This window comes from Tachyglossus aculeatus, chromosome 1, assembly GCF_015852505.1.
Source record: "Tachyglossus aculeatus isolate mTacAcu1 chromosome 1, mTacAcu1.pri, whole genome shotgun sequence".
NCBI classification, from domain to species: domain Eukaryota; kingdom Metazoa; phylum Chordata; class Mammalia; order Monotremata; family Tachyglossidae; genus Tachyglossus; species Tachyglossus aculeatus.
Genome location: NC_052066.1, coordinates 148968841 through 149040318, shown reverse-complemented (window position 1 = coordinate 149040318; position 71478 = coordinate 148968841). Strand labels below are relative to the sequence as shown.

Sequence of the window (71478 nt, the reverse complement as noted above, 5' to 3'; positions counted from 1 at the left end):
CCCCATGTGGGACAACTGATTACCTTGTATCTCCCTCAGCGCTTAGAACAGTGCTTGGCACATCGTAACCACTTAACAAATTCCATTATTATTATTATTTTCTTGAGGCCTGAGATGGTTGTTGGCCAAGGCGGTGGTTGGGGTTGAGAAACTCCCTGGGCTTTCCCATGTCTTTCCTTTCCCTGGGGTCGGAGGGTCGATGCCGCAGGCCCTACTCCGTTCCCAGCTTCGAGCCTGTTCCAATCTGCTGGCAGCGCCGGCCCCCCTGACATGCTCCCGGGTAACTATTTCTTGGAAAATCCTCCCTGAGGCCATTTCCACTGGTCCTTGGGAGGTCCCCTTTTCAGACAGACAAAACCTGCAGGGACTTTCTCTGGCCACTTTTTGAACAAGGGCTCTGTCTCACCCTCTTCCCTGAACCCCAAAAGGGAAAAATCTCTGGGAGCCAAAGTTAGTCAATCATTACTGATGGCTTCCTGTGTGCAGAGCACTGTACTAAGCACTTGGGAGAGTATGATATAACAATAAACAGATACACACTGGGAAGCTGCGTGACTCTGTGGAAAGAGCACAGGCTTTGGAGTCAGAGATCATGGGTTCAAATCCCGGCTCCACCACTTAGCTGTGTGACTTTGGGCAAGTCACTTAACTTCTCTGTGCCTCAGTTACCGCATCTGTAAAATGGGGATTGAGACTCTGAGCCCCACATGGGACAACCTGCTCCCCAGCGCTTAAAACAGTGCTTTGCACATGGTAAGCGCTTAATAAATGTCATTATTATTATTATTATTATTTATACACTCCCTGTCCATAACGAGCTTACAGGCTAGAGGGACATCCCCTGCCAGCCAAGAGTGGCCACAAGGCCCCTTCCTCTGCCTAAGTGGTCCTCCCAGGGCACTGAAGGGTCCATAGATGTAGATAAAGAATTGCGCCGCTTCTTTTCTGTCTTACTCATTCCACACCAATGCTTCCAATTTAACTTCTGATGAAGGTAAAAGGTTCAACTAGCAAGGTATTCTTTATATCTCTCTCCATTTGTTCACTAATTACTTATTTTGTTTTAGCTGTCATTTGTATGCAGACTCAGTCCTGTTTCTAAATTTTCTGAGAATAGTTCTTCTTCTCTGGTTGCCTGGGAGACATCTCCAATTGGACACTTATTATTTAATATGGATGAGAAAGGAATGTTATTTTTAGGCCTTCAGACTCTTTCTCACCTCTGGGTCTTCTCGTTCTGACTTCTCTTCAAACTATGCCACAAAACTGAGGTTCCTTTTTATAAGACTGATTATTTTCGTTGTTTTGTTTTCCCCACTGACTCCGCTGTCAAGAAAAATAGATTAAACACCAGTCATTGTTTCCTCAGAATGGTCTGCATTGGCAACCTTGGGGTGAGTTGTAGTTTCTCTCTAGAATTGATAACACCCTGACCAAGGTTGCCCCACCAGAGTAAATAAGAATAATAGCTGTATCAAAGTGCTTATTCTATGTCAAGCACTGTGTTAAGAGCTGGGGTAGAAATAAGTGGACTGGATACAGTCTCTGCCCTATATGGGGCTCCCTGTCTCTAGAAAGAGGGAGAAGGGGTATTGAATTCCCATTTATAGAGGAGGAAACTGAGGCCCAGAGAAGTTAACTGACTTTCCCAAGGTCACCCAGTAAGCAAGTGGTGGAGCCAGGTCTAGACCTCTTCAACTGGGGTAGTTGCTTCAGGCCCTGGGCCTTAGGAAATCACCTCCCTTTCCAGGGAAGGAGATTCAGGAAAGGTACCCCTTGCAAGGAGGTGAGGGAAAGGTGGGAGCAGGTGGGTGCCCACCTGAGTCACTGGATAGCCGTCCCACCACCCCCAGTGGTCCTATTGGGTGGCACTAGGAGGGGTGGGGTCCCTGGGGATGTAGGATTGACCCTTCCTCCCAGGAAGAGTGAGACGTGGCATTGAAAGGAAGAGAGAGGCATTAAAAGTGGAATTTCTACTCTTTAAAAACCACTGCCATCTATGCCCCAACCAACTCCTGCATCAGGTGACTTTCTTCTGGCTCACGGTCCATCTGTGGACACTCCTGGTATTGACCTTCCCGTATTTCTCCCATTTCCATCCCATCCCAAGTGTACTCCTTCAGGAAGCCTTCCCTGACTGCCCAGAACAGTGCTGAGCCCCTGAAGATGTGTAATGAATAGCACTGCATGACGACAGCAGAAGTTCACTAATTGCTCTATCACCACAGCCTTCTTCCACCATGGCCCTTGGTCTTCCCGCGGTCCGACCTCCTGGGCCACCCACCTGCTCACCACGCTCTGCGCCCTTGGCTATCTTGGTTGGTTTGTGCTCCAGCATTCTCGGCTTTTGCTCCCCAGGTCCTTTTTCCTCAATCAATCAATCAATCAATCGTATTTATTGAGTGCTTACTGTGTGCAGAGCACTGTACTAAGCGCTTGGGAAGTACAAGTTGGCAACATATAGAGACAGTCCCTACCCAACAGTGGGCTCACAGTCTAGAAGGGGGAGACAGAGAACAAAACCAAACATATTAACAAAATAAAATAAATAGAATAGATATGTACAAGCAACATAAATAAATAAATAGAGTAATAAATATGTACAAACATATATGCATATATACAGGTGCTTTGGGGAATGGAAGGAGGTAAGAAGGGGGGATAGAGAGGGGGACGAGGGGGATAGGAAGGAGGGGGCTCAGTCTGGGAAGGCCTCCTGGAGGAGGTGAGCTCTCAGTAGGGCCTTGAAGGGAGGAAGAGGGCTAGCTTGGCGGATGGGCAGAGGGAGGGCATTCCAGGCCCGGGGGATGACGTGGGCCGGCGGTCGATGGCGGGACAGGCGAGAATGAGGCACGGTGAGGAGATTAGTGGCAGAGGAGCGGAGGGTGTGGGCTGTGCTGTAGAAGGAGAGAAGGGAGGTGAGGTAGGAGGGGGTGAGGTGATGGACAGCCTTGAAGCCCAGGGTGAGGAGTTTCTGCCTGATGTGCAGATTGATTGGTAGCCACTGGAGATTTTTGAGGAGGGGAGTAACATGCCCAGAGCGTTTCTGGACAAAGACAATCCGGGCAGCAGCATGGATTGAAGTGGGGAGAGACACGAGGATGGGAGATCAGAGAGAAGGCTGATGCAGTAGTCCAGACGGGATAGGATGAGAGCTTGAACGAGCAGGGTAGCGGTTTGGATGGAGAGGAAAGGGCGGATCTTGGCCGGCAGGTTTTGGTGACGGCTTGGATGTGAGGGGTGAATGAGAGAGCGGAGTCAAGGATGACACCAAGGTTGCGGGCTTGTGAGAGGGGAAGGATGGCAGTGCCGTTAACAGTGATGGGAAAGTCAGGGAGAGGGCAAAGTTTGGGAAGGAAGACAAGGAATTCAGTCTTGGACATGTTGAGTTTTAGGTGGCGGGCAGACATCAAGATGGAGATGTCCTGGAGGCAGGAGGAGATGCGAGCCTGGAGGGAGGGGGAGAGAGCAGGGGCAGAGATGTAGATTTGGGTGTCATCAGCATAGAGATGATAGTTGAAGCTGTGGGAGCGAATGAGGTCCCCAAGGGAGTGAGTGTAGATCGAGAACAGAAGGGGACCAAGAACTGAACCTTGAGGAACCCGCACAGTAAGGGGATGGGAGGGGGAGGAGGAGCCTGCAAAAGAGACTGAGAATGAACGACCGGAGAGATAAGAGGAGAACCAGGAGAGGACGGAGTCTGTGAAGCCAAGGTTGGATAGCATGTTGAGGAGAAGGGGGTGGTCCACAGTGTCAAAGGCAGCTGAGAGGTTGAGGAGGATTAGGATAGAGTATGAGCTGTTGGATTTGGCAAGCAGGAGGTCATTGGTGACCTTTGAGAGGGCAGTTTCCGTGGAATGTAGGGGCTGAAAGCCAGACTGGAGGGGGTCGAGGAGAGAGTTGGTGTTGAGGAATTCTAGGCAGCATGTATAGACAACTCATTCAAGGAGTTTGGAAAGGAATGGTAGGAGGGAGATGGGGCGATAACTAGAAGGTGAGGTGGGGTCAAGAGAGGGTTTTTTTAGGATGGGAGAGACATGGGCATGTTTGAAGGCAGAGGGGAAGGAACCAGTGGAGAGTGAGCGGTTGAAGATGGAAGTTAAGGAGGGGAGAAGGGATGGAGCGAGAGATTTCATGAGATGAGAGGGAATGGGGTCAGAAGCACAGGTGGCAAGAGTAGCACTTGAGAGGAGGGAGGAGAGCTCCTCTGAGGATACTGCTGGGAAGGATGGGAGAGTAGCAGAGAGTGTTGAGAGCCGGGGGGTTGGAGAAGTGTCGGGGGGGAGTGACTTTGGGGAGGTCGGACCTGATGGATTTAATTTTATTAATGAAGTAGGAGACCAGATCGTTGGGGGTGAGGGAAGGAGGAGGGGGCAGAACTGGGGGCCTGAGAAGGGAGTTGAATGTACAGAAGAGCTGACAGGGATGATAGTCATGGGTGTCAATAAGGGAGGAGAAATAGTTTTGTCTGGCAGAGGAGAGGGCTGAGTTAAGGCCTCGCGGTGTTGGTCCAGGTGTCTGAGTGGCTGTTTCTCCTCTTAGACTTTGGTGGCGGCACTGGCCTTCTCTGGGGCAGCATCAAATGGCCAGAGCACGTGGAGGCTCTAAATAAACAGCAGGTGACAGTGATGTTGCTGATGTCTGCATTCTTTTTCCACGATCTAACTGCTCCTCCCTCAGCTGATTCAGGCTTGCTTAACCATATCTTCTCTACAGATTTGGCTTCAAGTTCCTGCTCAGACTTTCACCAGGCTCCTGTATTTACTACCCACAAGAGAGGGTGGTCTTCAGTCCTGATTTTATTATACTGATTATCACTATTGCCTTGGCCCTGTCCTTCAAAGGCATCAGACCTTCTGTCCCGTATTTCCACTACCCCGACCTTCTGAGGAAATAGATTATAATTGCTGCATTAACAGAAGGGGAAAATGAGGCACAGAAGCTAAGTCATTTATCCACCATAATTGGCAAGGGATCGAAAAGTCTAAATTCAGTGCTTTCTCCCCTAAACAGAAACACCCTTCAATTCTATCATCCTTGCTGCCCTTTCTCTAGTATCTCTAGAGTTAAACTTTCACTACTTCCAAATACATGCTTTCTCATTCTATTCCCGTCTTTGCTGCTGATAGATTCCCACAGTTTAAAATAGGCAAAACTAAATTCTCAGGATACTGGATGCTCGGGAGAGTGGAGGAGAGATGGGAGCGAAAAGGGGAGAGGAAGAGTCTGCCTGATAGGAGCAAAGGGAAAAGCCACATTCTGCTGCTAATTGGCTGCATGATGCAAGCAAAACATTTGTCCTTTCTATTGCTTCGTCTGAAAATTTACGACTCTTAATGACTGCTAAGCTTACCTCACTGGTTCTGAGGAATAATTAAGGAAGGAGACTGAAAAGCATTTTAGCACTGTGGAAAAGGCTCGTTTATCAGAGGAAATATAGCCCTTGATTTATGGCTCCTAATTTCCGGTCGTGCTGTGTGCGGATCTGACATTCCTTCTCTCACCCTCAGTGTTTATCAAAGTCAAGTAGTTAGAATATAAAAGAATAAAAGGCCTAATTATGTTTCCTTTTTACCTGGTTAAGTTTCTCAGCAATTTGACAGGGACAACTATCTCCTGTTTCTGATACCTTCATCCCTAACACCATAAAACACTTTACTAAACTGTAAGCTCGTTGTGGGCAGGGAACATGCCTGCCAACTCCTTTTTGGGGGTATTTGTTAAGTGCTTACTATGTGCCAGGTGCTGTACTAAGCACTGGGGTAGATACAAGCTAATCAGGTTTTATCTCCATCCCACATGGGGCTCACAGTCTTAATCACCATTTTACAGATGAGGTAACTGAGACTTAGAGAAGTTAAGTGACTTGCCCAAGGTCACACAGTAGACAAGTAGGGGAGCTGGGATTAGAATCCAGGTCCTTCTGACTCTCAAGCCCATGCTCTTTCCACTGGGCCATAGTGCTTCTCTTTGGCACTGTACTTTCCCAAGTGCTTAGACAGTGCTCTGCACATAGTAAGTGTTCAACAGATCCAGTGATTGATTGATTCGCTTCTCAAGAATGGACATCCCTGTGATATTTTTAATTTGGCTATCAATAAATGTTAAAAAATACCTCTGATTTATGACTTCTAAAAAATTTCCCTTTTCTTATATGACACGAAGTCAAGAACTATGTATGGTTCCTATCCTGAAAGATTTTAAAATGCCTTAGCTGAACTTTTCCTTTGGATGTCATTCATTTACAGATGCAGGGTTAGATACAGACTCAGGGAGGAATTACCTCCTTAACCTTCTAAGTATCCGCAGTCTCTCTCCCTCAGAATAAAGTCATATCATCATTGGTGGTTTTGAAGAGACTGATGGTGCATTATTCCTGCCTGGTGACCTCTCTTTGATTCTGGGGTCCACCACCTGGCCTTATCACACAGAAAAGACCAGACTGAACTCCTTTTCCCACTTCTGGCATCATTGGGTCACCTTACCCTTCTTTCATGATATGGCAAGTAACACCATCCTCGAGAAGCAGCATGGCCTAGTGGAAAGGACCCGGGCCTTGGAGTCTGAGGACCTGCGTTCTGATCCCAGCTCTGCCACTTGCCTGCTGTGCAACCTGGGGCAAGTGACTTAATTTTTCTGTGCCTCGGTTTCCTCATCTGTAAAACGGGGATTCAATAGCTGTTCTCCCTCCTACTTAGACTGAGCTCCACATCTGATCCACTTATCTTGTATCTATCCTAGTGCTTGGCATGTAGTAAGTGCTTAACAAATACCATTTATATCCTGGTCAGACATTGGTCAGTGGTCAATCCAGCCCACATTATGTCTCCAAATGTGGCACAAAAAAGTGTTTGGGGGAACCATGTGGTGGTTGACTTCCTTGAATGACAATTCCTTAGTTCTCCATAACCAACTTTCCCCCTGGTCTTTTTTCTGACTATGCTGCTTCCTGTGGTGATACATCCCATATGCCCATCACCTGTGTTTTTTCAACTTTATTAGGTGCCCTCTCTCCATAACCAACTTTCCCCCTGGTCTTTTTTCTGACTATGCTGCTTCCTGTGGTGATACATCCCATATGCCCATCACCTGTGTTTTTTTTCGACTTTATTAGGTGCCCTCTTGTCCTGGGCATGTCAGATATTTTGAACAATCCTATGTTTGCCCTACCCACCCCTTGGTGGTTTTGTGAGCTTCAGTTAGGTTTCTTCTCAATAATGATAATTTGTGGAATTTGTTAACCACTTACTATTTGCCAATCATTGTACTAAGCACTACTAAGTCCCTTCTAGACTGTGAGCCCACTGTTGGGTAGGGACTGTCTCTATATGTTGCCAACTTGTACTTCCCAAGCGCTTAGTACAGTGCTCCACACACAGTAAGTGCTCAATAAATACGATTGATTGATTGATTGAGTAGATACAAGATCTCAGAAGGGGCTCACATTCTAATTAGGAGGGAGCACAAGTATGGAATCCCCAATTTGCGGATGAGAGAACTGAGGCACAGAGAATTGAAATGACTTGCCTAAGATCATGTGGCAGGTACGTGATGGAGTCAGCATTAGAAGCCAGGTCTTCTGGTTCCCAGGCCCGTGCTCTTTCCTCTAGGCATGCTGTTTCCCATGAAGCAGTCTCGGTCAAGTCTTCTGTCAATCAACATCATTTATAAAGTGATCAAAAATCACCAGTGGCTACCAATCAATCAATCTGTGCATCACGCAGAAACTCCTCACCCTGGGCTTCAAGGCTCTCCATCACCTCGCCCCCTCCTACCTCACCTCCCTTCTCTCCTTCTCCAGCCCAGCCCGCACCCTCCGCTCCTCCGCTGCTAATCTCCTCACCGTACCTCGTTCTCGCCTGTCCCGCCATCGACCCCCGGCCCACGTCATTCCCCGGGCCTGGAATGCCCTCCCCCTGCCCATCCACCAAGATAGCTCGCTTCCTCCCTTCAAGGCCCTACTGAGAGCTCACCTCCTCCAGGAGGTCTTCCCCGACTGAGTCCCCTCCTTCCTCTCCCCCTCGTCCCCCTCTCCATCCCCCCATCTTACCTCCTTCCCTTCCCCACAGCACCTGTATATATGTTTGTACATATTTATTACTCTATTTATTTATTTATTTATTTATTTATTTTACTTGTACATAGCTATTCTATTTATTTTATTTTGTTAGTATGTTTGGTTTTGTTCTCTGTCTCCCCCTTTTAGACTGTGAGCCCACTGTTGGGTAGGGACTGTCTCTATATGTTGCCAATTTGTATTTCCCAAGCGCTTAGTACAGTGCTCTGCACATAGTAAGCGCTCAATAAATATGATTGATGATGATGATGATGACTTATGCAGAACCCCATGCAAAGGCCTTGGAAAAGTAAAACAGAATTTGTAATCATAACAGTATTCATTCACTCAGTCATATTTACTGAGTGCTTACTGTGTGCAAAGCACTGTACTAAGCACTTGGAACACAACAGACACATTCCCTGCATGACCTAACCCCTCCCCTCAAGAAGTTTCAAGGAGGGGAGACAGGCATTGTAAAAACTTACAAATAGGAAGAAATAATAAAGATGCTTAAGTGTGCTGTGTGGAGCGTGTGAGTACTTTAAATACCTGGATGGGGTGGAAGTGGAAATTGGTGGGAGATGAGGATATATGGTGAGGAGCTGAAAAATTAATTGGGGAAGCCCTCCTGGAAGAGATGTGATCTCAGAAGGACCTTAAAGATGCGGAGAGTAAAAGTCTGCCAGAAGTGAAAGGGGAGAGAGTTCCCAGTAGGATAAAAGGTGCATAAGGTCAGGGGTGGGAGACATGAGAATGTAACACAGTAAGTAGGGTGGCTTGAGAAGAACATAGCATGTGAGCTGGGTTTTAGTGGAAGAGAGGATAAGTGATAAGGAGAGAGCTGATTGCATGCCTTAAAGCCAATGGATGGCAGTTTATTCTTGATGAGAAGAGGATTGGGCTGCCTTTGAGGGTTTTGGAGGACTGGAGAGATGTGTCTCCAGAGAGTTTTTGAAAAATCATCCAGGAAGCAGAGGGAAATATTTGGAAAAAAGGCGAGGAAGTGTCTCGGAAATACTGAACTTCAAGTACTGGCGGGGCAACTACGTTTTGGAGGTGTGAAGTGATGGAGTCAGGGGAGCAAGTGGAGAGGGTAAGTGTTTTGAAAACAGATGAGAGCTCTCCTCGTATAATATGGCTGAGAAGGATAAGAATGTGGACAATGGGGTAGCAAAGAGCAGATTTGAGGGAACGTCTTCATTTGTTCCAAACCTGAGGCTGAGCCTTTGCAGTTTCTTCTCATCCAGACTTTCCTCCTTAGATTCCCCTCACTTCCCCCACCAAATTCCCATCACCTTCCACTTAATCCATCTAATATTGCCCTTTATGGTCTCGGAACCTCTGGCTGAGTTTACTCACCTCATTTCTCTCACTATTTTTTAATGGTATTTGTTAAGTCCTTACAATGTGTCAGGCACTGTACTAAGCACCGGGGCAAATACCAGAAAATTGGGTTGGATACAGTCCCTGCCCTACATAGGGCTAACAGCCTTAATCCCCATTTTACAGATGAGGTAACTGAGGCACAGAGAAGTTAAGTGACTTGCCCAAGCTTTCTCCTTAGTTTGCTTCCCTCTTGCCATTAAAGCCCACTGGGAGTTTTGTTCCTGGCCTCAGTTGCAGAATGGAGAAGCAGCATGGCCTAGTGGAAAGAGCCCAGGCCTGGGAGCCAGAGGTCCTAGCTTCTAATCCAGACTCTGCCACTTGCCTGCTTTGTGATATGAGGCAAGTCATTTCACTTCTCTGTGCCTGAGTTTCTTCATCTGTAAAATAGGGATTCAATACCTGTTCTTCCTCCTATTTAGACCGTGAGCTTCACGTGGGATAGGGACTATGTCTAACCTCATCATCATCAATCGTATTTGATGATAGATCCAAGTTAATCGTAACCTGATTAACTTGGATCTATCCCAGTGCTTAGAACAGTGCTTGAAATATAATAAGTACTTAGCAGATACCAGAATTACTATTATTCTTATTATACCAAGGCACCTTTGGGGCTAAGTACAGTTCCTTGGGAAAAATTCACCTCAGTGTTTGTAAAGCCATGGCAGCAGTTGCTGGTAGCTATCCGAGAGGGTTTTCCAAATGGTGGAATTGAAGTCATATAGAGACGGTCTGGCATACAGAATTAGGTTAGCCCTAGGCATCATTACTGCTACTGGAAATTACCTAATCCATTATTTCTAAATTTCCAACTTTGTAACCAGTTGACTGAATAAAGGTCGAATCATTGTGCTTCAGTTGAAGCTCCTCCCAAGACCCATTTAAGAAAGATGGCCACCTGAATTAAAAAAGGTAATTAGTGAATAAGAAAAGTAGGCCCCTCCATCTTCACACCCCAGAAAAATGAAGTAAATGAAGCATACTGTTTTTAATTAAAACAGCTATTTTGGAAGAACAATTGTATGACATCCTACTTGTAGTTCGGTATGTCTCTGGAGTGTGCAGAATTATAATACTAATGATGATAATAATAATAATGGTATTTGTTAAGTGCTTACTATGTGCCAAGCTCTGTCCTAAGTGCTGGGATAAATTCAAGATAATCAGGTCCCACGTGGGGCTGATAGTATGACAGAGAACAGGCATTGAATCCCCATTTTGCAGATGAGAGAACAGAGACACACAGAAGTGAAGAGACTTGCCTAAACTCACATAGCAGGCATATGGTGGATTTGAGATTAGAACATAGGTCCTCTGACTCCTAGGCCTGTGCTCCATTAGGCCATGCTGCTTCCATAAATGGATACTACATAAATGAGGCGGGCAGAAGGTTGCTTTCTCAGCAAAAACTTAACGGAACATTTCTAATGAGGCTTGGTAAAACTAGAATTTAGCCCTTAATGGTGACTAGTGGACAGAGCACAGGTAGGGAGTCAGAAGGACCTGGGTTCTAATCCCAGCTCTGCCATTTGTCTGCTGTGTGACCTTGGGCAAATCATTTCATTTCTCTGTGCCTCAGTTACCTCATCTGTAAAATGAGGATTCAGACTCTGAGTCCCATGTGGAACAGGGATTTTGTCCAATCTGGTTACCCAGTGCTTAGTACATAGTAAGTGCTTAACAAATACCTTTAAAAAAAAATAAAGTCTGCTCTTTAAGCTATCTCCCATGTCTCAGATAATGTTCTCCTCCCCAGATCAATCACAATCAGAATTGGGGTGGCCCAATCCAGAAGCCCCAGTCAGACCGTTTTTGGAGATTCCAATCTGGAGATAGTTTGACTGTCTAGTCTCCAGGGCTCAGAGCCTGCTTTCTCCCTGTCGTTAAATAAACAAATGAATCACCTTTTCCACTAGGTCAGATTCAGAAACTAAGAATAAGATGACCCGGGGCACGGTCACACCCCTCAAGAGCACCTAAATACTAATTGAACTGAATGAGAGGCAGGAAAGAGATTAACTTCATAGCTTGATGTTTGGTAAATGCCTTCTATTCCATCATTTAGTCGATGACGCAGATGAGAATGTGAGCAGCCAGTGGGCTCAATGGGGATAAGGGCAAGCCTAAATGAAATTTAATTAATCCCACCTCTCCTGTTCCCTTTCATTAATGTCTGTGAGTACATTATTTGTGGATGATGGTTGTGTGGCCAATAATAAAAGTAGCTGTCAGATGCAGTGAACACAGCATCATGAATGGTGGGTGGAACCAGTGAAAACTTGGTAGACAGGTGAAAAGACAGACCACAGTCGAGTCATTTTTCCCCCCACCTCCCCTTTGGAGAGTTCTTACTTCATCTTCAAATTAAGGCCCGGACCAATAATGTCAGCTGCAGGTGGAGAGAAGGGCCAGCACACTGAGCAGCATGGCTCAGTGGAAAGGGCACAGGCGTGGGAGCCAAAGGTCATGGGTTATCTAATACCCGACCCACCACTTGTCAGCTGTGTGACTTTGGGCTAGTCACCTAACTTCTCTGAGCCTCAGTTACCTCATCTGTAAAATGGGGATTAAGACCGTGAGCCCCACGTGGGACAACCTGACCACCTTGTATCCCCCCAGCGCTTAGAACAGTGCTTTGCACATAGTAGGCACTTAACAAATGCCATTATTATTATTATGTTGGTAGGTTAATCTAGGATATTAAAAAAAGGAATGTTCCCTTTTGTCCCTTCTTTTATAAATATGCAAGTATATCCTATTTTCCTAAAGCTTTGACACGTACACAAACTGAATGCAACTTAGAGCAAGAAGATGCTGAATTTGGGCAAATGCGTGATGGAGTAATTGTACTCTCCCAAGCATCCACCCCAGTAGTTAGTACAGTTCCTGGCATATGGTAAGTGCTTAACAAGTACCATCATCATCATCATCACCATCATTTAGTGCAGTGCTCTGCACTCAGTAAGTGCCCAATAGAAACCTTTGAATTATTAGACAGCCACAGGAACTGTAATTGCATATAAAGTCAGATTCCACCTGTCAAAAGCTTGGTGGAACCGGTCTTGGAGGCTTTGGTGGATCCTATTGCTTATTCCCAGGTGTTAAGAGCAGGTGTTGGGTGGATTTTTAGAGCAGTGGGAATCCCCCCCAGCCCTTGCCTTCCCCTGGATTTAAGATGCCCATAAGGCATTGTAGGAGCCTCAGATGGAGAAGGCTGTTTCAGATCCCCTACGCTATTCTTTTATCAGGGGAGGACCAGCATGGGAAATGTGACAGTCATTAACTTAAAAATGGAAAGACCTGTTTAATTTGTTTTCCTTCAGGCAATATTTCTTCTGAATAGTTCTTTGTCCACAGGAGTTTTGAAGTTAGGAAGCAGCCATCAAACACTGGGCCAACACTAACTTGTCTTTGAAAAGAAGTTTAAAGAAATTGGTACTTTTTTTAACTTCCAAAGAGATATTTTTTCACTATCATTAGATACACCCAATTACACATGGCTGTTAGTACTTGGCAGTTACCTTTAAAAAGCAGGATATATAATGATGGCCAATGTGTTTTTGAACTGAGACATTCATTCATTCAATCGTATTTATTGAGCGCTTACTGTGTGCAGAGCACTGTACTAAGCACTTGGGAAGTACAAGTTGGCAACATATAGAGACAGTCCCTACCCAATGGGCTCACAGTCTAGAAGGGGGAGACAGACAACAAAACAGACAGGTGTCAAAACCATCAGAATAAATAGAATTATAGCTATATGCACATCATTAACTAGAGTAGTAAATATGTACAAGTAAAATAGAGTAATAAATCTGTACAAATATATACAAGTGCTGTGGGGAGGGGAAGGAGGTAGGGTGGGGGAGGATGGAGAGGAGGAGAGGAAAAAGGGAGATCTATCTGGGAAGGCCTCCTGGAGGAGGTGAGTTCTCAGTAGGGCTTTGAAGGGAGGAAGAGAGCTAGTTTGGCGGATGTGTGGAGGGAGGGCATTCCAGGACAGGGGAAGGACATGGGACAGGGTTCGACGGGGGGACAGGCGAGAACAAGGCACAGTGAGGAGGTTAGCAGTAGAGGAGCAGAGGGTGTGGGCTGGGCTGTAGAAGGAGAGAAGGGAGGTGAGGTAGGAGGGGGTGAGGTGATGGAGAACCTTGAAGCCGAGAGTGAGGAGTTTTTGCTTGATTTGTAGGTTGACAAGCAACAGCTGGAGATTTTTGAGGAGGGGAGTGATTTAATTCCAAAAGTCCAATCCCACTTTTGAAGATGCCCAGTGCAAGTGCCCAAGCTTACAAATGCCATACTGATGATGACTGAGGTTTGACAAACATAGATTTCATGATTTTTGTTTTAATGATAGAGGAGCAGTGTGGCTCACTGGAAATAGTATGGCCCTGGGAGTCAGGGGACCTGGGTCCTAATCCCTACTTTGCCAATTGCTTGCTATGTGACTTTGGGTACATCACTTAACTTCTCTGCACCTCAATTCCCCAACTGCAAAGTGGGGATTAAATACCCGTTCTCTCTCCTACTTAGACCGTGAGCCCCATGCAGTACAGGGACTGTGTCTGACCTAATTAATGTGCACCTATCCCAGCACTTAGAACAGTATTTGACACACAGTAAGCACTTAACAAATACCATAAAAAAAATGCTAAGCATGTGTTTGGAAAAAATCTACACTCATTTAGCACTAGACTAAAAGGGCAGGGTGACATCCAGAGTGGGTATCCTAAAATCTATTGCCGACCCTAAATAAGTTCAGACGGCTTTATTGGAACGCTTCATCTGAGGAGACCACTGCTCCTCTTAAAGAGCATTTTTGTTTAAATTAAGCAAACCTGCAGTTGACTTAAGCAGTAAGGCACCCTAGAAAGGGAGAAATCTAACCACTGTGATCCTGACCAGAGTCACCACATTCACCCGTATGACAGACTCTTTCAGGCTTCTCCGTCCTCCCCAAGCGCTGTCCCCTAAATTTGCTGCAGCCTCAGTGTAAGTCCATCTCTAGCTTGTTGTGGGCAAGGGACATGTCTGCTAATTCTGTTGTATTGTACTCTCCCAAGCCCTTTTTACTGTTTATTTGTTTTGATGTGTACATATCTGTAATTCTGTTTAATTATATTGATGCCTGTTTACTTGTTTTGATGTCTGTCTCTCCCCTTCTAGACTGTAAGCCCAGTGTGGGCAGGAATTATCCCTCTTTACTGCTGAACCACACTTTCCAAGCGCTTAGTACAGTGGTCTGCACTCAGTAAGTGCTCAATAAATATGATTGAATGAATCTATGAAGCCTTAGCACAGTGCTCTGCACATAGTAAATGCTCAATACACACGATTGATTTATCAGTGTAGTTAGGAACTCCCCAGAATCCAGGTAGGCTGGGAGTGGGCGTGAGAGTAAGTGCAGAGATACTATCGTAGTGTACACTCCCAAGGGCTTAGTACAGTGCTCTGCACACGGTAGTGCTCAATAAACGATTGAATGAATGAATGAATAGGGGCTCCCCCAGGTAGCCAGTCAGGAAGCAAAGAAGGAAGTTTCAATTTCATAGCCCCCACCTAGCATTTTTAAACTTAAGTGAAACTAGGTCCTGGTTACCAAACCCTCTTTCATTTTTTTAAGCACGGGGCATTTTTTTAAATCCTTTCCAATTTGCCAGGCTTATCCCAGAGAGGCATACAGTTACTACAGACCCTCCGTCTGCCCCAGTCCAAGCACTAAGTACGGTGTTCTGCACACAGTAACAGCTCAGTGAATATGATTGAATGAATACTGTCCTGAATCGGGCTGTAAAGCTGCCACTCCATCACCTCTGCATAAAGTTCAGGGGCAGCCAGTGCCGAGGTAAGTGTGGCCCAGTCATCTTGACTGGTAGCTTGTTTGCTAATTGAAATTGGAAGAAATTTTATGAGGCTCAGGAGTAGTCTTTGAATCAGTTAATCAATCAATGCAATTTATTGAGCACTTACTAGGTGCAGAGCACTGTATTAAGCACATGGAAGAGTAATAATAATAAAAATGGTATTTGTTAAGCACTTACTATGTACACTGTTCTAAGCGCTGGGGTAGATACAAAGTAATCAGGTTGTCCCATATGGAGCTCATAGTCTTAATCCCCATTTTCTAGATGAGGTAACTGAGGCACAGGGAAGTTAAGTGACTTGCCCAAAGTCACACAGCTGATAAGTGGCAGAGCCAGGATTAGAACCCACAACCTTTGACTCCCAAACCCAGGCTCCTTCCACTAAGCCACGCTGCTTCTCTGTATAAAACGACAGGATTAGCAAATACCCTGTCCCTGTCCATAATGAGTTTACAGTGTAGTTGGGGAGACAGACATTGATATAACTGAAAAAGTAGTGATGAGAAACTTCTGTTGCTGTAGAATGTGGTGATAATAGTAGCTGTGGTATTTGTTAAGCACTTACTATGTGCCAGCACAGTGCTAAGCATTAGGACAAATACAAGATGACCCTTATGGGGCTCTCAGTCTAGTGGATGGAGTAGAATTTAATCCCCATTTTGCAGAAGAGGAAACTGAGGCCCAGAGAAGTGAAGGGTCTTGCCCAAGGTCACACGCCAGACTAGTGGCAGAGCCAGGATTAAAACCCAGGTCCTCTCACTTTCAGGTCTGTGTTCATTCTCCTAGGCCTCACTGCTTCCTGCCTAGGTAGACCTCAGTAGGTCTTGCTTGACGGAGCCTCCACAGTCCTGTATGAGACCGGCAAGTCGTGCCCTGCTAAAACCCTTGGCTGCTTAAATGGCTGCCTTTCTCTGACAGGTTGTCATCGATAAATTGCAGTCTCCTCTAGACTTTAAGCTCACTGTGGGCTACCACCTCTGTCGATTCATACTCTCCCAAGTGCTTAGTACAGTGCCCTGCACACATGAGCGCTTTTGGAGATGTGGTATTAATTAGGCGCTTATTACGTGTCAAGCACTGTTCTAAGTGCTGGGGAGGCACTCAATAATAGCATTGATGAATTACAGTCCCCTCTAGACTGTAAGCTTATTGTGGGCAGAATATGTGTCCACCAATTCTGTTGGATCGTTGTTATATTGTTATACTCTCCCAAGCCCTTGGTACAGTGCTGTGCACACAGAAGTGCTCAATAAATATCATCGACTGACAGTAAGGGAGCCTCTTGCCAGGAGTCCCCAACATCAATCTTTTTAGAAACCAGGTGGTGGCATTTTGAGGGGAAAGTTCTAATTTGGGGAACTCTAGTCAAGGTTCAACACTTCCATGACACTAAACCTGCTTTGAGCTAGGCTGTAATAATAATAATAATAATAATAATAATAATAATAATGGCATTTATTAAGCACTTACTATGTGCAAAACACTGTTCTAAGCGCTGGGGAGCTTACAAGGTGATCAGGTTGTCCCACAGGGGGCTCACAGTCTTAATCCCCATTTTTACAGATGAGGTAACTGAGGCACAGAGAAGTGAAGTGACTTGCACAAAGTCACACAGCTGACAATTGGCAGAGCTGGGATTTGAACCCATGACCTCTGGCTCCAAAGCCTGTGCTCTGTCCACTGAGCCACGCTGCTTCTGTAAATTATTCCCGTCTCACAGAATCTGTTTCCATGGCTCGTTAGAACTAATTTCCCACACTGAGCAACTTCTTCCTTCAGTTGAATTCTTTGCATTTGGGCAGCCACCTTCGGGGTTTCCATATGTTCAGAAAACAGTGTTACCTCTGATTGCAGGGGGCAGAACCCGGGGCAAGGACACTTGGGAAATGAGATTGTGCAGTGCCGCAGTCATCACAAGAATATCTCTGAGACATACACTAAGGCCACTGCACAGCAGAAACAGGCAAGAATTCAAGCCAGAGCATCTCTAAACAAACCAGGAGGAAGGAGAAACCCAGAAGTACCCAAAGCCTTCATGATGCCATCTTATCCAGGGCAAGGCATGCCAGCCTCAATCAATCAATCATTCACATTTATTGAACACTTACTGTGTGCAGAGCACTGTACTAAGCACTTGGGAGAGTACAAGACAACAGAGTTGGTAGACTCATTCAATCAATCAATCAATCGTATTTATTGAGCTCTTACTGTGTGCAGAGCACTGTACTAAGCGCTTGGGAAGTACAAGTTGACAACATATAGAGACAGTCCCTACCCAACAGTGGACTCACAGTCTAAAAGGGGGAGACAGAGAACAAAACCAAACATACTAACAAAATAAAATAAATAGAATAGATATGTACAAGTAAAATAAATAAATAAATAAATAAATAAATAAATAAATAGAGTAATAAATATGTACAAACATACATACATATATACAGGTGCTGCGGGGAAGGGAAGGGCCCTACCCACGAGTCTAGAGAGAGATGGGCATTAATGGACGTGAGAAGCAGCATGGTATAGTGGGTAAAGCATGGGCCTGGGGGTCAGAAGGTCATGAGTTCTAATCCTGGCCCCACTGCTTGTCTGCTGTGTGGCCTTGGGCAAGTCACTTCACTTCTTGGGCTTCAGTTACCTCATCTTTAAATTGGGGATTAAGACTTGTGCGCTCTATGCAGGACAGGAACTGTGTCCAACCCAATTTGCTTGGATCCACCCCAGCGCCTGGCACATAGTAAGTGCTTACCAAATACCATAATCATCATCATCATCATTAATGTAAGTAAATAATTTATGGACATCGTGCTGTGCTCTGCAGTGTTGCCCTGGTCTCTGCACAGGTTCAGCTGGGATGGGGTCTGGGGACCCAAGCATCCTCCCCACGCCCCTCTGCCCCATGCTCAAATAATAATAATAATGATGGCATTTATTAAGCGCTTACTGTGTGCCAAGCACTGTTCTAAGCACTGGGGAGGTTACAAGTTGATCAGGTTGTCCACGGGGGGCTCACAGCCTTAATCCCCATTTTACAGATGAGGTAACTGAGGCCCAGAGAAGTGAAGTGACTTGTTCAAAGTCACCCAGCTGACAAGTGCGGAGCCGGGATTTGAACCCATGACTCCTGACTCCCAAACCTGTGCTCTTTCCACTGAGCCAGGCTGCTTCTCTAAAGGAGGGAAGGCTGATATTGTCTAGGGAAGGGATGGAACTCTAGGCAGAGGGGCAGTCAAAGGATTCTCTTGGGGACTGTGGATAAGTCAATCTTCTCTGGACCACACAATAATTCCTCCACTGTTGAGAATATGTAATTCTTTGTGTTGGGAGGCATCAGCTGAAGTTGAATCAAAGATCCATTCATAATTCTGCTTGTTGCTTACTTGAGGCCGAGCAAGGGTGTTGTTCCTAGGGAATCTTAAATCCAAATCCAGATTAAATTTCAAATCAACCTCATAAAATATTCAATCAATGGCACTTGAATGCTTATCATGTGCAGAGCACTGTGCTAAATGCTTGGGAGAGCACAATACAATAGAGTTGGTAGAGTGGTTGTTCCTTCCCCACAACAAAGTTAATGCCAGGAGTTTGCTCTGCAAATGTCTTTGCTCAACCAAATGTTGAATGCATATAAAAGCAACTGCATGCTAATTGTGGACGATTCCATTTGGAAAGGTTCAAATTCAGGGCAGTTATTCTGTGAATAGGATGAACCCTCCCCTCTTGGGATTGAAATAAGGAGCAAGGCTAAGAGCTCTGTGGATCTTTGATTTGTAAATGGGGTGGGTTTAGAGCCTCCTTTTAGACTGCTGAGATCAAGGAGGTTTCTAAGAGAACATTTAATCGATCATTTTTATTGAGTGCTTACTGTGTGCAGAACATTGCACGAAGTGCTTTGGAGAGTACAATATAACAGACACATATCCTGTCCTCAACGAGCTTACCGTCTAGGACAGATATTAATATAAATAAATAGTAGTTATGTACACAAGTGCTGTGGGGCTGAAGGTGGTCGGGGGTGAATGAAGGGAACAAATCAGGGCGATGCAGAAGAAAGTGGGAGAAAAGGAAATGAGGGAAGTCCTCTTGGAGGAGATGTGCCTTCAATAAGGCTTTGCAGGTCAGGAGAGTAACTGTAGGATATGAGGAGGGAGGGCGTTCATTCATTCATTCATGTGTTCAGGCCAGAGGCAGGATGCGGGAGAGTTCGGCAGCAAGATATACGAGATTAAGGTGCAGTGAGTAGGTTGGCATTAAATGTACAGGCTGGGTTGTAGTAGATCAGTGAGGGGCATGGCGATTGAGTGTTTTATGGTAAAGAGTTTCTATTTGATATGGTGGTTATTACCGTTAATACTGGAGATTACTGAGAAGTGGGGAAACATGGACAGAATGTTTTTTGTAGAAAAATGATCTGGGCAGCAGAGTAAAGTATGGAGTGGGGAGAGGCAGGAGGCAGGAGGTCAGCAAGGAGGCTGATAATCAAGGGGAGATAGGATAAGCGCTTGGATTAACTTCGTAGCAGTTTGGATGGAGAGGAAAGGGCAGATTTTAGTGATGTTATGAAGGTTGAACCGAGAGGATTTAGTGCTAGATTGAATATGTAGGTTGAGAGAGATGAGTTAAGAATAACACCAAGGTTATGGGCCTGTGAGACAGGCAAGATGGTGGTGCTGTCTACAGTGTTGGGAAAGTCCAGAAGAGGACAGTGATAGGAAAGGTTTGGGTGGGAAGATAGGTTCTGTTTTGGACCTGCCAGGGTCAGACAGTGGGTCAGCTAGACCGAAAACAGGCTTATTCATTTGAAGCTAGACAAACCTACCCAAGGGCTTATAAAATTCTCTTCATATCCAGAAACAACAGATAAACTTCACAGTTGTAAAGTTAGAGAAGCAGTACAGCCTAGTGGAAAGATCCCAGTCCTGGGAGTCAGAGGACCTGGGTTCATTCATTCATTCATTCATTCATTCAATTGTATTTATTGAGCACTTACTGTGTGCAGAGCACTATACTAAGTGCTTGCGAAGTACAAGTTGGTAACATATAGAGACCGTCCCTACCCAATAGTGGGCTCACAGCCTAGAAGGGGGAGACAGACAACAAAACAACACATATTAACAAAATAAAATAAATAGAATAGTAAATATGTACAAGTAAAATAAATAGAGTAATAAATCTGTACAGACATATATACAGGTGCTGTGGGGAGGGGAAGGAGGTAGGGTGGGGGGATGGGGAGGGGGAGGAGGGCAAGAGGAAGGAGGGGGCTCAGTCTGGGAAGGCCTCCTGGAGGAGGTGAGATGGTGAGCTGGTTCTAATCCCAGTTCACCACTAGTCTGCCTTGTGACCTTGGGCAAGTCACTTCACTTCTCTGTGCCTCAGTTACCTGATTTGTAACATGGGGATTAAGACTGTGAGCCCCTGGTGGGACAGGGAGTGTGTCCAACTCCATTAGCTTGTATCTACCCCAGTGCTTAGTACAGTGCCTGGCACATAGTAAGTGCTTAACGAATACCATAAAAAAAAAGAAGTTGTGGTAACGGAAGGGAAACGCAGTAAGGCCTGGCTCTAGCAACTGTTCCATTTGTACTACTGAAATTGGAGAGAAGCACTCCCCCAGGTGGCTGTCAGATTCTAATAGAATCACAACAATATGAATCTGAAGCCCTCTAGATGGGGATACTTGCTGGGAGTGGAGAATGGGGGGGAATGCCCAAAAGTTACAGAGAGAGAGAGATAAAGGGAGAGAGAGAAGAGAGGGAGAGAGAGTTTTCACTAGAACACAACGGCAGATTTTGGGAAAGTTCTTCCAACAAATGTGTGTGGGTCTGGAGAGCATATGCAATGGGGTTCATTCATTCATTCAATCGTATTGATTGAGCACTTACTGTGTGCAGAGCACTGTACTAAGCACTTGGGAAGTACAAGTTGGCAACATATAGAGACGGTCCCTACACAGTGGGGTGGTGGAGGAGCTTGTGCATGTCTGGTTAGCACCCCGCTAGGGGCAAAAACTGCAATGGGGGGCTCTGCAAGAACACCAGCCGTGCGGTACAAGATTGCATTTACCTGCAGGAATCCCTATCACCTACCTCTACAGCAAAGTACCTCTGCCACTGCCTCGGCTCTGGACGGGCAGCTCATCCACAGCTCAACGCAGCTGAGGAGCCCCCAGTGGTCAGTAGCCCAGCGGGCCCTAGTTGTCACTGCTGCCACCACTGCCGTAGAGATTATTTCTGCCACATGGACTCGTTCCCGCTCTGTGTCCCTCCCGGCCTGTGGGGCTTGGGAATGAGAACCTCCTTTATCCCCAGCTTCTCTAACCCACAGCCTACTAGGGTACAGAAAGAGGGAGAGTTTGAGGGGAGAGAGAGATTGAGAGAGAGAGGGAGGAAGAAAGGGAGTTTGACCACCACAGGTGGTCTCCACAGGTGCTGACTCCACAGGGGTCATTGACTCAGTTTTCCAAGTTGGACCACCAACCTCCCCATCTCATGCCTCTGACATGAGCTGAGCTGCCAGTCAGGGCAGAAAAGACCCCAGAAGGTGACTTTCTGATCTGGCAGCTCTCTGAAGCCAGCCCCCGCCACACAACTCTTCTAAATTTCCGATCGCCCTTTCTTCCTTGCACTCAGAATGAAAGGTTGGCACCTATGCCATCCTTCCCCGTCTTACTGACGCAGGCGGCTGTCTGTAAGTTGGTCACGAGGAAGGGTGGCAGTGTTAGGGCTGATGGGAGAAAGGTCCCAGAGACCAAATGGACTGAGACTGAGCACTACAGTGCCAGCTCCAGATTATTAGGGGCCATCAATCAATTGTATTTATTGAGCTCTTTCTGTGTGCAGAGTACAATAACAGAGTTGAAAGACACGTTCCGTGACCACAACGAGCTTCCAGTCTAGAAGTGGACACAGACATTAATATAAATTATGGATAGGTACGCGAGCACTGTGGGGCTGAGGGCGGCCAAAATAAAGGGTGCAAATCCAAGTATAAGGGGGTAGCAGAAGGGAGTGGGAGAAGAGGAAATGAGGGCCTACTCGGGGAAGGCCTCGTGGAGGAGATGTGCCTTCAGTACGGCTTAGAAGGTGGGGAGAGTGATCGTCTGTCAAATGCAAAGTGGAAGGCAGTTCGAGGCCAGAAGGACAAGGGCAAGAGTTTGGTGGCGAGATAGATGAGTTGGAGGTACAGTGAGTAGGCTGGCATTAGAGGAGCGAAGGGTGAGGACTGGATTGTAGTAGGAGAGCAGGGAGGTAAGGTAAGAGGTGGCAAGTTGATTGAAGGTTTTGAAGCCATGATAAGGAGGTTCTGTTTGATGTAGAAGTGGATGGGCAACCACTGTAGGTTCTTGAGGTGTGGGGAAACATGGCCCAAACGTTTTTATAGAAAAACCATCTGGGCAGCAGAATGAAGTATATCCTGGAATGGGGAGAGACAGGAGGCAGGGAGGTCAGCCAGGGGGTTGATGCAATAGTTGAAGCGGGAAAGGATAAATGCTTTGATTAACATGGGTAGCAGTTTGGATGGAGAGGAAAGGATGGATTTTAGCGATGTTGTGACGGCTGAACCGAGAGGTTTGGTGACAGACTGAATATGTGGGATGAATGAGGATTATAATGCCAAGGTTCCGGGCTTATGCTCAGGGCGGTGAAGGGAGGGTTGCATAACTAGCCATCTTAGTGAGCCGGAAGTCTACAGACCCCACCGGGGGGAAATGAGCAAAGCTCCTCTGGGTCACAACAGCACTCTTCCTTTAGGGGAATGTTTTCCTAACACCGGACAGTTACGTCTCACCATTTGCCCTGTCTCTTCTGGACCATCACCTCCCTCTCGTCTTTTCCTCGGGTATGTGTGAAATCTATAAGAGAGATCAGCTAGGTAATTCTGATAGAACACATGCCTGGGAGTCAGGAGGGAATGGGTTCTAGTCCCGGCTCCACCATTTGTCTTTGTGACCTTGGGCGAGTCACTTCACTTCTCTGGACCTCAGTTCCCTCATCTGTAAAAGGGGATTAAGACTGTCAGCCCTATGTGGGACAGGGACTGTGTCTAACCCAATTATCTTGTAACAATCCCAGTGCTAAGAACAGTGCCTGGCACGTAGTAAGCGCTTAACAAATGCCATAATAATAATAATAATAATAATAATAATAATAATAATAATGATGATAATAGTAATTATTATTATTCACACTGCTCAGGTTATAGTTGAACCCATCAACCACAGCAGGGGTCCTTGCCCTGGATTCAACAGTTGGCTATTTATTCTGGGAAAATTCACCACACCACCGGTCAGATGCTGCTTTAGAATAAAAATAATAATAATTGTGGTATTTGTTAAGTGCTTATTATGTGCCAGGAGCTGTACTAAGCACTGGGGTGGATACAAGGCAATCAGGTTGTCCCGCATGGGGCTCACAGTCTTAATCCCCATTTTAAAGATGAGGAAACTGAGGCACAGAGAATGAAGTGATTTGCCCAAGGTTACACAGCAGACAAGTGGTGGAGCTGGGATTAGAACCCAGGTCCGTGCTCTATCCACTAGACCACGCCGCTTTTCCACTCACTGCAGCAGACAGGATGTTGATTACTGGGTCTGGACTGAAGCTTCAATTTGGAGAGAGGATAAAAAGACACTATTTAAAAAAAAACTGACGTGAAACTGCTCATTCATAGGTTTGAACAGGAGGGAACATCCATAAGAATCAACTCCCAAAGCATTAGAATAGGCAGCTGTGGTCGACAACTATGGTAAGCAACACAGCATTTGACAAGAAGTAGTTTGTGCTGGATTGAGTTACACTGCTTTTGTTGGGGCTAAAAGCGAGGCAGTGAACAAGTGGAAAAATAGAAGAGATCCAACCAGACTTCTGTGTTTCTGCCTCTGATACTCAAATACTCTGAATCTCCCCCAGCCCAGAATTGCAGCATGGCGTAGTAGAAAGAGCACAGGACTGAGACTAAGAAAGACCCGGGTTCTAATCCTTACTCCGCTGCTTGTCTGCTGTGTGACCTTGGGTAAGTAACTAAACTTCCCTGTGCCTCATTGATAAAATCATCAATCGTATTTATTGAAAATGGGGATTGAGACGGTGAACCCCATGTAGGACAGGGACTGTGTCCAATATGATTAACCTTTATCTACTCCAGCTTTCAGAAGAGTGCTTGGCACATAGTAAGCGCTTAACAGGTGCCATCATTACTATTATTTTATTCATCCTAGTCCTGCGGGCAGGGAGGTGTGGGACATTGCTCACAGTATATTGTCACATTCACCCATACTGGCTAGGGTGACTATCAGGCGGTGAGGGTTAGATGGGAGGCTCCTTGTGAGCAGGGAATGTGTCTACCAATTCTGTTGTACTCTTCCGATATTGTACTCTCGCTCTCTCTTTTTTTCAGTGGTACTTGTTGAGCGTTTACTGTGTTAACAACTGATCCTAAGCACTGGGGTAGACACAACTTAATCAGATCGGACACGGTCCCTGTCCCACATGGGGCTCATGGTCTTAATTAGGAGGAGAACAGGTATTGAACCCCCATTTTGCAGTTGAGGAAACTGAGGCACAAAGGAGTGAAGTGACTTGCCCAAAGTCACACAGCAGGCAAGTGGCACATCCACGATTAGAACCCGGGTCCTCTGGCTCCCAGGCCCCTGCTTTATTTACTAGGCCACATTGCTTTCAAGCATGGCAAAATGCACATTATTTAAATTGTTGGATCTCATCTAACAAGGGTTTCAAAATAATCTTTAATAGTTTTTGAAGTTGACTTCTCCTTGTGTTCTTAAACATTAATCAGTCATTGGCTATAATAAATTCCTTCGCACAAGGGTAAGTAGTTTGACCAGAGCCTTGTAAAAGCGAGGATGTACTGAAGGAATAAATGTTAAATAAGTGTGGATTCAAATTTACAAGCAACTGAACTTGCCACCTCGCCCACACTACCCTTCAGAAAATATTTCATTCATGTCTTAGACCTAAAGCAATAGTATTTACTGAGTGCTTACTGTGTGCAGAGCCCTTGGGGGAGTACAATATAAAAGGCAAAAAACAAAATTTGAAAAACATCAAGACATCCCAGTCAGTTGTTGAATTACTTATTTGGTCTCTGACAATCCAGTCCAACCTATCTGAATGACCCCTTTGCTTCAGCAAGCAGCAGTTGTTCAGGACAACTGAGGCTGTCAATAGGTTGATTTGGATTTTTTTTTATGGTATTTGTTAAGTGCTTACCCTGTGCCAGGTACTGTACTAAGCAGTGGGGTAGATAGAAGCTCATCAGGGTGGACACAGTTCATGATCCCACCTGGGGCTAACAGTCTTAATCCCCCATTCTACGGATGAGGTGACTGAGGTACAAAGAAGTGAAGCGACTTGCTCAAGGTCACACAGCGGACAAGTTGGGGAGCTGGGATTAGAATCCAGATCCTTCTGACTCCTAGGCCCGTGCTCTATCCACTAGGCCATGCTGCTTCTCAGAAACCTTGATTTTAGAAACATCAGAGCTGTGACTTTGCGTCGTCCGACGCAATTCAGGCTTCCTCTTTTCAAACTGTGTTTCCCAGACCCCTGCAAAGGAGCGAGTTCAACAGTGGTGAACAGAGATGCCAGCTTACCTAAAGGCTGTTCAACTGCTCAGTACAGCACTCTGCACACAGTATGCACTCAAATACGACTGATTGATTTAGCTTCTTTAACTAGTTCATTCATTCAATCATATTTATTGAGCACTTAGTGTGTGCAGAGCACTGTACTAAGCGCTTGGGAAGTACAAGTTGGCAACGTCTTTGATATCTGCCCCACTCCCAACCCTACAGCACTTAATGTACCTATCTTTAAATGACAGAATAGAAATGGCTTATTTATATCAATGTCTGTCTTCCCCTCTTGACTTTATGCTCATTACGGTAAGGGAGTGTGTCTGCTTATTCTGTTAAATTGGACTTTCCCAAGCACCTACTACAGTGCTCTGCACATAGTAAGCCATCAGTGAATACCACTGATCGATTTAATCGATACGCAGCTCGGAAGGGACCACCCGAAAATTTTCTCCCTCCTTTGTTAAGTCACCTGGTTTGCGGCCAAATTAGGGACTGGGCCTTGATTTTTTGCGGGAATGAGTTTTTGTTTGTGGCAGCTTTCCAGTGGAATTTACCAGTTGGAAGTCAGGGTGACACGAGTAGAAACAGCCTCGTTCCTTCCAGGTTTCTCTAGTGAGAGCCTAGATAACTCCCGAGAGAAGCAGTGTGGCCTAGTGAATAGATCACAGACCCGGGAGTCGGAAGGACCCGGGTTCTAATCCCAGCTCCGCCACTCGTCTGCTGTGGGCCCTTGGGCGAGTCCCTTCACTTCTCCATGCCTCAGGGTACCTCATCTATAAAATGGGGATTCAGATTGTGAGCCCCATGTGGGACACGGACTGTGTCCAATCGAGTTAGGTTGTATCTACCCCAGGGCTCAGTACAGCGCCTGGCACATAGTAAGCGCTTAACAAATAACATTAAAAAAAAGGACTGTCATTGTTGCAGAGTGAAGCTAAACCCCAAGGCCACCAAAGGACGGTATTCTAGTTCAAAATCCTACTTCTTATCCTAACATAAACAAATACGGTTCGGTCGTGAGGGGCATAATCTGTGTCGAGGAGGAGAAGCAGCGAGGCTCAGTGGAAAGAGCCCGGGCTTGGGAGTCAGAGGTCGTGGGTTCTACTCTCGGCTCCGCCACTTGTCAGCTGGGTGACTTTAGGCAGGTCACTTAACTTCTCTGTGTCTGTCACCTCACCTGTAAAATGGGGATTCAGACTGTCAGCCCCACAAGAGACAACCGAATAACCTTCTATCTATCCCAGTGCTTAGAACAGTGCTTGGCACATAGTAAGAGCTTAACAAATACCATTATTATTATTACTGTTATGTCTATATCTACGAGTGTAGCTACACATAACAGGGAGTCAAAAGGGACAAGCAGACCCCCAGACTTGCTCAGTCAAGGTCTTTCAACAAAACCAGGGTGTTTCCAATTAAGGCAGAAAAGACCCCAAATGGCGGCTCTCTGAAGCCTATCTCCCCTACCTGAAACCTCACCCCCGCCACCCCTGACTCCCCCACAAAAGATTGGTTACCTCTATGTATATACTAGTACTAATAATAACAGTGGTATTCGTTAAGCACTTAATGTGTGTCAAGCTCTGTTCTCAGCACTAGGGTAGGGCCAAGTTAATTAGGTCAAAGGTGCTATCCCACATGGGATTCACAGTCTAAATGGAAGGGAGAACAGGTATTTACTCCCCATTTTGCAGGTGAGGAAACTGAGGCCCAGAGAAGTTAAGTGACTTGCCCAAGGTCACACAGCAAGCAACTGGCAGAACTGGGATTAGAACCCAGATCCGCTGACTCCCAGGCTCTTTCCACGAGGCCACCTTGGTTCTTAAATTACAGGGCACCCTTCATTCATTCATTCAATTGTATTTCTTGAGTGCTTACTGTGTGCAGAGCACTCTACTAAGCGCTTGGGAAGTACATCTGTGCAGTGCCTGGCAGTCAAGGAGGAAATGACCTAAAGCCACCACTGACCCCAACCAGGATCCACTCCGAATTTTAGGCCTGGAGAGAGGGTGGGGAGGAAAATGACTGGAGTGAGCTTTCCAAAATAAATGCTGAAAGTCTACACACCAGGCAGCTGAGACCAGAAAGTTCTCTGGGGGAGAGGAAGGCTCCACTGCAAAACTGCCGAGAATCCTATTTTGGGGCCTTTACCTTCTCAATAGCGGTCAATGGTCTTCTCTTTTCCCAATCGTGTGTGAGTCTCAATAGCTTCTTACTGCCATCCGTGCCTGTCACCGCTCTTTGTCAATATCGTTTTTGACATAACATCTTCCGTGCCTCCACGTCGGCGGGTAGCTCTACCGATGTGAACAGGGAAATGTCAGAGGCTACAGAAGGAGATTTTATAAAAGCTGGTGAGCAGGGAAATTAAGACCACGGAGCATGATTCTGGCCGCTTTTATTAATTTCTTACAAAAGCAGCAAATTTACCTAAGAACAGTCACTTGAAAGTTTTAAATAATTTTCATGGTTATTTTACAAGGCAGCCCTACTTTAAATGACTCGATGCAGGAGATTCTTGAACTCGCCCAAACTAAGTACAGCTTCAGCGTGAATATCATAAAATGAGAACAGAGAAGAATTCAGAATGGAAGGGTGACAGCCAAACTGCAAGCAACACCTTTATTTTCCCCGGCTGGAAGAGCCCCACTTATCATCCTCCTGAAACTATTGATCAATCGATTGTATTTATTGAGCGCTTACTGTGCGCAGAACACTGTACTAAGAACTTGGGAGAGTGCCCTGTGAAAGAGATGGTAGACACGAAGCAAAATCAAGCCTGGTAAAAAAAAACTATGCTGCACATCAAGGCATTAGGTCCATTCCACAGCTGCACGAATTTGAAGAAGTTAGCGTGTCTTTTGAATCACAAAGGCATTTTGAGATTGGGCTGGAGATGAACTTACTTTTAGTTTGTCCGCCTGCAGGAAAAGGTGCTCTTTACAAATACTAGCCTACTCGTAGGCCCTAAGGATGGTCTCTGGTACATTTTGCGCATACCAATTTGTAAGGACAGCTGTTTCCATCAAGCGAGCAGGACCGAAGGGCACACGCTGATCACGAGCACATTTAGTAAACAGAAGTTTAGAGTTTATGGAGAAGGTCCCTGAAGTAGTTGAGTGCTTTCCATTCGGCAGATCAGACTGACCCGGGGGAAGCAGCATGGCTCAGTGGAAAGAGCCCGGGCTTTGGAGTCAGAGGTCATCGGTTCAAATCCCAGCTCCGCCACTTGTCAGCTGTGTGACTTTGGGCATGTCACTTCACTTCTCTGGGCCTCAGTTCCCTCATCTGTAAAATGGGGATTAAGACTGTGAGCCCCCCGTGGGACAACCTGATCACTTTGTAAACTCCCCAGCGCTTAGAACAGTGTTTTGCACATAGTAAATGCTTAATAAATGCCATTATTATTATTATTATTATTATTACTATAAACACGCCCCAGCCGGGAGTTCCACGTGACCAACCATAGGGTTCGATGTTGAGAACGCCTCACGCCAGAAGCAGCTTGGCCTAGCGGTTAGAAGACGGCCTGGGAGACAGAAGGACCTGGGTTCTAAGCCCATCTCCGCCACTTGTCTGCTGTGCGACCGTGGGCAAGTCACTTCACTTCTCTGGGCCTCAGTTACCTCATCTGTAAAACGGGCATTAAGACTGCGAGCCCCATGGGGGACAGGGACTGTGTCCAACCTGGTCATCTTGTATTTACCCAGTGCTTAGAAAAAGGCTTGTCCCATAGTCAGCACTTAAATACCATTATGATGATGATGACGCTCCTCCTTCTAGACTGTGAGCCTGTTGTTGGGTAGGGACCGTCTCTATATGTTGCCGACCTGTACTTCCCAAGCGCTTAGTACAGTGCCCTGCACACAGTAAGCACTCAATAAATACAATTGAATGAATGAATGATGATGATGATGCCGCCCCATTAGACAATTGCTGAACTGTACTTCCCAAGGGCTTAGTACAGTGCTCTGCGCACAGTAAGCACTCAGTAAATATGAGTGAATGAATGAATGAATGGACACTTGCATACCACTTGCTTTTATTCCCACTTAGAAATATTCTACAGGAGAGAGACCAGCCAGGTTTGGAGACCTCTTTCTTTCCTCTTTGCACATCTAGGAAGGGTAACCCGATCAGTCGATCAATCGTATTTATCGAGCGCTTACTATGTGCAGACTGAGCCCCCTCCTTCCTCTCCCCCTCCTCCCCCTCCCCATCCCCCCCACCTTACCTCCTTTCCCTCCTCACAGCATCTGTATATATGTATATATGTTTGTACATATTTATTACTCTATTTATTTATTTATTTTACTTGTACATATTTATTCTATTTATTTTATTTTGTTAATATGTTTTGTTTTGTTGTCTGTCTCCCCCTTCTAGACTGTGAGCCCGCTGTTGGGTAGGGACCGTCTCTATATATTGCCAACTTGTACTTCCCAAGCGCTTAGTACAGTGCTCTGCACACAGTAAGCGCTCAATAAATACGATTGAATGAATGAATGAATGAATGTGCAGAGCACTGCACAAAGAGCTTGGGAAAGTACGCTGAGAGAATTAATTGGTAGAAACGTTTCCTGCCCAAAATGAGGTTACAGGCTAGAGTAGGGAGACAGGCCTTAATATAAATAATGGATAGGGATATAAATGCTGTGGAGCTGAGGGAGGGGTGAATAAAGGGTGAAAAATCCAAATACAACTGGCTGAAAATGGCGCTCCAGCTGGCAAAATGACATCACCATGGGGGAAGTTACTCTTCTTAGGTTCTGCATCCCCGCAGGGGAATAGGGTCCGTGTCCAACTGATTATCTTTTACCTGCCCTAGCCTTCAATGAGAGCTTAAGAGCACAACTAAAAAATATTTCAGAGGATTAGTTCAAAATGAGTCAGACTAGGCCCTGAAAGTAAACACTGGCTTTTTTGTGTGTCACATACAAGCCTCTGTAGATTCATGGCACTTGGCAAGAAGTGGACCCGAGATGTCAGTCAATCGGATTTATTGAGCGCTTACTGTGCACAGACCACTGTACTAAGCACTTGAGAGAGTACAACAGAATGCAACAGACACATTCCCTGCCCGTAACAGGCTTACAGTCTAGTGGTGTCGGGGACACAGACATTAATAGAAATGAATAAGATTTCAGGGGCCGGAATGGATTCCTTCAGTCGTATTTATCGAGCACTTCCTGTGTGCAGAGCACTCTACTAAGCACTTGGGGAAGTACAACAGAATAATAAACAGTGACATTGCTTGCCCACAACGAGCTTACGGTCAGGGAGCAAATCAGGGTGATGCAGAAGAGAGTGGAAGAAAAGGAAGAGGGCTTAGTCAGGGGAGGCCTCTTGGAGGAGATGTGCCTTCAGTAAGGCTTTAAAGGCGGGGAGAGTAACAGTGTATCAGAGATGAGGGAGGGAGGGAGGGCGTTCCAGGCCAGAAGCAAGTCGCAGACGAGAGGTCGGCGGTGAGGTAGACAAGATCGAGGTAGAGTGAGAAGGTTGGCATTTCGAGGAGCGAAGTACGTGGGCTGGGTTGTAGTAGGAGAGCAGTGAGGCGAGGTAGGAGGGGGCGAGGTGATTGACCACTTTTAAGATGATGCTGAGGAGCTTCTGCTGGATGCGGAAGTGGATGGGCAACCAACGGCGGTTCTTGAGGAAGGGGGAGACGTGGCCTGAACGTTTTTGCAGAAAAATGATCCGGGCAGCAGAGTGAAGAAGGGACTGGAGTGGGGAGAGACGGGAGGCAGGGAGGTCAGCAAGGAGCCGGATTAGGAATCAAGGAGCGATAGGACGAGTGCTTGGATTAACGTGGCAGCAGTTGGGACGGAGAAGAAAGGGCGGATTTTAGCACCGCTGGGAAGGTCGAACCGACGGGATTTAGTGATGGGTAAATATGTGGGTGGAAAAAGAGATGAGTCAAGGATAACGCCAAGGTCACGGGCCTGTGAGACAGGAAGGATGGTGGTGCCGCCTACAGTGGTAGGAAAGTAAGCGGGAGGACAGAGTTTGGGTAGAAAGACTAGGAGTTCTGTATTAGACGCATTAAATTGGAGGTGACGGCGGGACATCCGAGGAGAGATGCCTTGAAGGCAGGAGGAAATGCGAGCCTGCAGACGGGGAGAGAAAAATCGGGGCTGGAGATGTAGGTTTGGGAATCATCCACATAAAGGTGGTAGTTGAAGCCGTGGGAGCGAATGAGTTCTCCCAAGGAAGGGGTGTAGAAAGAGAATAGAAAGGGACTCAGAACTGAGCCTTGAGAAACACCCACAGGAGAGGGTGGGGGGCAGAGGAGGCCACGAGAGGGATTGACAATGAGCAGCCAGAGAGAGAGAAGAGGAGAACCAGGAGGAGACAGCGTCAGTGAAGCCGAGGTTGGATAATAGCGTCAGTAAAGCCTAGGTTGGATAATGTTTCCAGGAAAAGGGGAAGGTCGATAGCGTCAAAGGCAGCTGAGAGATTGAGGAGAATTAGGACGGGGGCAGAGGCTGTTGGATTTGGCAAAGAGGAGATCATCGGTGACCATTGAGAAGGCGATCTCTGTGGAGTGAAGGGGCCAAAAGCCAGATTGGAGGGGTTGGGGGTGGGGGAGGTGGTTAAGGAGAGAATTGGAAGAAGCTGAGACAGCAGGGGCCCCTCAGGGTCGCAGCTGGAGAGTTTCCAGTACTCTACCAGTCTCGGCTACGGGACGGAGAGTCAAGGCAACCCGTTCCATTCCTAGCCTCTGCCCCCATCCTAATTCTCCTCAATCTCTCAGCTGCCTTTGATGCTGTCAACCTTCTCCTTTTCCTGGAAACATTATCCAACCTCGGCTTCACTGATGCCGTCTTCTCCTGGTTCTCCTCCTCTCCCTCTCTCTGGCTGCTCGTTGTCAATCCCTTCCGCGGCTTCCTCTGCCTCCCCGCTTCTCCCTGTGGGTGTTTCTCAAGGCTCAGTCCCTTTCTATTCTCCTTCTACACCCCCTCCTTGGGAGAACTCATTCGTTCCCACAGCTTCAACTACCACCTTTATGTGGACGATTCCCAAACCTACGAGCGGCAGGCCATCTGCTCCAAGTCAAAACTCCCCTGCGCTGGGCAGCGGCAGCATGGGAGAGAGTCGAGGGCGGAGACTCGTGTTTACTGCGTGGAAGGCGGCAGTGGTAAACTGCTTCCGTATTTTTAACCAGGAAAACTCTGTGGATACACCACCAGAACGATCGCAGATGGGGAACGGGGCGTTCTGGGAGAGATGTGTCCGTGCTGTCGCTGTGGGTCGGAAACGACTCGACGGCATAAGACGAGACAAGAGACGGCAGGTGTAGACAACTCGTTCAAGGAGTTTTTAGAGGAACGGTAGGAGGGAGATGCGGTGGTAACTAGAGGGAGCCTTGTAATGGAGGGAGGGGTTGTTTTGGCCTAGGGGAGACATGGACCTGCTGTTTTACCGTACAAGAAAGGGCTATTCAGAGGACAAGAAAGCAAAGCAGCATAGCAGAGTGGAGAGAGCCCAGGCCTGGGAGTTAGATGGTTGTGAGTTCTAATCCCGTCTCCTGCCCTTGCCTGCCGTGTGACCTTGGGTAAATCACTTCACTTTTCTACACCTCAGTTCCCTCATCTGGAAAATGGGGATGGAGACAGGAAGCCCCATGCGGGACAGGGACCGCGTCCAACCTGATTTGCTCGTATCCACGCCAGTGGTTAGTACAGTGCCTGGCACACAGAAAGCGCTTAACGGACACCACGGTTATGATAGTTATTTAAGTTGCAGCCGAAACATAAAGGAGGGGGTGGAGGGAGAGTGAACTAGTCAAATAATCACCATAGAGGGGATACATTTGCCCCAAACCCTATAGGAACCCACTGTTGTGCAGACAACTAAGTTCTAGTCTCACCTGGATACCCTAGTTCCTGTCCTTGAGAAAGTTAGTTTTAAACAGATAAAAAGTAAGTCTGAGTACTCCTAGAATATAAGCTCTTTATGAGCGGGGACCGTGTCTACGGACTGTTGTGTCCTCTCTGTACACTGTAAGCAGCAGAGAAGGAGCGTGCCTCAGTGGAAAGAGCACGGGCTTTGGAGTCAGAAGTCATGGGTTCAAATCCCGGCTCCGCCAATTGTCAGCTGTGTGACTTTGGGTAAGTCACTTAACTTCTCTGTGCCTCAGTTACCTCATCTGTAAAATGGGGATTGAGACTGTGAGCCCCCCATGGGACAACCTGATCACCTCGTAACCTCGCTAGTGCTTAGAACAGTGCTTTGCACGTAGAAGCGCTTTATAAATGCTATAAAAAAGCACTCAGTAAACACCACTAGTTGGTTGATTGCTAGCTACTAACCCTAGTGTACTCTCCTGACCTCCAAGTACAGCGCAATGCAGACTTGGGGTTCAGTAATGCTATCGACGGATAGCTGGTCCCCCCCGGGGCCAAACAGCAGCCAGGAACACAATTTCTCCAGGCCTCGGTGTCCTCATCCGTAAAATGGGGATTGAGACCGTGAGCCCCCCATGGGACAGGGACCGTGTCCAACCCGATGTCTCCGTATCCGCCCCAGCACTTAGTACGATGCCTGGCACATAGTAAGCGCATGTTCTTTCCTTGACCCCCCTCCAATCTGGCTTTGGGGCCCTTCACTCCACAGGGATCGCCCTCTCCAGGATCACCGATCATCTCCTTCTTGCCATTACCCTCTCCAAAGTCACCGATGATCTCCTTCTTGCCAGATACCATTATTATTATTACTATTAATAATAATGATAATAATAATTTCTAGCCCGTGACTAGCGGGAGGGGGTTGCGGCTCACAGGACTGCAAGCCTCCGGATCCTCCGGGCCCTGCAGCGATGGCCCAGGGCTGGCTGGCTCAGTGGAAAGAGCCCGGGCTTTGGAGTCAGAGGTCATGGGTTCAAATCCCAGCTCCTCCACTTGTCAGCTGTGTGACTTTGGGCAAGTCACTTCACTTCTCTGGGCCTCAGTTACCTCATCCATAAAATGGGGATGAAGACTGTGAGCCCCCAAGTGGGACAACCTGATCACCTTGTAATCAATCAATCAATCAATCGTATTTATTGAGCGCTTACTATGTGCAGAGCACTGTACTAAGCGCTTGGGAAGTACAAATTGTAACTTCCCCGGCGCTTAGAACAGTGCTTTGCACATAGTCAGCGCTTAATACATGCCATCATTATTATTATTATTATTCAACCGAGCTCCCGGCTCCGTCCTCGCCGCTGGCAGGTCCTGGGGGGTGGGGAGGGGAGAACCTGTCCATCACCTCTGCTGTACTGGCCTCTCCCGACGCTCAGTACAGTGCCCCGTGCCCGCATTAAGCTGATTGGTTGATGAGGCGCTTGAGTGATTGCCTCGCAGCTAGGGGACGGCCGTGGATCCGGGGCGGGGTGCCCTCTCCCCAGCGCTCGGCACAGTGCTCCGCACGGCCGGGAGTGCTCAATAAACAGCACCGACGGATCGACCGAGACTCCCCCCTTCCAGCAGCGGGGGAGCAAAACCGGGGATCACCCCCAGACCCGAAGCCCGCCGGGCTTCTAGACTGTGAGCCCGCTGTTCGGTAGGGACCGTCTCTATATGTTGCCAGCTTGTACTTCCCAAGCGCTTAGTCCAGTGCTCTGCACACAGTAGGCGCTCAATAAATACGAATGAATGAATGAGCCCGCTGTTGGCCAACAAATACGAATGAATGAATGAATGAGCCCGCTGTTGGGTAGGGACTGTCCCTATATGTTGCCAACTTGTCCTTCCCAAGTGCTTAGTCCAGTACTCTGCATACAGTAGGCGCTCAATAAATACGAATGAATGAATGAATGAGCCCGCTGTCGGGTAGGGACCGTCTCTATATGTTGCCAACTTGTACTTCCCAACCGTTCAGTCCATTGCTCTGCATACAGTAGGCGCTCAATAAATATGAATGAATGAATGAGCCCACTGTTGGGTAGGGACCGTCTCTATACGTTGCCAGCAAATACGAATGAATGAATGAGCCTGCTGTTGGGTAGGGACCATCTCTATATGTTGCCAGTTTGTCCTTCCCAAGTGCTTAGTCCAGTGCTGTGCATACAGTAGGCGCTCAATAAGTATGAATGAATGAATGAGCCCGCTGTTGGGTAGGGACCGTCTCTATATGTTGCCAATTTGTCCTTCCCAAGCGCTTAGTCCGGTGCTCTGCATACAGTAGGCGCTCAATAAATATGAATGAATGAATGAATGAATGAGCCCGCTCTTGGGTAGGGACCGTCTCTATAATGTTGCCAACAAATGCGAATGAATGAATGAATGAATGAATGAGCCCGCTGCTGGGTAGGGACAGTCTCTATAATGTTGCCAACAAATGCGAATGAATGAATGAATGAGCCCGCTGTTGGATAGAGACCGTCTCTATATGTTTCCAACTTGTCCTTCCCAAGCGCTTAGTCCAGTGCTCTGCATACAGTAGGTGCTCAATAAATATGAATGAATGAATGAATGAATGAATGAGCCCGCTGTTGGGTAGGGACCGTCTCTATAATGTTGCCAACAAATGCGAATGAATGAATGAATGAGCCCGCTGTTGGGTAGGGACCGTCTCTATAATGTTGCCAACAAATACGAATGAATGAATGAGCCCGTTGTTGGGTAGGGACCGTCTCTCTATGTTGCCAATTTGTCCTTCTCAAGCGCTTAGTCCAGTGCTCTGCATACAGTAGGCGCTCAATAAATATGAATGAATGAATGAGCCCGCTGCTGGGTAGGGACCGTCTCTATAATGTTGCCAACAAATACGAATGAATGACTGAATGAGCCCGCTGTTGGGTAGGGACCGTCTCTATACGTTGCCAACAAATACGAATGAATGAATGAATGAACCTGCTGTTGGGTAGGGACCGTCTCTATAATGTTGCCAATTTGTCCTTCCCAAACGCTTAGTCCAGTGCTCTGCATACAGTAGGCACTCAATAAATATGAATGAATGAATGAGCCCGCTGTTGGGTAGGGACTGTCTCTACACGTTGCCAACAAATACGAATGAATGAATGAATGAGCCTGCTGTTGGGTAGGGACCGTCTCTACACGTTGCCAGCAAATACGAATGAATGAATGAGCCTGCTGTTGGGTAGGGACCATCTCTATATGTTGCCAGTTTGTCCTTCCCAAGCGCTTAGTCCAGTGCTCTGCATACAGTAGGCGCTCAATAAGTATGAATGAATGAATGAGCCCGCTGTTGGGTAGGGACCGTCTCTATATGTTGCCAATTTGTCCTTCCCAAGCGCTTAGTCCAGTGCTCTGCATACAGTAGGCGCTCAATAAATATGAATGAATGAATGAATGAACGAGGCCGCTGTTGGGTAGGGACCGTCTCTATAATGTTGCCAACAAATGCGAATGAATGAATGAATGAGCCCGCTGTTGGGTAGGGACCGTCTCCACACGTTGCCAACAAATACGAATGAATGAATGAATGAATGAATGAACGAATGAATGAGCCTGCTGTTGGGTAGGGACCGTCTCTATATGTTGCCAATTTGTCCTTCCCAAGCGCTTAGTCCAGTGCTCTGCATACAGTAGGCTTTCAATAAGTATGAATGAATGAATGAGCCCGCTGTTGGGTCGGGACCGTCTCTATACGTTGCCAACAAATACGAATGAATGAATGAGCCCGCTGTTGGATAGGGACCGCCTCTATATGTTGCCAACTTGTACTTCCCAGGCGCTTAGTCCAGTGCTCTGCATACAGCAGCCGCTCAATAAATGCGGTTGAATGAATGACTGAACGAAGGGAGGAAGGAAGGAGCGCGCAGGCGCGTCCCCCGGGAGCCGGCCCTGCGGCGGCGGCGGGGAGGCGAGGGGGCGGGGCCGGCGCGCTGACGTCACGCGCCGAGCGCGTAGGGTCCCCGGTGCCGCCTCTGCCATTGGCGGAGGAGGCCGAGGGGGGCGGGGCTCGGGGGAACGGCGGAGGCGAAGTCGGTTGAAGGGGTTGGAGGGGGGAACGGGGCGCACGCGGCGCGAGCCGGAGCGCGGGGGGAGGGGGGAGGAGAGAGGCCGGAAGTCTCGCGAGGCGATGCCGGAGCGGAGTGTGGCGGCGGCGGCGGCGGCGAGATTTGGTGAGGGGCTGAGGAGTTGGTATTCGTGCTGAGGGAAGAGGCGGCGGCGGCGGCGGCCCGGAGGACCCCCTTCCTCCCTCCTTCTCTCCCTCCCTGCGGCGGAGGAGCCGGCCCCCTCAGCCCGCCGCCGGGCGGGACAGCAGCGGCAGCCGGAGGAGGGGAGCGGCGGCGGTGGAGGAGGAGGAGGAGGAAGAGGAGGCGGAGGAGGAGGAGGCCGTGGTGGAGGTGGTGGAGGTGGTGGAGGAGCTAGCCATGGCCTCGGGCGACACCCTCTACATCGCCACCGACGGCTCGGAGATGCCGGCCGAGATCGTGGAGCTGCACGAGATCGAGGTGGAGACCATCCCGGTGGAGACCATCGAGACCACCGTGGTGGGCGAGGAGGAGGAGGACGACGACGAGGACGACGAGGAGGAGGAGGACGACGACGACGGGGGCGGCGGCGGCGGGCATCACCACCACCACCACCACCATCACCACCACCACCACCACCCGCCCATGATCGCCCTGCAGCCGCTGGTGACGGACGACCCCAGCCAGGTGCACCACCACCAGGAGGTCATCCTGGTGCAGACCCGCGAGGAGGTGGTGGGCGGCGACGACTCGGACGGGCTGCGGGCGGAGGACGGCTTCGAGGACCAGATCCTCATCCCCGTGCCGGCCCCGGCCGGGGGGGGAGGCGGCGGCGGCGGCGGAGGCGACGACGACTACATCGAGCAGACGCTGGTCACCGTGGCGGCGGCCGGCAAGAGCGGAGGAGGAGGAGGAGGAGGGGGGTCCGGCTCCTCGGGCGGCGGGGGCCGCGTCAAGAAGGGCGGCGGCAAGAAGAGCGGCAAGAAGGGCTACCTCGCGGGGGGAGGCGGCGGAGGAGGAGGAGGAGGCGGCGGCGGCGGCGGCGGCGTTGGCGGCGCCGAGCCGAGCGGCAGGAAATGGGAGCAGAAGCAGGTGCAGATCAAGACCCTGGAGGGGGAGTTCTCCGTGACCATGTGGGCTTCGGGTAAGCGTGGCCGGGGGCCGCCCCCCCGCCCCCCCACTCCCCGGGGCCCCCGGGATGTTTTTGTTTTGAAGGGAGGCCATGTTTGGTGGGTGCGATGGGCGCCGCCATCTTCTTCGCCGGGCCAAGTATGGCGGCCCCAAAAGATGGCGGGCCTGGGCGGCGGCGGCGGCGCCGGCGGCGGGACGGCCGAGGGGCCCGGCCCGGCCCGGCCCGGCCCTGACGGGGGGCGGGCGGGGAAGGAAAGATGGCGGCGGCGGCGGGCGCGGGAGGGAGGGGGGCGGCGCGCGCTGGCTCCAGGACTAGGCCGCAATGGCGTAGTTTGGCCGAGAGGGGGACGGGCGGGCGGGCGGGAGGACGGGCGGGCTCCCTCACCCCCCCCCCCCCGGGCTCTCCCCGGCCCCGCCCCTCCCTCGTTCGGAGGCCGCCACGCGCGGGCCCCCCCCTCTACGCGCATGCGCGCGCTCTTTCTCCCTCCCCCCCCTCTGCGGGGCGCGCCCTCCCGCCGCCCTCCTCCTCCGCGCCGCCCTCCAGGCCCCGCGACCCCCAGCAAGCGCCCAAGAACTGCGGGGGGAGGCCCCCGCGGAAAGCCCTCGAAGCCGGCCGCCCCCCCCCCCCCATCGCCACTAGTCTACTGCTTACCTCCTTCCCTTCCCCACAGCACCTGTATATATGTTTGTACATATTTATTATTCTATTTATTTTACTTGTATATCTCTATTCTATTTATTTTATTTTGTTGGCATGTTTGGTTTTGTTCTCTGCCTCCCCCTTTTAGACTGTGAGCCCACTGTGGGGTAGGGACGGTCTCTATATGTTGCCAGCCTGTACTTCCCAAGCGCTTAGTACAGTGATCTGGACACAGTAAGCGCTCGACAAATACGATTGATTGATTAAATGAACACAGGCCCCGCCGGCCCTCGGTTCTGCTCCCTGTGGGGAGCGGGAGGAGGAAGAGCGATTAGTCCAGTGCTCAGCACACCGTAAGCGCTCGGTAAATACGGTTGATTGATTAAATGAACGCAGGCCCCGTCGGCTCTGTCTTCTCCCTGTGGGGAGCGGGGGGAGGAAGAACGCTTAGTCCAGTGTTCTGCACATAGTAAGCGCTCGGTAAATACGATTGAATGAACGCGGGCCCCGTCGGCTCTCTCTTCTCCTCCCTGTGGGGAGCGGGAGGAGGAAGAACGCTTAGTCCAGTGCTCTGCACACCGTAAACGTTCGATAAATGCGATTGAATTTAGTACAGTGCTCTGCACACAGTAAGCGCTCAATAAATGCGAATGAAGGAATGAACGCGGGCCCCGTCGGCTCTCTCTCCCCTCCTCCCTGTGGGGAGCGGGAGGAGGAAGAACGCTTAGTCCAGTGCTCAGCACAACGTAAACGCTCGATAAATACGATTGAATTTAGTACAGTGGTCTGCACACAGTAAGCGCTCAATAAATGCGAATGAATGAATGAACGCGGGCCCCGTCGGTTCTCTCGCTCCTCCTCTCTGTGGGGAGCGGGAGGAGGAAGAACGCTTAGTCCAGTGCTGTGCACACCGTAAGCGGTCGATAAATGCGATTGAATTTAGTACAGTGGTCTGCACACAGTAAGCGCTCAATAAATGCGAATGAATGAATGAACGCGGGCCCCGTCGGCTCTCTCTCCCCTCCTCCCTGTGGGGAGCGGGAGGAGGAAGAACGCTTAGTCCAGTGCTCAGCACAACGTAAACGCTCGATAAATACGATTGAATTTAGTACAGTGCTCTGCACACAGTAAGCGCTCAATAAATACGATTGAATGAATGAATTGAATGAACGCGGGCCCCGTCGACTCTCTCTTCCCTTCTCCCTGTGGGGAGCGGGAGGAGGAAGAACGCTTAGTCCAGTGCTCAGCACACCGTAAGCGGTCGATAAATACGATTGAATTTAGTACAGTGCTCTGCACACAGTAAACGCTCAATAAATACGATTGAATGAATGAATGAATTGAATGAACGCGGGCCCCGTCGGCTCTCCCTCCCCTCCTCTCTGTGGGGAGCGGGAGGAGGAAGAGCGCTTAGTCCAGTGCTCTGCACACAGTAATAGTTCGGTAAATACGATTGAATGAACGCGGGCCCCGCGGACTCTCTCTTCTGCCTGTGGGGAGCGGGAGGAGGAAGAACGCTTAGTCCAGTGCTCTGCACACAGTCAGCGCCCGATAAATACGATTGAATGAACACGGCCCTCGCTGGCCCTCTCTTGTACTTCCCAAGCGCTTAGTACAGTGCTCTGCACACAGTAAGCGCTCAATAAATACGATTGATTGATTCTCCTCCCCGTGGGGAGCGGGAGGAGGAGTTCTTCCCCCACCATTGTTGAACCGCCGATTCGAAGGTGCGGGTTCAGACTGCAGAGTTTTCTAAAAATAAATAAAAAAGGAAAGAACCGATAGGAATGCTCCCGTTTTCGGGATCCGAGACGGATCGTGTCCCGGCCCCAGGGGACGGGGCGGCCTTCCGTGGACCGGTTCGGCTTTATTCAATCAGCGAGCCGGAGGAGGGGCTAAAGGGCGGCGATTCTTTCGGGCCTCCCCACGTGGGCCGGGGGATGGGGTGCAAAGCTGGGCCCAACCTACAGAAAGGGAAAACGACGCCGAGCCGTTAGCGGATTTTTCAACCTTCCAGCCGAGCCTAACGGGAAAATCAGTGCTGTTCCTATTGTGAGGACAGGGGTAGGCCGGAGGCCCTGCGCGTGAATCAGTATTTTACCGCTCGGTTTTAAAGTGGCCTAGCAGGAACGGGAGGGCTATTGACTAGAAAGCTTAAATTGCGGCTGAAATTAGTTATTTTGAAGAGCGGTTTTGTATTTTTGCTGGGTTTTGTTGTGTTGTTTTTTTTTTTTTTTAATTATACCCTGGGCCTTCTCTACTCCGCCATCCTGCCGAATACACACTTACAAGCGATCGAGCCTGATTTTCCCAGAGCCAAAATTCATCGTCATCAATCGTATTTATTGAGCGCTTACTGTGTGCAGAGCACTGTACTAAGCGCTTGGGAAGTACAATTTGGCAACATATAGAGACAGTCCCTACCCAACAGTGGGCTCACAGTCTAAAAGGGGGAGACAGAGAACAAAACCAAACATACTAACAAAATTAAATAGAATAGATATGTACAAGTAAAATAAATAGATAAATAAATAGGGTAATAAATATGTACAAACATATGTACATATATACAGGTGCTGTGGGGAAGGGAAGGAGGTAAGATGGGGGGATGGAGAGGGGGAGGAGGGGGAGAGGAAGGAAGGGGCTCAGTCTGGGAAGGCCTCCTGGAGGAGGTGAGCTCTCAGTAGGGCCTTGAAGGGAGGAAGAGAGCTAGTTTGGCGGATGGGCAGAGGGAGGGCATTCCAGGCCCGGAGGATGACGTGGGCCGGGACTAAATTGACTCCCGTTTGTCCAGTTAGGCGATTTGGGAGGAGTGTTGGCCCTTTCGGGCCACTAAGGGACTGCTTAGTAGTGTCCCGCTACATGGGCTGGGCACCGGGCTACTGCAGTGCCTCGAACTGTACCCTGCTGGACTGTGGAAGTTAGTGGTGTTTGAAGAGTGGTTTTGTTTTTTTGCTGTTGTTTTTTTTTTTTATTTAAATCATACCCTGGGCCATCTCTACTCCGCCATCCTGCCGAATACACACTTAACAAGCGATCGAGCCTGATTTTCCCAGAGCCTAAATCGACTCCCGTTTGTCAAGTTAGGCGATTTTGGAGGAGTGTTGGCCCTTTCGGGCCACTAAGGGACTGCTTAGTAGTGTCCCGCTACATGGGCTGGGCACCAGACTACTGCAGTGCCCCGAACCGTACCCTGCTGGACTGTGGGAGTTAGTGGTGCTCCTCAAATTCCTCACTTTCTACCCCCACCCTGGGGGAAAGCGTCAGATTCTGGGAGAATTGGGGCCATGGTAACCCGGCAATATCTGAAGCGGTATTAGTCCCTTTTGAAAATAAGAAGGGAAGAAAAAGTCCGAGGCCTCGGGCATGAAAACGACCCAAGAATGTCCGAAGGAAGTCTAAGCGAAGCTGGGTGAATGGATATCTGCTTCGCAGGATAGCTGAGCGGACGGTCGTAGGAGCTGACCAGAGTCCGTCGGCAAGCTATCAGCACTGTGGGTTCCGAAGTGCCCTGCGGAGAGCTTGTTTAGCCAAGTAGGCTGAAGCTTTATGGTTTCACTTGGACGGAACACTGCAATATTTAATGTCTGCCACGACCTTCTGGTTGCTGGGTTGGTTGAAATTCATTCATTCATTCACTCAATCATATTTGAGCTCTTACCATGTGCAGAGCACTGAACTAAGAGCTTGGGAAGTACAAATCGGCAACATATAGACGGTCCCTACCCAACGGGCTCACAGTCTAGAAATGATCGCACGCTTTGTAGACTAGACACCTGTCTACTTGTTTTGTTGTCTCTCCCCCGTCTAGACAGTGAGCCAGTTGTTGGGTAAGGACCGTCTCTATATGTTGCCGATTTGTACTTTCCAAGAGCTTAGTACAGTGCTCTGCACAAAGTAAGCGTTCAATAAATACTATTGAATGACTGAAAGTCTAGAACTAGAGTATGTGTTTTAGTAAAAACTTTTTTTGCATGCGGTAGAAAAGTCTAGCTGCTGCAGAAATGAGTGAATTGTATTATTGTTGAGTTCGTATTGTTCCTTTTTGTCCCTATTTGGGAAAGAATTGATCATTCAGTTAAAAGTGTTTAATAGGACCTATTCTGGTTAGTGCACTGTACTAAATGATTGGGGGTGGGGAGTACAATAAAAGCAAGAGAAACGATCCTCACCCCACAAGGAGCTTGCGATCTAATGGGGGAGACAGTCTGTGAAACAAATTACAAAGAGGAAGGAATAAAAGATGAGTACATAAGTCTTACGGATGTGTGCGTCCAAATATTTAAGTGGTGAGGAAGTGTTCTAGACTGTAAGCTTCTAGACTGTGAGCCCACTGTTGGGTAGGGACCATCTCTATATGTTGCCAACTTGTACTTTCCAAGCTCTGCACACAGTAAGCACTCAATAAATCCGATTGAATGAATGAATGAATGGTTAAGTGGCAGTAGGGGAATAGAAGGTGGCAAGATTATTAGAAATTAAGTAGTCATCCTGGAGGAGATGTGATTTTAGAAGGGCTTCGAAGATGGGGAGAACATTGGCTTGTCAGGTACGTTCCAGGCAAGGAGGAGCAGGAGGTCAATGGGAAAGGTGAGAGCAGAACACCTTGGGAGTAGGTTCACTTGGAACAAAGAGTGCAGGCTGGATCTTGGGAGGGAGGGATGGGCTGGTAAGAAGCGGGGAGAGAGAGAGAGAGACATCTGGTTCAGTCCCCTAAAGCCAATGGTCAGCAATTCTGCTTGATGATGGAGAGGAAAGAGTAATCATTGGGATTTTTGAGGAGTTGGGGAGAGGCGTGTGGAATGTTTTAGAAAAATGAACCAGCAGCAGCGTGACGTGCAAACCGGAGGTAGGGAGGTGAACGGGAAGGTCGGCAGAGTTATCGAGCCTGGACCAGCATGGGAGCCAATTGGATGGAGAGAAAGTGGTGAATTCTAGAAGCGTGGGTGGAAAGCCGAATGTATTTGGAGGCAGATTGAAAGAGGGGAGTCGAGAATAATGTCATGGTTACAGGCCTGAGGAAGGATGATGGGATTGCCAGTTGAGTGGAGAGAATCTGGAAGGGTAAGTGAGTTCAGTTTCAGTTGTTGATCTTGAGCTTCCAGCATTGTCCTTAGAGAGGAAGTGCATGAGGGGTCGGGTGGGTGAGAGGGATTTGGGAGTCTTCCGCAGTTGAAGCCAGAAGAGTTGGTGAGTTCCTCAGTGGAGTGAGTATAGCTAGAGAAGAAAAGAGGATCCAGAAAGGAGCCTTGAAGGTCACACACGACAACTGGAAGTTAGAGGAACCATCGGTGAAAGAGACCGGGAAAAGCCCCCACCCAAACTTCATAGACACTTACCTGATTTGTCTGCGAGTCAGTGGAACCGTGACTTCCAGGCATGTAATTGTTTCTCAGGTCTCCTAAGAACCACCGAGGGAGCCCCGCTCCATCCTACTCCTCAAATGCCAGGTCCGGTTTACATCCAGAGAGGTGGAAGGACCATGTCAGAGAAGCCCGGGTTTGTCGGTCTTTCCAGGAGATGGGAGTGGTCCTCGACGTCCAAGGCACCCGAGAGGTGGAGGAGGATTGGGACAGCGTGAAGTCCGGTATTCGGCAAGAGGGAGATCGTCGGTGACCCTTAGACCGGGATCCTGATGGAGTGAAAGGGGAAGAAACTGGATCGTAGGGGGCCTGGAGGAGAGGAGGTCGAGAGTGAGGAGGGAGGTGGGGTGATAGTGAAGCAACGTGGCCCAGTGGAAAGAGCCCGGGCTTTGGAGTCAGAGGTCATGGGTTCAAATCCTGGCTCTGCCAATTGTCAGCTGTGTGACTTTGGACAAGTCACTTAACTTCTCTGTGCCTCAGTTACCTCATCTGTAAAATGGAGATTAAGACTGTGAGCCCCCTCTGGGACCACCTGATCACCTTGTAACCTCCCCAGCGCTTAGAGCAGTGCTTTGCACATAGTAAGCGCTCAATAAATGCCATTGTTATTATTATTATTATAGTGGGATGGTGTAGCGGTGTCGAGAGAGGATGGCGGTCAGGAAGGTGAAGTTTGGGCGGGTCTGAGGCAGTTTGGGGTCCAGGCGGTTGAGGGGGTGGGTCAGGGGGGAGGGAGAAAGAGCTTGAGAGATAGCTGAGAAGAGGAGGAGGGATTTGGGAAGCTCAAGCCTGATCTTGAGTAGTTGGCCAGGTCCTCAGGGACAAGAGAAGGTGGGTGCCCTGGGGTTCAGAAGGGAGCGCTTAGAGGTCTGGAATAGTTGGTGAAGGCACAGGGCCCGGGAGTTGATGAGGGAGAAGTAGTGTTGCCGAGTGGAATGGAAGGCAGAAGTAGAGCAGGTTGAGGATGAATTCCAAGTGGCTGAAATCGGCCTGGGGCCTGGATTTCGGCCATCTGGGGGCAACTGGTGCAGGTAAATTTTTTTTTTTTGCCTTTTAAGAGTTGAATTTTAAGGGTTTTTAATGATCAGAGCAATGTGATAGTAGGAATTTCTTGAAGCATTCCTTCTCCTCTTGCACCCCAGAGCACATTAGGTAGAAAATAAAACTAAAGTGATTATTTGTGCTAATGGGAACACATTCCTAAAGGGCAGGTCTAGTATGTAGATGTGTCCTGTGGGTGGGGCTGTTTTTCATTCATTCATTCAGTCGTATTTATTGAGCTCTTACTGTGTGCAGGGCACTGGAATAAGCACTTGGGAAGTACAGGTTGGCAACATATAGAGACGGTCCCTACCCAACAGCGGGCTAACAGTCTAGAATTAATGAAGAATAGTAATAATAATGTTATTTGTTAGGCACTCACTATGTGCCAAACACTGTTCTAAGCACTGGGGTAGATACGGGGTAATCAGGTTGTCCCACGTGGTGCTCACAATCTTAATCCCCATTTTACAGATGAGGAAACTGAGTCACTGAGAAGTGAAGTGGCTTGCCCAAGGTCACACGGCAGACGAGCGGCGGAGCTGGGATTGGAACCCACGTCCTCTTGACTCCCAAGCCCGAGCTCTTGCCACTAAACCTCGCTGCTACTCTTATTTGGTCCTGTATGGCACCCTGCTTCCCCTAATGTGTGTTGTGGTTGCCTTTAGATGTTTTCTTTTGTCTTTTGTGGTAAAGGTAATGTGACCCAAAAGAAGCTGAGTGATTTCTGGTTAATTCTCTTAAGTCCAAAGATTGTGTAGAAAAAAATACAAAAATAAAAAACCTTGCATCGCTCCACTTCAGGTGGGCAAGATTTAAGTGGTTTTAGTTGAAAAGATTTTGTTTTGTTCCACTGTCTCTAAGTGCGGCAGCGCGAGATGTTCAGCATCTCCAAATGCTTGAATTGTACTATTGCAGTAGTGATTACCTAATTTATAGCTTATCCATGACCTTTACTTCCTTTGGCAAGCCTGCTCCCCCTTTCAGTCGGTCCCTCGCCTCAGGGGGTAGGACAGGAGAGAAGGCGAAACTCAAATGAACCCGTTTTCCAGTTCGTTATTGTTCAGAAGAGGCTGTTTGAGGAAAATCAAATTGAAATGATTGTGTGCACGAAATTTTGTTGGTTTATCTGCATTTCATTTATTCCTGTCTCATTACCATGGTAATGGAGAACTAACCGTAATGTATTTTGTGCGCTTGTCTTCTTTTGAATGGACTCTGGGTGGGGAAAAAAAAAATGACTAGTCCCTTCCTGTTGTCTTCTGTTACAGCAGGGCGGTGATGTCCTGGCCAAGAAAAACCCCCATCAAGGGGATAGAAAAGCTCCGCGGAACCTCGGTCAGTTACCTGACCAGAGCAGCAGCGGGATTCGTTGGAAGACTCTGGCGGGCGTCTGTTTAGCGCTTAACCAAGCTTCATTTTATGGAGCAGTGAAAGTTAATTGCTTTAAGATGAATGCGGTTTGCTTTTTAGTTTTTCTGATGGATGGAAGAGATTTCAGAAGAACTGAATTGAAAGCTCCCCCTCCCTAGTTGGCTCGTCAGGATATTCTTCCCTGTTGCACAGGCTTGATTCCATTGTAGGGTAGGGCCATCAGGGAGGCCTGTTGTAGTAGAGCCGTTATCAGAGGCAATTGGAGTATGCCGTGAAAGGTAATTCGCGTATTGAGGCTTTGCGTATTGCGGCCTTTACCGACATGGGTGTCCACTGCAATCTGGAATCAATCGATTGTATTTATTGAGCGCTTACGATGTGCAGAGCACCATACTAAGCGCTCGGGAGAGTACAACGCAACAGAGTTAGGACACATTCCCTGCCCACACGATGAGCTTACAGGAGCATCTTCCATGTAGCGACTTTGGGAGACGAGGAGGCAGAAGTGGGGGGGGGGGGGGAAGAAAAGCAGTAGTTGTTACGGTTGCCCCCAGGAACGACAACGCAGCAAGGAGCAGTCGTTGGGAGAGTGCAGCATGGCCGGGATTGTGGGCCTCGTACCGGTTGCCCGTTCAGTCTGACGTGGTCCTGTAGCGAATTCCACCCTCAGTGGAGTCTTGTCGTGTGAAGCCCGGTGGTATTCTCAGGCAAGCACACACCGTTTTTAAATCATCCTTTCCAGGAAATGCTTTCCTTTGGATGATGTAGTAAAGCACCTGGGTGAAACTAGGCCTTTGGAGGAAGTAGCACCACATTTAAGCCCAAATCCTTTACAGACAAATTTGAAAACACTTCTCCAGCGGTCTGGAGGTCAGTGTGGTCTGATTGGGTTCATCACGGTGATACTGACTTGTTTTGATGACAAAAACCTCATATTCTATTACGGCCCCTCTGTTTTAGGTTGGCTGCGAGATGCTGAGATGAGAATAATAGAGGGTGGTGGTGAGTGGATGAGGGGATAGCATTATTTCAACCAGTGTTGCACATGGGGTTAGAAAAGTGTAGTTCTGTGTACTTTTTTCCTGCCCACGCATGCAAGAGCCCCTTCCCTTCAGTCCCTCACACTGCTTCCATTCACATCAGAGTTCAGAAAAACGCGTTACCGCTTGTACCACCAGCCAAAATTCCCATAGAAACCGAAGAAAACGATAGTACTCCAGAATGGAGTTGGAGCAGAGTTTAGTGAATTTTCAGGCCTCTGTCTGGTGATGTATTCTGAAACCGTGCTGTGCTGCGTTCCAAAATAGGGCTGACAGACAAACGTTCCCTCACAGCATTTTGGCCAAAACTTAGCAAGAACGTGATTGTGACGGAACGGAATGGGTTGGTAAATGACTTTACAGACATTTTCGCTGTTCCTAGTGGCAGCTCACAGCTCAGAATTATTTCCAAGGAATTCAGGCATATTGGCTGACCTCAGATTAGATTTAGTATTAAATGCCCCCCGTCCCTTGCTCTGTGTACCCCAGCTAATTCTTTATAGATGAGGCTGTGACAAAAATCCACCATGTCTCATTTTTGCAGGAAAAATAGACCGGAAGACTATGGAAATGAAACCTCATTACATGTGTGATGTCCACGGCGCTACAGCCCCTAAATTTTAGGATTGCTGTGGGATGCTAGAAGGAAATCCATAGTGGAGGAAGGAGGTAACTTCCAGGCACATAGGAGAACCTAGAGTGCAATTGGTGGAACCACCTTCCAGATCTCTGGGGAATGAACCTTACTGAACGGAGAAGGCATCCAGCTCCCCTGTAACGGGTGGCTTACTGGTAGAGCTTAACCTCTGGCAAAGCTTACGACTTAGTGCTCTCATTCCTGGGCTGGCACCTCTACACAACTGCTTCTTCCAACACCAGGCCGTGCTCTTTTCCAGCCAGCCTCCGGTTGTGGGACGAGGGGTCTCTGATTCTGCTACTGCGCTCCAGCTGAAAAGCACCGTGAAACCGGGTCTTCCGACAAAACCGTGTGGCTGTCCTTCCGATAAGTGGTCAGCTGGCTTTTCCAGGTTTGGTGAGGTGCTTTTAAAAGCGCTTAGAACAGTGCTTGGCACATAATGCTTAACAAAGACCATAATTATTGTAATTATTTATTATTATTAAAAGGGCACGGGCTTCGTATTCTGGGGCGGAGTGTGTCGTTCGGTGTGTAGTTAATGCTCTTGAAATGCACCTGGTCTTATGACACAAAGCGGCATGGCCTTGTGGTTAGAGCACAGGCCTGGGGGTCAGAAGGACCTGAGTTTTAGTCCAGGCTCAGTCATTTGTCTGCTGGGTGACCTCGGGCAAGTCATTTCACTTCTCTGCACTTCAGTTTCCCTCATCTGTAAAATGGGGATTAAGACTGTGTGCCCTATGTGGGAGAGGGACTGTGTCCAATCTGATGACCTTGTATCTATCCCAGTGCTTAGTACAGTGCCTGGAACATAGTAAATGCTTAACAAATACCATAAAAAAAGCCCCACGTGAAGAAAAAACACGAGCCATAATTCTTAGCCCACGTCTCCATGGAGGATCCAAACACAGGCTTGCGTTGTCGGTGTTCTCTAATACCCTTGCAGGATTGTAGCCAAAAATGTGTGGCGAAAACACAGATTTATGTCAGAATTATATAGAGTTCACAAGTTCAGGTTTGTTTTTCATTAAAAATGTTTGCAATTGGAACTTGGATTTCATATCGGCTAGAAATGAGCAACATTTCTGCTTACCAGTCTCAAATGGACTTTTACAACTCGTGCTGTCTTTCGCCTTTGCTTTGGCAGGCTGGAAGTGCAGGTTAGTGAATGTCAGGAATGGGGAGAGGATATACGGGAATGGGAGAGTTGGGCAAAAGCGCGAACTTGTTCTGTAGTCCCCCGTGTCAGTCAGTCACTCGCTGGTATTTTTTGAGTTCTTACTGTGTGCAGAGCACTGTACTACGCTCCTGGAAGAGTATGAGAGTTGGTAGATATGTTCCCAGCCCACAGTGAGCTTACAGTCTAGAGGGGGAGACAGACGTTAATAGAAATAAATGATTTATTTCAGCGCTTAGAACAGTGCTTGGCACTGAGTAAGCACTTAACGAGTACCATTATTATCATTTATAATACGTTATTCTTAGGTATGCACATAACAGCGCTTTGAGAGAGTATGGTACAGCCGAGGTGGGAGGCACATTTGCTGCCCACCAGAAGATGAGTCCAGAGTCAGCCATTAATACAGATAAATAAATTATGGATTTGTACACAAGTGCAGTGGGGCGAATATCAAGTGCTCAAAGGGTACTGATTCAAGCCCATGGGTGACGCAGGAGGGAGAGTGATGTAGGGAAAAGAAGGCCTCTTGGAGGAGGTGTGACCTGGGCTGTAGTAGGAAATCAAGTGAAGGAAGGTAGGAAGGGGCAAGCCAAGTGCTTTAAACCCAAGAAGAGAGTTTCTGTTTGCAGAATAATAATAATAATAATAATGGTATTTGTTAAGCACTTACTATGTGCAAAGCACTTTTCTAAGTGCTGGGAGGATACAAGGTGATCAGGTTGTCCCACATGGGGCTCACAGTCTTAATCCCTATTTTACAGATGAGGTAACTGAGGCCCAGAGAAGTTAAGTGGCTTGCCCAAGGTCACACAGCTGACTAGTGGCGGAGCGAAGGCAACCCCTGGTGGTTTTTGAGTGGGGAAACACGGACTGAAAGGTTTTGTAGAAAAATGATCTGGGTAGCAGAAGAATGGACTGGAGTGGGGAGAGACAGGAGGCGGGGGGGGTCATCAGCAGGTAGGTTGATGCAGTAGTTGAGGCGAGAAAGGATAAGTGCTTTGATTAACATGGGTAGCAGTTTGGATGGAGAGGAAAGGGTGGGATTTTAGCGGTGTTGTGAAGGTAGAACTGGCAGGATTTGGTGACAGACTATGTGAGTTGAATGAGAGATGAATTGAGGACAATGCCAAGGTTACAGGTTTGTGAGATGATAGTTGGGATTGTCTACAGTGATGAGGGGAGGGTTTGGGTGGGAAGGTGAGAATTTCTGTTTTAGACTTAGGTAGTTTGAGGTATCGTTGAGACCATCCAGATAGAGATGTCCTGAAGGCAAATGGGAAATATGAGACTGCAGAAAGGGAGAGGGGTCAGGGCTGAAGTAGCAGATTTGGGACTCAGCCACATAGACTGTGGCTTCTAGACTGTGAGCCCGTTGTTGGGTAGGGACCGTCTCTATGTGTTGCCAACTTGTACTTCCCAAGCGCTTAGTACAGTGCTTTGCACACAGTAAGCGCTCAATAAGTATGATTGATTGGTAGTTGAAGTTATGGGAGCAAATGAGTTCTCCAAGGGGGTGGGTCTAGATGGAGAATAGGAAGGGTCCCAATACTGAACCTCCAGGGACTCCCACAGCTGGGGGAAGGGGCGCAGAAGAGGAGCCTGCTCTAAAGAGACTGAGAATAGCGACCAGAGAAATAGGAGAACCAGGAGAGGACAGTGTCAGCGAAGCCAAGGTTGGATAATGTTTCTAGAGAAAGGGGGTGGTCCATAGTGTCGAAGGCAGCAGAGAGGTAGAGGAGGATTGGGATGAAATAAAGGATGTCGGATTTGGCAAGAAGGTCATCGGTGACTCTAGAGGTTGCAGGTTCCTTGGAGTGAAGGGGGTGGAAACCAGATTGGAGGGAATTTGAGGAGAGGAAGTGGAGACAGTTGCTATAAAGTATATATAAAGTAACTCAAGTAGTTTGGAGGGAAATGGGGTGATTAAGTGGAAGGAGCCGTGGGGTCAAGGGAGGGTTTTTTAAAGGGTAGGGGAGACATGGGCATGTTGGAAAGTAGTAGGGAAGAAGTCCTTGGAAAGTGAATGGTTGAAGAGCCTGGGCAGGAATGGAGGCCAGTGATTCGAATAAGGTAGGAAAGGATGGAGGCAGAGGTACTGATGGAGGGGAATAGGTTTTGAGAGAGGGTGAGAAATCTCAAAGATACTGCTGGGGAAAATTGGGAAACTCGAAGGGGGCTGGAGAGGAGCAGGAGAGATTTTATGGCCATAATCCCCGATGGTTTCATTTTTCTCCAAGTGGACTAGGTGAATAGGGGAAACAGACGAGGTGGTGTGTCTGGGGAAACAGGAGGTTTGAGGAGGGAGTTAAAAGTCTGGAACGGCTGGTGGAGTCTTTATGTATGGGAGTTAATAAAGATGGAGAAGTATTGTTGGGTGAGGGGAGGGCAGAATTAAACCTAGGTGGGACTGAATTTGAGATAGGTGAGCCAGGTGTCTGGATTTCCCCTGCAGCCTTCCACAGCTCGTGCACGGAGGAAGCATACTGAGGCGGTGATCCAGGGTTGTGGGTTAGTGGTATGAGGTTGGTGGAAGGGGAGGGGAACGAGGGAGTTGGAGTTCAGTGGAGAAGGTGGTGTTGAGGCTGACTTAGCAAGGCTAGAGATGTTCTTGTTGGAACTCCCTGGACCAACCACTCGTCGGCTCACGTGGGTTCCTATTCACCCTCCCTTTTGTCGCCTCTGCATTAGTTGTTCACCCCAGCCCGTAACACCTATGGACGTATCCTGTTTTCTCTCCTATCTCCCCCATCAATAATTCCCCTCGTGAGCGAGGAGAATGGCTATCGACTCAGTCCATCAATGGCATCTAGCACTTACCGTGGGCAGAGCATTGTACTAAGTGCTTGGGAGAGCTCAATACAACTGAGTTGGCGGACATGCTCCTTACCTCACTGCTTCTTCTACTGTAGTCTCTTCCAAGTGTCTAGTTCAGTAGGCACGCAGTAAGCACTCAAATACCATTGACTGATGCATTGGTCCTTGCATACCCATTAAGCCTAAAATTCTGGGACTCTCCCAAATGATACCCACAATATACCTAAGTGGGAGCAAGGTGAATTCATTCATTCATTCAGTCGTATTTATTGAATGCTTACTGTGTGCAGAGCCCTGTACTAAGCACTTGGGAAGTACAAGTTGGCAACATATAGAGATGGTCCCTACCCAACAGCGGGCTCACAGTCTAGAAGGGGGAGACAGACAACAAGACAAAACATATTAACAGAATAAAATAAATAGAATAAATATGTACAAGTAAAATAAATAAATAAGTAGAGTAACAAATACATACAAACATATATACATATATACAGGTGCTGTGGGGAAGGGAAGGGGGTAAGATGGGGATGGAGAGGAAGGAGGGGGCTCAGTCTGGGAAGGCCTCCTGGAGGAGGTGAGCTCTCAGTAGGGCCTTGAAGGGAGGAAGAGAGCTAGCTTGGCGGATGTAGGGAGGGAGGGCATTCCAGGCCAGGAGGATGACGTGGGCCGGGGGTCGACAGCGGGACAGGCGAGAACGAGGCACGGTGAGGAGATTAGCGGCAGAGGAGCGGAGGGTGCGGGCTGGGCTGTAGAAGGAGAATATGTGAATATGAAGTTGATCAAATTTCACAACGGTAAGAAGGTACTCATTGAAGGTGGATGGTTCCAAGCAAATGGGAACACTTCTGCTCAAAGCTGGTGGCGGTTCCTGGCAATGTGACTTCAAAGTTATGCAGGCCCACATGATCGATCGTTAATATCTATAAAGCGCTTACTGTGTGCAGCACACTGAACTGAATACTTTAAACTTAAGTAGAATTAGTAGATGTGATCCCTACCATACAAGAGTTTATAATGGGAGATGTGCAGGGGAATAAAAATAATAGTAATTGTGGTTCTTAAGTACTTACTGTATGTCAAAGACCGTACCAAGTGCTGGGGTAGATACAAGATAATCAGATCTCACGTGGGCCTCAAAGGGTAGGAGGGAGGGCAGGTATTAAATCTCCTTTTTGTAGTTGAGGGAACTGAGGCCTGGAAAGTGGAAAATTTGGTGTTAGGTTTCCTCCCATCTTACAACCCCAGTCCTTCTGCATAACTCATTAAATATACCTACGCTGCAGTCTTGTCTTTGGCCGTCGAGTCGTTTCCAACCCATGGCACGTTCAAGACACATGACTGATTGATACCTGTGAGAAGTAGCATGGTCTAATGGGAAGAATGTGGGTCTGGGAGACAAAAGACCTGGGTTCTAAGCCCGGCGCCACCACCTGTCTGCTGTGTGACCCTGGGCAGTCACAGAATTTGGTGTTAATGACTCTTAGAAAATGCACATGAGTCTTCAAGATGATAGAAAACACACAACAGCTGGTTGAGTGGTGGTTATTTCATATCACATTTAATTAGAATGTTACACTTCCAGCCAGTCTTTAATATCTGCGTACTGCAATACCAATGCTTTAGAGTGATGAAATTCTTCTCTGAGATGTGTAGATGTAAGGAATCTTACGTTTTATATTATTTAAACTGGCTTGTTGTCATCGATTATTTTAATACCGTGGAGATGGTTTCTGTTTCAACAACGCTGTGGTCTATAAAATCACATTTATGGAAGTTATAGAAGCTCGCCCTTTAGACTTTCGGACCAAACTAGCATCTCTATGCCCAATGTGAAGTAGTATGGTGGCAAAAAGGAATCGTTCTAATAGTTGCTCCCAGCACCCCCGATTTCCCCAACACTGGTCAGCTGTCATACTTTAAGCTTCCGCTGGTGCTACTGTTGGAAATCAGAATACTAACCATGATAGTTTATTTGGCTCTTCCGGAGGTGGCCTTGCTCCGTGGTCTTAGCATTTTGACAATAACTTAGCATGCGGGAGAATGAAGTCCATGTGTTTTTCTTTTGTTGCCTTTTTTTTTTAATGGCTGCAGGGCCGTGAAGTGTCGACTTTGAAACTGGTGGGAAATGATAACACTAATGTGGGGCTTCCTAATGTAAATATCTACAAAAGTCCTGAGTTGCCAAAGCCACACTCTGCAGGCCTTGTATTTGGCTTCCATCATAGTAGATAATTCTCCTTTTCCTTCTTTCTCCTTCTGGCTGCCTACCCCATAGGCATTTCATAGTCAGTGGTGGTCAGAAAGCATGAAACTAACTCCCAAAGGAATTCCGGCAAAATCTGATTTACCCACGCTGTCCCCGGCAAGTAAAATCATACCACCTAGGTATCCTGGAGAGCCCTCCAGAAGTTCATTCATTCGGTCAGTCATATTTATTGAGCACTTACTGTGTGTAGAGCACTGTACTCCGCCCTTAGGAAAGTACAATGCAGCAGTAGATACAGTCCCTGCACACAATGAGCTCACAGTCTAGAGGACTGCCCCAAGCCTGTAGATTGGGGAAAGTGGTGGCTGAGGTGTGATGGGGCACACCTCTGTGTGGTTCAGAGTGGTGCCGTTAAAATTGGGGTGACTCGGGACCTCATGAAGCTGGCAGGCTAGGAGAACGCTTCCCTCTTCGCTGTCAAAGGGCACGAGGGGGAGGCCAAATCAAGGATCCTGGAGAATGTGAATGAGGAAGCAGGCGCTTCCCAGATCATTGAGAAACAGCGGGCCTTGTCGAAAGAGCACGGGGCCAGCAGCCTGGAGACCCGGGTTCTAAGACAGGTTCCGCCACTTATCTGCTGTGTGATCTTGGACAGGTCACAACCCTCTGTGCCTTGGTGTCCTTGTCTAGAAAATGCAGATAAAATTCCGTTCTCCTCTTAAACTAGAGCACCTTGTGGGACAGGGATTGTGTCCTACCTGATTATCTATCTGGTATCTACTTCAGTGCTTAGCACATTATTTGGTGCCTAATTGGTGCTTCACAAATATTATTTCTGTTACTATTATTGTCATTATTAGACCCCCAGAAGGTATTGGGAACCTTCTGTACCGCAACATCATCATTATCATCATCATCATCGTGGTGTTTGTTAAGCATGGGTGGCAAGGTGCCCAGGAAGTTAAGTGCCAGAACTGGGATTAAGACAAATGAAGGAAGGTGAGCTACAAGAGACATGCAGATAAATGAATGAATAATAGATTCATAATGGACTATAAAGGGAATGTTCCAAGTATTAGGCATTCTCTCTATCAAGGAGAGCTGCTGTCTCTCATTTCTTCAAGCATCCTGTTGTGATTGAGGCAGAATCCTGGGGTTGGGTGGACCATGATGTGACCTAAGTCATAATAGTATTGTTTATGCTCTAGTCTTGTTGTGGGGAAGATGGACTTACAAAGGCTAATTAATAGCCTTATACCCACATTTTCAAAGTGCCGTGTCCCTTTCAGAAAACTCCTACCTCCCGTCTGATGGGGTTACTCCCCTGTCCTTGCTCTTCCCAGGGGAGAAATTGAGCCCAGCTGGTCACCATCTTGTATTTGGAAACTTCCACTAGACCATGCTACTTCTCAGCTTGGAATACCAGAACTGAATGCAATCTGTGTGGTGATTACCTGAAAAAGTTCTTATATACCCCTGTCTTGCGTCTTGGCCGGGAGAAATCTCTTGGCTTTCCCATGAAGTCCTTGTGGTGTAGGCTAGGATCAGCTTGAAAAATCTTTGCTTAAAATGTACTTTTTTATAAGCCCCACAACCAGCTGCTAGTGGAGTAAGAAAGCGTTCTTCTTGCCTTCACATCTCTGCCCCACTGGGGAGATGCTAGTGGTGCCCAGTGGGCCAAAGATTCAGAGACACCACAGACCATAAAGATCTGGCTCCAGTGAGATACCTCACTCAGCTTTGGAGCTAGGTTTTTCCCTAAATGGAGGTTCGTGGGGTGTTTTTCTTGACAAAGGAACCTCAGGCCAAGCACACACTGATTTGGGGTGGAGGCTGCGGAAACCACGGCACCTTGTCGTGAAACCTAAGAATACAACTGGGTTTTCATTTGAAAAAGACACCTCTTTCAAATGTTGGAAAACAAGCCCAAGTTGTGATCCTCTGTTAAAGATCTCTTTGCGCATTTTGCACATGTAAGTTTACCTTCTCGTGTGTTTCAGATGATAAGAAAGACATTGACCATGAAACAGTGGTGGAAGAACAGATCATTGGAGAGAACTCCCCTCCTGATTACTCAGAATATATGACAGGGAAGAAACTTCCTCCGGGAGGAATCCCTGGCATCGACCTCTCAGACCCCAAACAGCTGGCTGAGTTTGCCAGGTAAGTCCCAAGAGCATCGACTGATTCTGATTTTCAGCCCTCCACAAATGTTGGCCAACTCTGATGATCTCTTAATCACTTTATGTAAGGTTTGCATTTTTTTCACAATGGAAACTTTGAAAGCAAAAGCAGCCGGTTGTGTTTTTAGCACCTTTGCCACGAAGTTAGCAACAACACATTAGACCTTTGCCGGCAGTCGAATTAAAACATAATTTACCTCTGTAGTTGGGTTTACATTCGAGGAAGTGAAATTACTCATAATTTGTTATGCCTAATCCCTAGAAAATAATCCTCTTCTATAAACTGAGATCATCCCATAGTACTTTCCTTTCTGCTATAATAGTTTTCCGTTTTAAGAAACAACAAGGTCTAGTAGGAAAGCATTCTGTTGGTCAGGAGACTTGAAGTCTGATCCTGGCCCCACCTCTGAATGACACTTTAGGCAAAACACAAAACCTCTCTATGACTTGGTTTCTCCACTTATAAAGGGATGCATAATACCTGCCTCTTCTTTAACTTACAGGACTGTTGCAGGAAAATTGGTGAATAATGGGTTGGGGATTTTTGTTTGCTTAGGGTCACGAAGTTAGCAAATAAATACCTTTGGGAGATATTAACAGCTGATAGCCCTCCAAGTTCTTTAGAAGAATGGTGTAGGAATCCAAGGTGCTGGAATCAGCCCTGGGCTCAATCTTGAGATTTTTCAGGGCTATGTTCCACCATCTCAGTGTTCTTCCAAGCATCCTTTTGTCTCTGAGATGGATGAACTATGGATCTGGCCCATAATGGAATTGCTTCTGAACTGTTCTGCTCTAAGCCCATTTCCTCTGGTCAGAGTCTTATGACAGTAACCAACAGCTGGTCAGTATCTTCCCCCTACCCCCCCCCCGCCCCAACAAAAACTTTCATATTGTTGAAGATCATTGTTAAATCACCCCCTAGCCTTTATTTCTTCAGTCTAAAAAATTGCAGTTTCATCTCAGCCTGTATGAGTGGGTTCCCAAACTGGAGCCATTACTCTTACTATTAAAAGTGGGTGTTGCCGTAGCCGCTAATAAGGCTTTGTGTAGTAACAAGATGCTTGTAGGTTCTCTGATACGGATGAACATAAAAGGGGTCTCAAAACATGGGATTCCATGTTTCAGCCCTTTAGGTTTCTAAATAACCTTTCTTCTGAAGATCTCAGAAGTGCTTCATTTATTTTTTTTTACCCCCCTGTATACCCAAAGGTATTTACTTGTTGCTGACTTCATTCCTTTGGTGGAGGAGGAGGGTATAGATAGGGTTTGTTTGGGAGTGAGCCTATCCTGCAACAGGGGGCTGGACCAGATGAGGTCTCAAGATCCCAATTAGTCTTATACAAGATTTCATGTGAATTTTATCCTGTCCCATTGTAAAGAGAGATTGTTTTTGAATATTAGTGGCTTCTAGACCCTTGATTTTTCTCAAGTAACAATGGATCCAAAGGAAATTACAAAATAGTGTTGGGTTGAAGGTAATGTTTGGCACAGCTGTTCTGAAAGTAGAGTTGCTGAACCATAATCTGTTGGGCCCTTATGTCAGGGATTGGAAACCAAGCCCTTGTGCTTTTTATCCGAGGTCTTCAGAATTTGGCCTTTTTGGTGTGAAGGTTGACTTTCTGTTTAATCTAGACCCTTTTGTCTGGGGGATATGAGGGGGGTAGCATTCAGTTCTGCCAGACCACACGTTTTCTATGGAAAGAACATGGCGGCAAAATTAGTGAGCCTTCTTGGGATGAAATGTGTCATCAATCATGTTTATTGAGTGTTTACAGTTTCAGAACACCGTACTAAGTGCTCGGCAGAATACAGTATAACAGTTGGTAGGTGTGTTCCCAGCCCACAGCAAGCTTATGGTCTGGAGAGGGACACAGGCATTCACAGAAATAAAAAATCTGATTCAGAGATATGTATAAAGGTGATGTGGGGCTTCACCCCACACCCAATCCCCAAAAGACACAGAGGGGGCTTAATTGAGAGAAGACCTCCTGGAGGAGTTGTAACCGTAATAAAGCTTTGAATGTGGAGGTATGGTGGGAGGGGTGGTTGTGCCCGTGCTCACGGCACCAGGCAGAGGGGAAACTTGCATCACCTCACCTTGTAGAGTTTTGAAATTTGGCTTTTTGCAGCTCCAAGGTTTAGCAGTTGAGTAGAAGTACTGTGGGTTATTTGCTTTCATTCTTATGCATGAGGTCCCAGAGCACACTACATTGCCTACCTTGGACTGTTCCCTGGAAGACCTCCTGATCAGACCCTAATCGTGATTTGCTTTAATTGCATTTCTCCTCCTGCCCCAAATTGCATTAAACAGCAAAGGATTCATCTTATCGCAGGGGTGGGTGTCTGTAAATGGCATCTCTAGGCGATGGCCAAGCTGGGCAAATCTGGTTTCCACCTGAATGGGGAGCAGCGGGCCTGAGGGACTTTTTTGGTATCAGGACTCAGCGTCTTTGAGAAGGGGTGAGACCACTGCAGTTCGGAATCTGCCCCAACTCCCACAGCACAAGGCTTCTGCTGTTCCCTGCCATGCGGCTCCCTGAGCAGAGGCAGGAGGAAGCACGGCAGGATGGCAGGTGTACTCAGGATGGTGGGGATCCAGAAGTGGTTTTAGAAGCTGATGTGAACTTCACCACCATTTTGACGGCAATTCAGGCCAGTTCTAGCAGTGATCTGGATTTGATACAGTGCCAGGCGACAGTGGGGATTTAGACTTAGACTTTGAGCCCCATGTGGGACGGGGGCAGTGTCTGACTCATCTCGTATCTACCCCAGCACTTAGGACAGTGCTCGGCATATATTAAATGTTTAAGTACCGTAATTTATTACTTAATGTTTGCTGCTGATGTTGCGGAACAGTTTCCAAGTACAGAAAAAGAGTAATGCCTTTCGTTTCCTTCAAGGAACTTGTATCTCACCTGGGTTGGTATTCCATCAAAGGCTCCACTTTCAAAGTATGAGTAGGGCTTAGATGAAAAAATATGTGTTACAACGTTCATTCCTGCCAGGGCAAGAGTTGCACCAGACAAGGTATGTTACATATTAAGGTACTGATAGTGCGTTTATTAATTATTAAGTCATGGTGAAGACCAATCAAGTAGCCAGTTTGGGAGAGGGCTGGCAAGCAAACTGATTCTTTTCTGGTTGTAGCTGAGGAAATATCAAGGTAATAATAGTTCATTTGGAAACTTTGTTTTCTAACGTAAACCTCGATAGTGGGAGGAAAGAGTAAAACCAGGGACCGGGTGAGCCAAAGCATCAGGCGTAATTTGTTGGCCTTGTTTTCATAAACCTGAATGCTTTGATCCAGGATCCTTTCCCTCCAGTCTGGAAAGTCTTTTAATTCCGTAGCACCCCACCAAATCCAGACCTTGGAGGGAAAGTTTGTTTTTTAAATTCTGGGTTGATCCATCCTAAACACAGGAGAGACTTTAAAATGTCATGTAAGGTGCTGGATCACTGAGGGACAGGGCTCTCAGTGGTGATTCGGCCTGCCAAATGTTAGGAGCTGTAGGCGGCCCTGGGATCTCTGCCTAGTTCCCATTGCTGCGTTTGGCACCCGTGCTTCTAAACTGGCTGGAACCTGGAATGATAGGTTAGAGATTAGGTGAGCCCAAGTATTCATGCATTCATTCGATCGTAGTTGAGTCCTTTCTGTGTGCAGGGCACTGTAATAACCGCTTGGGAGAGTGCAATAGAACAATTAACAGACACATCCCTAGCCCACAACGAGCTTACAAGCTAGAGGAGATATGATTGAGAGCCAAAAAAATGAAGCCGGTTTCTGCCATAATGCAGGTTTTCAATGTGTGTTGTGGATAGAAGAGAATTGGGGCACTCACTATTCACTTGTCAGTGAGAACTTGTCTGTACACGTTTGTGCATGAGCGGTGTGTTGGGAGTGGGTAAGAATCAAAGCACAGGGTTTTGCCAGGTACGTGATAAGAGTAGAACTGGATGTGCACCCTCTTCTCCCCATCCACCTCTGTTAGCGTTGCTCCCTTCCTGTACTCAGTCAATCAGTGGTATTAGTTGATCACTTACCATGGACAGGGCCCTGTACTAAGCACTTGGGAGAGTACGGCACAACAGAAGCTTGTTGTGGGCAGGGATTGTGTCTGTTCATTGTTATATTATACTCCCCCGAGTGCTTAGTACAGTGTTCTTTATACAGTAAGCGCTCAATAAACACAATTGAATGAATGAAGTTGGGAGACAACATTCCCTGCCCACAATGACCTTCCAGTCTAGAGGACTCTGGGGACTATACATCTGAAATGACTTTCAGTCTTCTCAGTGTCCCATCCCCTTTAATCTGAGTCAGTGAATCGTATTTATTGAGCGCTTACTGGGTGCAGAACACTGTACTAAGCATTTGAAAGAGCACAGTATAACAGGCACATTCCTTGCCCACAGTGAGCTTAGGGTCTAGAGGGGGAGACAGACGTTAATATAAATTACAGATATCATCATCATCAGTGGTATTTACTGAGCAGTCACTGTATACAGAGCACTGTACTAAGCACTTGGGAGAGTACAGTACAACAGAGTTGATACACATGTTCCCTGCCCACAACAAGCTTTCAGGTTATTTTTTGGTTAAGCTCTCCTGCTCAGTGACCTTTGGCATCATTTCCGTGGCTCAATATGTACATAGTTGCTGTGGGGCTGAGACAGGGGATGAGTAAAGGGAGCAAGTCAGAGGGATGCAGAAGGCAGTGGGAGTAGAGGCGGGGAAGGCCTCTTGGAGAACATATGTCTTCGATGAGACTTTGAGTCCTTACCTGAGATTTCCAAACTAGCCATCTTCCTCTGCCTCTGAAGTGCCAGGATTGCTCAACTGTCCCCATTTGCCTTATCTTTTGGGATCCCTCTTAGCCCCTTTGATTTGATCATTTATAGAGTGGTAGGAAATTTTTATTGGCTAGCTTGAGTTGCTGTGGACTTGGGAGATTGTTGTGCGTTTCATTTTTTTTTTTTTTATGGTTAAGCAAAAAAAAAAGGCTCTTCTGCCAGTTGTTAGGTGTAAACCTAATAATGCTATATTTAGCTTAGGCTATTTCCAGAAAAAAAGCACATGCAAATAAGAATTCAAGCATATTGAGTCATTTTATTCCTTTAAAGGAACAAAAGTATTATATTACTGGGCTTGGATTAAATCTGTTGAGATGTTGGGGACGTGTTGGAATCTTTTATTTATTAAAGGGAATATACCGTCTTTGATTTAAAATACCTACTCCTGCAAATGTTCTTGTATGGTTTTGTTTTTATCTAAGAATGAAGCCAAGAAAAATTAAAGAAGACGATGCCCCAAGAACGATAGCTTGCCCTCATAAAGTAAGTAGTGCCGCGGGAATGGAAATCCAGTGATACGCTATTATCAATTTTTATTGAAGTGGCGGTTAGTGTTTATTTTTCCACCTCCATACTGAAATGATCTTGCTCCTTGGTTGTCTTCATTAGGATAAATTAGTGTCAGCAGCCTCTGAGCCCGAGGCTTTTTCTTCAGAGCCTCTTCCATTCTACTATAAAACTTTAGCTTTAAACCAGTCCTATTTTAAATGGGGCACCTTGCTGCTCCAGTCTCTGAATTACTGTGGTGAATGGGGAGAGTCACTTGTCTTTGTAATGGTATTATTTTTTGGTTTCCTTCATTCACCTCCAGCGACATTCAGGGAGAGGTTAGGTTTCCGTTCCAAGACTGATGCTTACTTGAGTGCCTTTATGATCTTTAAATTCATTAATCCCTTTAGCGTAACAGAGGAAGACTATTTTCTTTTACTTAGTCATTCTACATCTTAGCAGAGCTGCCGAAACGATAACATTTAATCTATCAACAGAACATTCTTCCTAATCTCACATTACCAGAGAGCAAACTTAGCCACGGGACTGGCTCGGGGCAATAGAAGATGAGCTAAGGGTAAGAATTTGTGATGTGTCAGTTGAACATCAAGAAAAGCGAGATCATCTGGGAAATGGAGAATATAATAGCTGGAAAGAAACAAAAGGTGTTTCATTTGGTTTAAGGGATGGATGATATGGTGCAGTGTGGGTTCCTCTGCGGACGTCCGGTGTTTCTGTTCCGGAATGCCCGACCTCACTGGCTTACAGTTGATATTTGAAAGTGAAGAGATTTCTATTAGGGACAGAAGTGGATCTAAGAAAGCTTTAGTTTCATTCAGCTAATAATGGAAATGGCACTACTTAATTCTTCCTGCCGTGCCCCCGCCGCTCCCCCCACCCCCACCTCACAATTGGGATTCACCAGGTGGAAGGTCTCTTAATGACTCCCTTTCCCTCTTAATTTTGAAACTGACTAGTGGTTGACATAAGCAGTTCTCTAACAATTCTCCCAGGCCCTCCAGCAACCCCTTCCATAAAGCGCCACGTAGCTGTCAGTCTTGATCTGTGTTGCAGTGCTCGTCAATTTGCCTGTTTCTCTGTTCTGCCAATGTCTTTTGGTCAGTTTCCTTGGTCGTTGCCTTTCCTCGGAAATCCTCTTGCTTCTCTCTCTGTCAAGATGGGGAAAGAGACAGAGAAAAGACAGGGGGAACACTAAAAGATGGAGAACGACAGCCCAAAACTTGCACCACAGAATGTGGGGCCCACCACGGGTAGCGGTGGACCTCCATCTTTTAAGTCCATTTCTTTGCCCACTTTCTTTTGATGGGATGCCGTTTGGGAAAAGGCTTGAATTGTGGTGGCCGTCGCTTGTCTGGGCTCCGAGACCAGGGGAAGGGTTTAAAATACACGCTTGCAAACCCCTTGGTACTAACTTTAAGGCTGTTTTCCCAATGCCACTTTTCTTCTGATAAAAATTAAACTAGTTAAATCAAAGTAAAGATTCTCTATTAAACCAGAGTGGGCATATTGGGGTATTCTTGTTTGTTTTTTAAATGAGGGAGTTGAATTCTCAGATGTAAATTTGTCGATTTAATTAAAACTCAAATGGTTTTCTTTTTCCTTTCAGGGTTGCACAAAGATGTTCAGGGATAACTCTGCCATGAGAAAGCACCTGCACACCCACGGTCCACGCGTCCACGTGTGTGCAGAATGTGGGAAGGCCTTTGTTGAGAGTTCAAAACTAAAGCGACATCAACTGGTTCATACTGGAGAGAAGCCCTTTCAGGTATGCGATGCCCTTTCCCTCTTTCCGTCAGCTGCCCTGCAGAAGTCATCGTGTAAGTTGGTCAGTTGACACATTGGGTGGTGGCAGTTTGGTGGTAATGATGTGTAAACGCTGAGGGGAGCCTAGCGCGTACCCTGGGCTTTTCTCCGGGGGTTGAAGGGCACTGAACTTCTTGTGGGGGAAAGCAGGCGCCCCTCAAATGATAAACCAACGACATTTAAATAACCATATTGACAGTATTAGGCATTGTACTAAACTAAGTCACTGTACTAAACACGGGGGCAGATGCCAGTTAAATAGGAAGACTTGGCCATTCAAGCAGCCCAGGATATTCGCGACAGCAACCGCCGTAGCGCTTGAGGCATCCCACCTCCAAATCTTTCACCGGAGAGGAAAGGCGAATGACTTTTAATATAGCGTTCTTGGATTGGCGCATGAAATACCAAGTCTGCTGTTATTAAGAATCATTTACCAGTTGTTTCTCTGGCCGGGTACCACCATGATGACGATTATGAATTTAGTGTCTCTGTCAACTAAGAACATATAAGTTAAGAAACAGAGCTAGTAGGGTTCAGGAGGCTTAGCCATCACATGAGTATTGGGAATGGAAACGAAAACAATATTTGCTTATGCATTCTTTTTTTTTGGAAGACTTCTTTGAACAGTACCTCAAAGGAACCCAATATTACCTAATTAGGCTACCTGGATAAAAGGCATATTGATTAAATTTTAGTGGGACCCGTCTCGTCCCTGATGACATTGAAGTCATAAAGCCATCAGCACTCGTGATGTCATCTTGTCCAGCTCTCTGCCTCCAGGGCCGCCTTTGTAAAGATCTTCACACTCTCGAGGCAGGCTCATGAGCATTTGGGTCTGTGCAGATTGAAGATCTTATAAGAAACAAAGCGCTCAATTCACATTTGTTGGGATGTTTAACATATTTTTGGTTATATTTAGGGTTAGTTACGTTATGGGCTCAAAACTCAAACTTGGTTACGCTTATATTTCCTGTCAACTGAATGGCTAAGCCCAGTAGAAAGTAAGGTGTAAAGCGAAGAGAGGGGTGGAATTGGGGTTGCCGACTGTCCGCAACCCATTTAAATGAGCTGTAGTTGCTCGTGTCTTTGAAACTTGTAGGTAGAAGTCGACAGGTGTGGGTGATTGCTGCTCTTTCACCGCCGCCTCGTTCAAAGTGGCAAGGCCAGGGAGCAAGCGCCTATCTCCTGTCTCCCAGCTGTACCCGTGTCCCGTGTTGGGGCTTCTGTTTCCCTCGAGGAGAGAGGATTCCCCTCCTGCTCCCTATGGCTGATATTCCCAGTCTGGGCTCTGGGCCAAGAAGCCTGCTTCCTTCCACTCTCCAACCCCGCCCCCCAATCCCCGTCCCAGTTAGCTCCTGCTTTCCTTCTTCCTGTCGGGTCTGGGCCTTGGCCGGGGGCGGGGGGCGGTGAGATTGGGCCAGGGCTGCCAATTGCTGAGCGTGGTTTTTTGACAAGCTTGCCCTCCGTCTGGCTAGCTGCTTCCTTATCATCATCATCATCATCATCAATCGTATTTATTGAGTGCTTACTATGTGCAGAGCACTGTACTAAGCACTTGGGAAGTACAAATTGGCAACATATAGAGGCAGTCCCTACCCAACAATGGGCTCACAGTCTACTACCTGGTGGCAGTATAGCAGTGTCGCCAGCTGGGTTACCGTGTTCGGGATGTGAACGAGCGCATTTGACCTCTGGTTTTTCCTTTGACAGTGCACATTTGAAGGTTGCGGAAAACGATTTTCACTGGACTTCAATTTACGCACGCATGTGCGAATTCATACTGGAGACAGGCCCTATGTGTGCCCTTTCGATGGCTGTAATAAGAAGTTTGCTCAATCAACTAACCTGAAATCTCACATCTTAACACATGCTAAGGCCAAAAACAACCAGTGAAAATACAAGGGAAGACAGTTCTCGAACTCAACAAAGCATCTTACAGGAGTATGATTGGGAATAAATATGCCTCTCCTTTATATATTGTTTCTAGGAAAGAATTTTAAAAAATCGAATCCTACACACCTAAAGGACCTGTTTTTGATAAAGTAGTAAAAATAAAAACAACTTTAAGATGACGTTGCTAAGATGCTCTATCTTGCTCTGTAATCCAGTTTCAAGAACACGGTGTTTTGTAAAGTGTGGTCCCAGCAGGAGGACAGTTCATGGACGTGCATCAAAAAGACAATTCTTTATACAACAGTGCTAAAATTGGACTTCTTTTCACATTCTTATAAATATGAAGCTCACCTGTTGCTTACAATTTTTTTAATTTTGTATTTTCCAAGTGTGCATATTGTACACTTTTTGGGGATATGCTTAGTAATGCTATGTGTGATTTTTCTGGAGGTTGATAACTTTGCTTGCAGTAGATTTTCTTTAAAAGAATGGGCAGTTACATGCATACTTCAAAAGTATTTTCCTGTAAAAAAAAAGTTATATAGGTTTTGTTTGCTATCTTAATTTTGGTTGTATTCTTTGATGTTAACACATTTTGTATAATTGTATCGTATAGCTGTATTGAAATCATGTAGTATCAAATATTAGATGTGATTTAATAGTGTTAATCAATTTAAACCCATTTTAGTCACTTTTTTTGGAAAAATACTGCCAGATGCTGATGTTCAGTGTAATTTCTCTTTGCCTGTTCAGTTACAGAAAGTGGTGCTCAGTTGTAGAATGTATTGTACAGGCATCGACTTTTTATTAACACCTGATATGTACATCCCATGTAATAGAAAGGACAACAATAAAATAGTGGTCCTAAAGAAAGAATATGGCAGAAAATGATCTGTAAGCACAGTCTTATTTTTTTTTTTGATGTCCAGAATGATTATCATTCTTCTTGAGCCTCCCAGAAATTGGAAGCTAAATAAAGCTACTCGAGTTTCCTTTCCTTTGCATTCAGTTACGGTGATTTGTGATGAAGCGATGCATGAAATTGACAAAATTTCAACCCCGCAAGGTGATCCTTAAGGTAGCGTAGGTAGCAGGGGTCGGGAGTTGGGGAGCCAACTCCCCGAGGCCGTATTCGGGTTTTTCTGTTGTTGGAGCGCGTCACTGGCAGTGTTTGAATTTGCAGCGGGCGGCCTTGACTGAACCGCACCCTGTGGGCGTGGGGCACTGTGCCCGGGGCGCTTGGGAACGTACAGTAGAAAGAAGGGAGGGCCCCGGCCCCGGCCCCGGCCCGGAGGAGCAGCGCCGTCCGTGAGACGTTGGGTGACCGCTTTCAGCCGGGCTTCCTCCTGCCAGCCGAAGCAAGGTAAGAAAAGACAGCGACGGCAGTTTGGGGGGGTGTGGACGATGTCACGGTGGGAGGGGGTGAAGAGTTTCCCCACCCTTCCCCTCTCTTGCGTCTCATTCTTCTCTGGTTCGCCCCGGGCATGTTGGACATATTGATTGATCTGGCATCCAAGACGGTGGCTTCCTCACGCCGTTATGTGCCTCCCCACAAGTGAACGCTCCTTCCTCTCTCCGGCCAAGTCCTAAAATGTCACGATTCTTTTTTTCAGTGGCCAGCGAAACAGTGAGGAGAGACCACGGGGCGAGGTGGTAACAGCTTCTACGAGTCCCAAGATCTAAAAAGGCCTGGTTTGGATTGTGACCTTCAGACTTCAGAGATATCCTTCGGGGCAGTTTGCCATTCCCGGTGTCAAACGTTGGACTTGATGTGGTGTTCAGATATTAAGAGACATACAAAATTCTAGGCTGGCAATTATTTTGTGCAGCGAGCCCTTAAATTAGTTTCTTGAAATTTTCATTGGAGTCCTAGCCAACTTGATAACTTGAGTGGTTTGGTGATGCATAAGGCTAAGTAAATTACTGTGGAGTAAAGGAATCCAAACCATCCTTAACAGCTGTTGCAAGGTTTTGTGACTTGTTTGTGACAGAATATCAGAATTGTTTCCAGGCTGGTTTGCAGAATGGTTGGTTACCATTCAGTGACACTGAGTTCATTTATGCATTTTTATATTTTTAAAGATTTAAGAGCCTGACTCTTTAGGCAGCCGCACACACCCACAAGCACACCCCCTGGCTCGAGTGATCTTGGATTTTAGGCAGCCTTGTGTGGCCCCTAAACTTTGAGGCACCAGCTAATCCCACTTGTTTCTTGCGTGTGCCTGGTCTGCTGAGCAGCATGGGTAATGTGACAAAAAACAGGAGGAGAAGTGAGGCTGTAAAGAGATGCTCTGTGTCCCGTAGCCTCCAGAACAGGGTTGACCACCCTAATTCCCGAGGACGGTAGTTAAATTAGCTTGCTTTCCAAGCCAACTGCAGCTTGCCGGACCTGTTTGGAGGCTTCCTATAGGCCCACTGGGCCTCGGGCTAGATTTATTAGTACCGATGGGCCAAAGGCAGTCTTTTGCTTATAACAATAATAATAATCATATCTAAGTGCTTACTTACGTGTCAAGCACCGTTCTTAGCGCTAGGGTAGAGACGAGTTAATCGGATCAGACTCAGTCCCTGTCCTACCTGGGGCTCACTGTCTAAGTAGGAGGGAGACTAGGTATTGAATCTCCAATTCCCAGATGTGGTCACTGAGGCACAGAGTAGTAAAGTGACTTGCCTATGGTCATACAACAGGCAAGCGGTGAAACCGGGATTAGAATCCAGGTCCACTGACTCCCAAGCCCATGTATTTTCCACCAGACCACACTGCTTCCCTTGTTCCCTGAAGGTGGATAGAGGCATATACTCGCCTGTTTGTAGTCCTCTGGGAGCACCGAAAGCTTCCAGGTCTGCTGCTAGAGAGATTTGGGGCTGTTCCAGGCAAGCAAAAATAGAGGTGGGCCCACCCTCAAAAATCTGGCAGTGTAACCTTGCCCACTCTGGTTCCTTCTGACCAAGGAGGAAGCCGCTTCTGTCTTCTGAAGACCTTGCATCTTTTTTACCTGCATCTTAGGTAAGCCTGGCTTGGACCTTAAGCCTCCCATCCCCTCCCCTTGCTGACGGACGGGAGCCCAGTGCTGGTGCTTGGCCCACTTGGATGGGAACTTTGATAGCCAGGATCTAGTTTGATTTCGTGCTTCAATAGAATTCCCAACCACTTTTCCCAAATCCAGGTCCGGGGGCTGGCTAGTGAACAGGTCTTGTATAAAGCTCCCATAACCAGCCCATCACCCTGGATCCAGGTAATCCGCCAGGAGAACAAAATGTTTTGTTATCCTTCCGTTGGTGGAAATTCTGTTTACTGAGTATCCACTGGGTATACAAACCATTCCCTTCCCGACTGTGTTCATCCTTGGGTGAGTGGCCATTTTGTTGAGCTGGGTTCACTGACTTTGCCGGAGCTGAGGTGGCCAACTAAGTGGTTTTCTTCAGAAGCCACATTTACTTAGCTGTCATCTTCCCCAACAAGGATCCAAGTGGCTGGAAGCTTAGAGATGTGTGGATCCTTTCAGACTGCTAGGCTCGCTTTTAGTAAACCAACCTTTGTAATAGCACAAGGTGATAGGTCATAACTCCTTACTGGCCTGGGCGAGTAGCGTAGCTACAAGAAACGACTCTTTTCTGCTCCTGACCAGCAGGCCTAGACCCAAGGAATCTGCTTGGAGGACATGGTAGCATCTAAATACACAGCCATTCCAAAGTAGCCTAAGCAAAAATAAGAGAAAATGAGAGGGTTATTTGTTTAGAAGAACACTTTCTGGATCTGGCTTTAGTAATGGGTTACATATAGTGGTCGAAACGTGGTGGTCAGTTACATTTTGTTCTCCTGGCGGATTACCTGGATCCAGGATGATAGAATGGTTATGGGAGCTTTATTACAAGACCTGTTCACTAGCCAGCCCCTGGACCTGTATTTGGGGAAAGTGGTTGAGAATTCCATTGAAGCAGGAAACCAGAATGTCCTTCTGCTCAGACTGTGATGATGAATAATGTGGTAACATTCATAGTTCTTAAAGGTTCATCAATAGATATTTCTAGTTGGTTACATTGGCAGAATGTCAAAATGACTACTAAAATGGACCATAAGTATGCTCAGGTAGCCCTACTAAGATGTGATGGTGTGAAGGCCCTGATTCATTTTGGACCCAAAGCACGTGTAGGGCGTATAAGCGTATTGTTGTGATGTTTACAAGTGTGTATCACCCTGGCACTGAGGCCTTTTCATGGGTCTGAAATATGATGGGTTTAAAATCCCTTAACTTTCCTCATTAATCATTTTGAAAAAAATCCCCTTTGTGCCCCTTGCCTGATCAAGGAACATCAGAAGGTCTCATCTAAGCTCTGAGTTTAGTAACTTCTGTAATGTTCCTCCTCCCCCCGGCTAGCCCCGGAGGGGCACTGTACCCTCCATGGGCTCCCCCACCCCCTGCTCTTTCCTAAACCTTGACCTTGTGGTTGTGGGTTTCTGCATGGAGGCTTGGAACGGCTGGCGGGAAACTTGCCTCCCTTAGTTTGTGATCCAAGAACAGGCAGAAGGAAAGTCCAGTTGCCAAAGAGATAATCAACTTGAATTTGTGTTTGGCAAAGCCCACGTATTTTAGAGGTGACTCAGCCCACCCTATTAGATTCAGACCTGCATCATCTGGGGGCCTGTGTGGAGGTGGTTCAAATTACCGTATTCCATGAATTTGTGGGTTGGGGGAGGGGGAAAGCTGCATTTTCTTGGTCAAGTGTCTTCTGGTTATTGGTTTGTGTGAATGGGTTGCTTCCTACTTTCATAAAATATTCAGCAAGCAGTGGAAGCCGGTCTCCAAACAGCAGAGGATTCTTGGGCAGGGCCGAGAGTGAAATCACCCTGGTGCTTACCGATGCAACTGCCTCATGCCCTGTAACCTCTCCTGCAGTTGATGTAGACTGTAAGCTCTTTGTGGGCAGGCAAAGGTGTCTTCCAACTCTGTTGTATTGCGGTCTCCCAAGAGCTTAGTA

The 71478-nt window shown here is 47.4% G+C and overlaps 1 protein-coding gene across 1 annotated transcript; it reads left to right on the top strand.

The window, feature by feature from the left end:
* The first annotated feature begins 38200 nt into the window (after positions 1-38200).
* YY1 (YY1 transcription factor) lies at positions 38201-67502 on the top strand. The gene is made up of 5 exons (XM_038765909.1): positions 38201-38976; positions 57259-57421; positions 62715-62775; positions 64409-64567; positions 66316-67502. Exons 1-5 carry the CDS (start codon positions 38232-38234, stop codon positions 66496-66498), a joined length of 1311 nt encoding a protein of 436 aa, XP_038621837.1. The 5' UTR covers positions 38201-38231; the 3' UTR covers positions 66499-67502.
* Positions 67503-71478: the final 3976 nt, after the last annotated feature.

What these genes read in the sequence shown, in the direction of transcription:
- YY1 (XM_038765909.1), top strand. Translation starts at nt 38,232, where the DNA reads ATGGCCTCGGGCGACACCCTCTACATCGCCACCGACGGCTCGGAGATG. An exon ending in CAGCTGGCTGAGTTTGCCAG is followed by an intron (nt 57,422 to 62,714) that starts GTAAGTCCCAAG and finishes TTTTTATCTAAG; the next exon opens with AATGAAGCCAAGAAAAATTA. An exon ending in CTGGAGAGAAGCCCTTTCAG is followed by an intron (nt 64,568 to 66,315) that starts GTATGCGATGCC and finishes TTCCTTTGACAG; the next exon opens with TGCACATTTGAAGGTTGCGG.